This window comes from Cavia porcellus, unplaced genomic scaffold (assembly GCF_034190915.1).
Source record: "Cavia porcellus strain 051 isolate PalLab524CR breed Dunkin Hartley unplaced genomic scaffold, mCavPor4.1 scaffold_1, whole genome shotgun sequence".
Taxonomy (NCBI): domain Eukaryota; kingdom Metazoa; phylum Chordata; class Mammalia; order Rodentia; family Caviidae; genus Cavia; species Cavia porcellus.
The window spans coordinates 122,267,484-122,339,572 of record NW_026947484.1 but is presented as its reverse complement, the minus strand read 5'-3'; the positions used below and the strand labels follow the sequence as shown (position 1 = coordinate 122,339,572).

Below are 72,089 nucleotides of genomic sequence, written 5' to 3'. Positions count from 1 at the left end.
AAAATTACATTTGCTTGCCAATGTGGTATTTAGGAGGTTAGTGGTTTTTTTAAAATCTCATTCATTTTCACTGTTCAGGGTTAATTTATTGAAGTTTCTCTTCCTGAAAAACACCAGTTTCTACACAAACCACAATTTTTTTCACACTAATTTATCAAGGTGAAATCCTTTAAATATAACATAAATTTGTCCTTAATTTTCATCCTAAAGAATCACAGAGTCAGAGAAAATCTCAGTCATGATTTTTAAAAATGCTCTTCACAAAAGGTTCTTTAAAAAAATCAGTTTATTAATGTTTAAAAGTTGATAAAGCTATGTGCAAAATAATCCACAAAAGTCAGAAACCTATTAAATACTATTTTTTTAAAAAAGACATTTCTTGGTTTAATTGCACTGAAAACCATGCTAAAAAGACAGTAATGTATTTTTATTTTTTGTAACACTTATACACACCTTCAATTACTCTCTAATGAACAGTTGTACTGAAAAAAATTCCATTGTTCCCTATAAGTTAAAGTAATGCTTTTAAGGGCCAAGAGACCTTTCTTAAGAAAAACACATTCAGTGGTGTTAACCGTTAGAAAAAATTCAATAATAGACCTTTGCAGAAACAAATACATTCAAAAATCATAGAAAATACTTTTAACACAACCAAATATAACCATCTTGTTGGTTGAAATGAATTACACTCTTGGAAATAAACATCAGCAAAAGTGCCAAAGGCAGATGTTGTATTTGTTAGACAGTCATGAAGAAATCTCTTGTGTTTTACAAACGTTTACTCCCAGTCAGTTTTCCCCTTCTTTGTTTGTTGCTCCTATGACACTAAAGGTCCTGGTTGATACCATTTAGATAAAATGGACTTCCTTATGCTGATTACAGCCACAATTGCTATGACACTGTAACACATTTCATTGTTACGATGTGACTTCAAGCAAATTCCAAAAGCAACTAATCCAGTTTAAGTGGAAACTTTGGCCTCAGCAAATTAAATTGCTTTCCCTCTCCAAACCATCTCCAAATCTTCACAGCCTATTTACTCAACATAACCTGCCTGCTACAGATGACCAAGAACAGCAAGCCACAATCACTGCTCTGATGAACATCAGGTAGTTATACCATAAAGTAAAAGAATCTTGAGATGGGGTGAAGGGGAAGGGAGGGTGGGAGAGGCAGAATATCCCTTGGCAAGCAGAAGTGCACACACTTGTGTTTGAAACTGAAGTGAACGAAAACATCTCCTCCAAGCTCCACACACAGAGCCTTTCTCCTGGGGATCTTATTCTTGGAGGAGGGGCCAAGCGAACCCTTGGGGAGCTTGACAATGCTAGACCTTTGGCTCAGTGCAAAATCAAAGCTCCAAAGGGAGAGGAAATAGGCTCAGGCGGGAACCTGATCTCCACCCTTCCCAGTGCATTGTTCACAGGAACTAACTCTACCCACCAACTGGGGCACCACCAGGCTCTGAGTTCTCCCCCTCCTTCCTCCCTCTCTATGGACCCTGCAGCTCCTTGCTGACCCCTCTTGAGGCCCAAAGACTTGTTTCAAATTCAGGGAGCAGTGGGTGGCCATGTAAGAGCACTTCCCGAAGATGGCAGCTTCCAGCTTTAGGAAGAAGAGTTGACATTTCCAGAAGACATAATGGTCTCTGGGCTCTCCCCATCATCCTTCTGGGGGTGGGAGGAGTTGTCTGATTTACTGCGGCTGAATTCCATACCTGCGATGATGGGCCGCTTGATTTTGCCAGTGGAGTCCCCACTGGAACATTTACAGCAGGACATGATCCGGATGAAGGCCCGACGCATCTCCTTGTTGGTCAAAGTGTAAATGATAGGGTTGGTGCCAGAGTTGAGCACAGCCAACACCAGGAAGTACTCGGCTTTGTAGAGGATGTCACAAGTCTTTACCTTACATCCCACATCCAGCAAGAGAAGGATGAAAAGGGGTGCCCAGCATGCGATGAAGACACTCAGGACGATGATCACGGTCTTCAACAATGCCAGTGACTTCTCAGAGCTGCGGCTGGTCTTAGAAATGTTCTTGCGGAAGGTAAGCCTGCGGCTTCGAGTCCTGACCAAGGAGTAGATCCTGCAGTATAGGATGACGATGGAAAGCAAAAGAAGAGTGAAGACCGTGGTGCAGAAGAGAATATAGTGCTTATGATAGAGCGGCAGCACTGTGGAACAGCTGGACAGAGAGCCGATGCAGTTCCAGCCCATGATGGGCAGGCCACCCAAGATAAGCGAGATGACCCAACAGGCACTGATGAGCAGGAAGGAGCGAGAGCTATTGCTCCCATTGTGGAGTTTCATTTTCAGCATGGTGATGTAGCGCTCAATAGCAATGGCCAGGAGGCTGAACACGGAGGCAGACAGAGCCACAAACATACTTCCTTCTCGCAGAAACCACTGAGCCGGGGTAAGCTTGTAGGTGGTGGCTCCAGACAACAACAGGTTGGCTATATAGGCCACGCCCGCCAACAGGTCTGAGAGGGCGAGGTTGCCTATAAAATAGTACATAGGTCGGTGGAACTTCTTGGTTTTCCAAATGGTCAGCAAGACAAAGATGTTCTCCAGGATGATGAAGCAGCAGATAAGAATGAACACCACAGTGGTCAGCTTAACATCACTCTCTTTATCATGGCTGACATTGAGCTTTCCTGTGTAGTTGTAATGCTGGACAATGATATCATAGTTGACATAGTCAGAGACTGGACTGTGGACAGCCTTGACCTGCGCGTTGCTGGCAGACACCATAGTGCAGGGCTGTGTCCCCCAGGAACCTGGAGGATGCCACTTCTCCCGGCCAACGCTAGAGGGCAAGTTCCAAACCTGCCTTCACACGACGGGCAAAGGGTTCAGTGAGAGGGATTCAGGCTTTTTGTGTGGCTTTTCCTTGGCTGGAGTGGGCCTCAGAAACAGCAGCCTGAAGTCACAAAGAGAAGAGAGTTAGAGAAAAAAAAGCACAGCATTAGGCGTAATTCATTCTAGCTAAGGCATTGCTCCAATTTTGCTGTGGCAGATAATGTTTTAAAGAGACTTGGGGAGAGCACAATAATTTTTTAAAAATCAAATTATTTCTAGTCAAAGAGGGAGGAAAAAAATAAAACTTACCCAAATGAAATTCCATCGGGATGAGAGGAAAACTTTCCCTATAGTGACAGTTACTTTGCTCCATTCCCTCCCTCAGCTCTCTCCCACTCTCTCCTCCTCCCTGACTTCCAAATTCTCCAAGACTCTCTGAAGTGGCCGCCAGCTCAGCTGTGCTCACCACCAGTCTGAGTTCTCTACTCTGAGATGACCCAACTGCAAAGTCTGGGGGCAGGAACGCACATCTCCATGTCTACCAGCTCAACTCCCAAGCTCAAAGAGCACCACCTCCTAATTGCCATGCAAGAAAATAGGTTTGCACGAAAATCATTTGACAGCGTAATTTCTGGGCTCTATTAATAACTCTCTAGGAGCAGGTGTGCTGGAGGTCCGAGGGTGCAGTGAGGTGTGGGCCCCCAGGCGCGCCCCAACCTTGCGGTAAACAGGAAAGCTCAGCGCCTCGCCTCCTCCGTGAAGAAACTGCCTATTCTTTCTTCTTCTTTTTTTTTTTTTTTCCTGCAAGCTTACTGCAGCTATATTTAAAGGTATTCAGTGAAAATCATTCATAGAGACTGTAGCAAACCCCAGAAGTTTCATACGTTAATGGAATGTGTGGGGTTTTTTTTTTAGCCAGCACATGTACACACAAACGAAAAGTTGTATTACAAATGCTAGCAATATATGCTAACTTCAAGGGCAAAACTACTCTGCAGAAACACACACAATGTCTGGTGCATTGCTAAACTTGCCTGGACAGCTTTATTTACTGGCATTCCTCTAACGCGATGCCATTTCTCCCTGAAGTTTAAAAAAAAAAAATGGAAAGGAACAACTCAGCACTAGACAGCAAAAGTGTACTTTTAAGCTATTTAAATGTTTCAACGAAATGCAACCGTGGGGGGTGGGGGGAGACGAACAGAGAGGCAGGGAACTCCCACCAAATCTCCCGGACGGCGGCTGCCAGCTCCCGCAGCTCCGCATTTCTCCCTTCCTAATTCTACACACAGTCCTTAGGCGATGCGAGTTTAAACGCGTCCCCAGTCCCCAAGCTCTTTGTCTATAGGATTTCCAAAACTAAGCATCTGACGAAAGGCAGCTTCCACCCCGTCTCCCAGCCAGTGGGCTCTACACTGGGGACGAGCCCGTCCAGCCCCATAAATAACGACTGCCCCGAGAACAAGTCCATTGAGTTGGGCTCCCTAGTAGCCCAGGTCTGCTATTTTTCAGGCCCCCTGAAATGGATGTTTCCAAAGTTTTTGCTTCTTCGAATTTAAAAATTTGTTTCTGACACCGAGGCCCTCCGCGGGGGGCCTCCCGCGCTACCGGCCAGCGCCACCCCGAGCCCCAGCGCCCCTACCTCGCTCAGGCTGGACGAAGCTGCGCTCGGGGAGCTCCGGGTCCGCGCCGCGCGCTCCTCATCTTGCTGCCGCCCCCAACAGACTGCGTCGCGCTTTGGCAAAGTTACTCGAGCCGGGATCCCTCCCTCCACTGCCGCGCACTCCAATGGCCAGCCCAGCTCGCTGCTGCCCGCGCGTGTCTGCAAGGCAAAGTCGCTGAGAGCCGCGGCAAGCAGGGTGGCTCCTTGGGAAGGGACTGGGAGGGGTTAACGTTCCCAGCTTTCACGCGCTCGGCTAGCCCCTGGGGCCCAAGATCGGCACGATCTAGACGCGCGCTCCAGGGAAGATGTGGGGCGGCAGAAAAAAAATACATATGTATATACTTGCGAAAGCGAACCCCTCCCCCACCAAGGCGGAGCCTGGTCCCCCCTGAATTCTAATGCATGAAGCATGTTTCTCACCAGCTCTCAGCAACCCTCTGGCGCTGGACAGGGTTCCCTGAGCCCTGCTTAAGACGGGAGGTGAGGTGCTTCTAAAAACTACTCAAAAAGTCTTAAGGCCAGCAAAAGATATGGTGTCTAGGGTGGCATGTCCCCGTTCCCCACTCTGCAGTCCTTCGAGGATCCGAGCTTCCGGAGCTGATGGCCTTGCGCCCCCGGGACGCGGGAGCCTCTGGCCAGTCGACCTCGCTCAAGGAGGAAGAGGTGAGGTATGGAGGAGGCCGGCGGCAGGAAAGGGAAAATGGGCAGAAATAGGACCCCACAAGCCCCCCTCCACCTCTCCACTGTTAATCCGACGAAGTCCCGAAATTTGCAGGCAGAGGAGCAGAAAGTGGCGTTTTCTGGCTAGCGGTGAAATAGGACAGAGCAGGATCTGGTAATGGGCAGTGGTTCCATGCATTCAAATGGGCACAGCGTCAGCTACTGTGACCCAGTTTCTGGCCAGAGCTGAGGCCCTTGAGGGGGGCTCCGGCCTGAAAACCTTGGGCTGCGCAGGAATTTTACAAGTGCAAGAGCCTTGTGGACCAGTGCAGCTTGAAAGGCTAAGAGTGGGCGCCCTTCTCTTCTACTTAAACGGCAATTTAGAGGGCCCCAAACCTCAATATTCGCACCTCACCTACCCTTCACTTTTGTTTTGATACTATTTAAGAATGTGAATCCCAGAGTCGACCTCATTGGATTTGCTTATGTGGCGGGCTCAGGACTACCGCCCTGGCCTCCCTACAGTTAAAATGAAGTTTCCACCCAGTCCTGGTCGCACTACCTTCCTATCCAGGCAGATGTGAATTCAAAACTTCCTCCACTGTGCAGACACACCCTGTACCTGAATGACTCAGAAGGCAAGTGAATGAATAAACAACAGACCCCTGGTTTCGGAGATTTTATGAGTTAGCAAAAAAAAAAAAAAAAAAAAAAAAGAGCCAGTTATTTCATAGCTGCCGTGAAGCATTCATCGACAGCGTTACACCTAACACACCTGCAAATGGTAGGGCTTGCATACAACAGTACACACATACAATACAGAATAAGTAACGGGCCTCCAGACTCTGAACTGATGGAGTTGGAGGAGTTACTTCAAGTGAAAGGGGAGATAGAACCTGGGTGCAGTGGCACAGGCCTATGAATCCCACCCCTGGGGAGCCTGAGGCAGGAGTATCATGAGCTCAAGGCACATCTGAACTACATAGAAATCCTGTCCTTGGGAGTAGAAAGGAAGAAAAGGTAATGCCGTGTCCATCTAGCACAGCCAAAATGAAAAATTAGTGACCTCCTCCTCCCACACACTAGTCCATGAGGTGTGTTTGTTTGTTTATTTGTTTGTTTGTTTGTTTGTTTGAAAGGGAAAGGAATTGCAGTGAAATAGGCACCTGGACTGTATAAAGTATGTGATAGACTAATTTAACACACCCTCTCTGTGAAAGAGGCAAGCTTTGTTGGCCATTTTTATTGGTGAGGGAAACACCACCGCTCAGTGAATAGCAGACCTCAATTCCAAAATTTAAGTCCCGCAGATGCCTTGTCTCTTAGATCAAATGCCACTCATCAATGAACAGTTAAGGAATTGAAATGTGTGTTCCTGAAGAGAAATAAATGTCTAGGTTTCCAGTTCTGAACTGGTACTCATTTCTGTCTGTACACCTCTACAAAATATATACAAAAGTATGCCAGTGAATGTCCTTTAAAACCCACTTATGTCCTGACTCTGCATGTATATATATAGTGTATTCATCTGTATACTGGCAAAAAATATTAAGCTTCCCACTGCTTGCCTTAGATATCTAATGTAAAGTTGTACTTTGAGTATTTGTATAGCTGATCCTAAGTGTTACAGGGATCACTTCACTTAAGGCTTATCATTGCAGCCCTACAAGTTATGTACTATTATTCTAATTTTACAAGCAAGGAAACTGAATCTCTTGACATATTAAGCAAGCTGGTTAATGTGGGATGTGACCATAGAGAGGCTTCAGACTTGTAACTACTACACCAAACCACCAAAATAAACCTCAAACATGTCAGAGCACTACGAGGGAAATCAGTCTCTTCTGCTGTGAGCACCAGTGTTCGGTGCTCATCCTACGTTGTAAAGACACCAAATATTTTGCAGATGATTATTTAGCAATGTGTATCTTTTGTATACAAAAATATATATATGAAATACTGGATTATATATACACATGTGTATAGATATAGATGCAGATGATATAGATATAGATATAGATATAGATATAGATATAGATATAGATATAGATATAGATATAGATAGTAGATGACCACTCAAGCAAAAGTGGAGAGCAGGTAGAGCTGTTTCTGACAGTTCCATTCCCCACATGCCTCTTCTCGTTGCTTTCAAGAGAGCCTCTAAGAAGTGCATCCTCAAGTTATCTTCTGGCTGCTTGCCTATTTTTTTTAACCACTGCCTGGAAACCCAGCCTGATGTTCCTATCTTACTTCTCATCACATTAAGGTTACATCATTTCTTTTATTTTGTTTTGTTTCACAGCACTGGGTATTGGACTCAGGTCCTTTGTGCTGAGCTATACACTTAATTATTTTTTATTTTGAGAAAGCATCTCCCTGTATGGTTGTTACCCAGATTGCGCTCAGTTTATGATTCTCCTGCCTCTGCCTCCCAGAATCCTGGGATTATAGGCATCAGCCACCACACTTGGCTAGTTTTGCATGTCTATGCGTGTTTTAGTATTTGTCCTTAAGAGTTGCCAGTTAAAATACCAAGTAATTGGAGGAAGCAGATAAAAAATTGTTAATCTGCATTTGAAATGTAACGGGGTAAACTATTTTCATTTACTAAACCTGGCAAATAATTTCCTACACCCTCTCCACCTCCTGCCAGTCCTGGTAAAGACCCACCCCTTCCCTCACTCCTTTGTGTTCACAAGAAAATAACCAGCCTCCTACTCACGGAGAAAACACCATGGCTATCTCAACTTTCCACCTCCCTGAGTTCCAGCTTCCTGACAATCTCATCCACTCTTATCTCCTTCCCACCTGTGTTCAGAAATAAAAACATTAAAGGCAAATTCTTGCCCATTATGTCATGCTGCTTCTTCCAAACTTGCTAAGACTCAGAGCAACCTATCAAGACCTTGTCTTGAAATAAAAAGGGTTGAGGATGTAGGGGAAGCCTACAGAGCTTACTCACCTAACACAGGTAAGATCTTGGGTTAATTTTTTTAATATTTATTTTTATTAGTGCATGTGCACAGCACATAATCATTATATTCATCAGGGGGAGGAGTACATGTACATAACACTTCTTCTTTTTATGTTTTATATTTCTTTATATTTTAATTGTTTCCTTCTTTGTTTTTTTGTTTCTTGTCATTGTTGTTGTAGTGTCCGAGAAATTTCTCAGTTGTGAATCTCTTTCATTCTTTTTTGGAAGAAGGGCAGCCAATGTACAGCCTTCATGCTGAACTACATCCTGGCCTATTTTTCATTTATTTTGACACAGAGTCTCACTAAGTCACTAAATTGCCCAAACTGAGCTTGAATTTACAATCCCTGCCTCTGGGATCCCTAATCCCAGAGTTCTGGGATTCAAGCATGCACCACCAGAGACCCAGTCTCCTTCATTCTTTATTTATACTTTCCCATTGTTAGAATATACTTCCCAGGAGTTTCTCAGTTCAAGGAATATAGAAAATAAATGTCTTGAGAAGTTGAGTGTGTACAAATGACTTTATCTTGTCTCTACCCTTTAATCCTAGTTTGGCTGGCACCCAGTTCCAGGCTGAAAATAGTTTCCTTCAGAACTGGCTTGTTGTCTTTCAGCAGCCAGTGTTGGTAAGAGCTAGGATGATGGGATGATTTCTTGCATCCCTTCTGCTCACACTCCCAAAATTAAACTTACACTTCCCCGTCCATTAGATTGCCTCTGCTTGATATGGTGACCCTTTATGACCGTAATGAGTGATTTCAGAATGAAATGATGCTGATTTTGCGAGGAGACCAAAAGAGTCTGTGATCCTTGCTTTCTATAACGAAATACCTTAGCAGGGTAATTTATAAACAACAGGAATTTATAACTTACAGTTTTGAAGCCTAGGACACCCTAGATGGAGGCACCAGAAGACAGCATTTCAGCTTGGTGCCTTGGAGCTGTGTTGTCCTCTGCTGAAAGGGACAAACACTGGCGTCCTCACATGGCAGAGGAGATTGCAGAGCCAGGTGGTTCACTGATGCTGCTTTTACAAGGACATTGATCCCAGGACCCATTTCTCTGTCTCTTTTTTAACTGTCTGCTCTGGTACCTCCTCCTCACCAGCTCCATCTCTTAAAAGCATCACCTTAGCCAGATCTGGTGGTTTACACCTATAATCTTGGCACACTGGGAGGCTGAGAAAGGAAAACTACAAATTCAAGCCCAGCCTGGGCAACTTAGTAACTTAGCAAGACATTCTCTCCAAATAAAATATAAACAACAAATAGATTGAGGATGTAGCCCAATATGAAAGCCCTGAGTTCGTGCCCAGCACTGGAAAACAAAACAAAGCCACTTTGGGATTTAATTTCAGTATAAGTACTTGGAAAAAAAACATATATATTTAAACCATAGCAATGGTGTAGACATGATGTAGAAGCAAAGCAGAGAGGGAGGAATGGTCACGATGACACAGATACTTCAGCCCCAGCTGTTCAAGTCCCCTCCGATATGGGAGAGAAGCCTTTGCAATATCCTCGATTCAAGCACCAACTGTGTGTGCATGTTCTGGAGGGTGGCCTTGGCTTTATTTGGCCAGCCTTAATGGGTCATTCAGCAAATGCTTCCCTAGTACCTACACATAGTTCATAAACTCATTTTTGTTTTCTGAATGTTCCATTTTTTTAAGTTTTTCTTCATCCTACCTTGTCTTGCTTTCTTCCAAGGCTGATTTTGTTTGCTAGTCTCTAACTTTCATGTTAGCTGCTTAGCTGACATCACCAGTGATTCTTGGTTGTCACTTCTTAAGGTGCTGGACACACACCGAGAAGACCATGGAAATCCGGTTGTCTGAACAGGGTTTATCAACTGGAGGACATGCTGTAAGACGCTCTCACTGAGGCATTCCAGTGGGAGGCTCCTGTCAGTATCTTTAAGTCTTTTCTTCCAGAATATTCATTTACACAGAGAAAAACATCCTATCCTCTCCAGAAGACGCAACGCTGGTTGCAGCATTCCGAGAAAAGCCCAAAGGGTGGGACAGACATAATTCACTGTTCAGCAAGGGTTTCATTTTTTTGTTTGTTTTTGTGTGTATGTGTGATCAAAACATACAGTCAATGTTTAAATAAAAAACATATTACAGTAAAAGACATTGCAATCAATTTCCCTTAAATTATTCCCCCTCACTTGAAATATGCTTATCCTGTCACTCTTGCCACCTTTTGAAGTAGTTCTGGATGTCTTCTTTATGAGCTGTTGGGGCCGCCTTCATGTCCCAAATTGATTTAAAACTTTTACCTTTCCTGGTCATTTTGACTTTGGGGAAGAGCCGGAAGTCACAGGTGGAAGATGCAGTGAATAAGGGGGTTGAGGACACACAGTATTTGACAAGAATTGCTATTCCAGGGGTAATGTGTGACACTGAGCTTTTTCATGATGGGTGATGAAACCTGGCCCGTTGTCAAGTTGTTTTCTAGACATTTGCTAAATGTTTCCATCTGCCTTATTAATATTCAGAATTCATCATAATGTTCCTGGGTACAAATTCAGCTCTCACAATTCCATCAAAATCAGAAAATACAATCGACATCACCTGGATGTTGGATCTTGGTTGACATGCTTTTTTCACACAGAGGACAAGAGAATGATTCCACTAAGAACTCTGATATTTGGTCTTGAGACCATAATAACAGATCCAAGTTTCAGCTCCCATGATGACATTTCTTAGAACTGGAATCTTAAGCAGCATGATCCACAATACCAACGCACTGTTTGTGTTCATGATTTATGGCACACTTTAAAACATACCTTCAGCCAGGCATGAGTGGTGCATGTTTATATCCCAGCATTCAGGAAATTGAAACAGGAGAATCTTCTTGAGTTTGAGGACAACTTGAGCTACATTGGGAAATGCTGCCTCAAAAATAAAAACAAAAACAAAACATCTTCTACTAATTGTTAGCTCTCACTGAACTGATTGCATCAACTAAATTGAAATTTGTAGCACATACTGTCGCTAGGGTTTTAAGTGCTGCTTCTCATATCGAAGATCCTGCTTCCCATTGGACAGCACTTGGCAGCCATTCATCATGGTTTTGTTTTTTTATCTCACCAGGTACCCTTGCACGTAAGCCTTCTGTTTTAATCATGGTATCCGCAAAATCATTCACTCTGCTCCCAGACTTCTTCAGTCCAGTGAGAGGGGACTACTTTCACCTGGTTCCTCAGGCCTGGGACAGGGGCCAGTAGGACAGAATGAGGGAATGAGGGTGACGCTTACTTTTTCTTAAGCAGATTTCTCAGTAGTTTTGGGTTCTTTTGTTTAGTTTTTGTTATTGCTGTTTTGGTTTGGGGTTTGTTTGTTTTTAAGACAAGATTTCACTCTGTAGTCCTGGCTGGCCTTGAGTTTCCTGTGTAAGACACGCTGACCTCAGGGGCTGGGGATTTAGCTCAGCAGCATAAGCACATGCCTTGCAAGTGTGTGGTCGTGAGTTCGATCCCTGAAGAAAAAGACAAAAAAAAAAAGACACGCTAGCCTCAAACTAGTGATCCTCCTGCCTCAGCCACTCAAATGCTGCCAGTACAGGCTTACAGGTGTGGATGACTAGGCCTTACTCAGACTTTCTCTTTTCATCTTAACTTCCCAGCCCTCCTTTCAGAGTTACTGACACCTCAGTGTCTGGGTTTTTCTGGAGTATCTGCCAAGCAGTTCAACTTGTTTCCATGCCACCTCTGCGGTAGCCGTAGCTCTGTTTCTTAGTTGGATTAAGTAAATTAACACTCAAGTATCAGCTTTTTAGCTTTCAAAATTTTTTTGTCCTCTCTTGTTTTTCCCTCTTCTTTATGAATAAAAATTACTCATTTTATATCATCCCTGAAGTAAAGAGGAAGTGAAAGTGGCCATCTCACCATCTCTTAGCCGAGGTCATTTCTACTTTCTCTTAAACCCTTGCCCTTTTTCTAAGGACACAAATGACTGCCTGAGTAGCACAGCCAGACACCTCCCGGCTCCTCAGTGCGAGAACTCGAGGTGACACTTTCATTATCAGTCTACCCGTTCAGTTTCTGGACTCCGTCTCCTCCTGTGGCCTGGATAGCACTTTCCCGGTAAGCTTCACTGGGTTATTTTTCTCTGTTATCTTTGACCAAACTGCAGCCATAGAAAACAATGATATAACCTGGGTTATGTGCCAGGCACCATACTAAATAAGCACTTTGTGTGTAGTAAGTTTATCCTCTAAACAACTCATAAGATAGGCTTTATTAAACAACCCATTTTGCATATGTAAAAACCAAGACATTGAAAACCTTAGTAATGTACCTAAAGTCTCAAAGCTTTTACTACTGGGCACATTGCTTCTCCAAATACTGTAACTTTGATCTTTCCTCTTATTTCCGGATTTTCCTGTCTTTTCCCAACACTCTATCCATCACATGTATTCAGAAAACTCTGAACCATATATCTCTAGTCCTGCCTATCTCCTGAGCTCCAAGATCAATTTCCAAATACTTATTGGAAACTCCATTTGTGCATTCTGGAAGCACCTTGAAAGCAAAATACTCCAAAACAGCTAGGAGTGGTGGTACAGATCTGTAATCCCAGATATTTAGGAGGCTGAGGCAGAAAGATCATAATCTCAAGGCCAGGCTGAGCAACTTAGTAAGATCCTGTCACAAAATTTAAAAAAAAAAATTAAAGGTGTTGGGGATGTACCTCCATAGTAGAACATTTACCTAGCATGTATGGTAGCCTGGGTTCAACCCTCAGCACTGTGGGGGAAAAAATCCAACTCTCAACTATACCAAGTTCTCTTTGCCACACTCCCTTCCTCTTTCTCTTCCTCCTTCTCCTCCTTGAACAGAGAGAGAGACAGAGAGAGAGAGAGAGAGGGAAAGAGAGAGAGAGAGAGAGAGAGAGTTTGTTCTATTGTCCAGGTTGGCCTCAAACTTGTGATCCTCCTGCCTCCGCCCCCAGAGTGCTGGAACTGCAGCCTGTGCCACTGTGCCCAGGTTCCAGACTCATTTCCTTTTCATCCTAGCCTTATTAGGCTTCATTTTTTTTTTCTTTTTGGTCCCAGGAATCTAACCCAGGGCCTTGAGCTTGACAGGCAGATAGATCCTGACCTATATTTCCCACCAGCAAGTCCTCTGTCTTTATAATGGCTCCCCTCTGGTTTCTGCTCTAACCGTTCATATCGCCATCAGAGTCTCTTTTCTACATAACCTTCTAAAGAACAGTCTCACACACAGAGCAAAAATATACCATAACACACAGAAAGCCATAATGTTCCAAAGCACTAACAATTAAGTACTAATGAGAAAGTAAGGTAAAGGAATTTTGGAATTATAGCTATAAAATGGGCATTTATTATTCATTTGACTATTATTTATTGGACACTGGCTATGAACCAACAGGGATTCTTTTAGGAACTGGGCGGCAGACTTGCGACTGATAAATCATGTACCTAGTGTCATGGAATTTACATTTGTATAAAAATACAAATAACAAAGCAATAAATCGGGGCTAAGGTTTAGCTCAGTGGCATCACCACCTGCCTGGCAAGTGCAAGGTCATGAGTTCAATTCCTGGTACAAAAAAAAGATATCAATGCACAATAAAGTACCACATGGAAAGGACTAAATACTGAGGATTAACATAGATTGTTTTAGCTGTGAATTATTGCTCTGGGTGGTCAGCATGGCCAGAGAGGGTGGCACTGAATATAGTCTCCCAGGGTTGACTTCAGGCTCAATGGCATAGCACGGGCAGGTCTGAGAAGGTTCTAGTCTTTCTGGAGAGTCAACAGGCCCAGAGAGGGAGTTGCAGAAGCAAACACCCTGGAGCCTCTGCAGGAGACTCATCCCATCCGGTGGCCTAAGGCAGGTCTCCAGGGCCTCTGGGCCTCTCAGGGCCTCTCCAGCACTAGTTCATTTCTTCCCTTTCTCTTGCTTCCCTCAGGGAATTTTCGGCCCCTAAGCCTCTCCTTCTTCCTCCTCCATTCCAGTTTAGGTTGTTTCAACAGCAGGGCCTGCAACTGGAGACCTGCTGGGTCTCTGTTCTATCAGGAAGGCTTCCATGGTGGGGCCTTCAGCTCTACCAGGACTCAGGGATATTCAGTAATCCCACTTTCTCCTTTTGCGAGTCATCTCTGCACAACTGTTAAATGGCATTTGTGTAAACAAACATGCTGGCAAAATCCAAGTATTTAGGATCAATCAAAAAAAAAAACATGGATGAGAGAAAACAAATCTGTGTGTGTGTGTGTATGTGTATGTGTGTGTGTGTGTGTGTGTGTGTGTGTGCGTGTGTGCGCATGCCCACACTCGCGTGCACATGGCTAGGGCCTTGTGTCTCCTTGTCTCATGTGCATCTGTCTCTGTATATGTGTATTTTATTGTCAGGATGAAGAAATGTAGGAAGGAAGGAGAAGAAAAGCAAAGGAGGCAGTTAGAGAAGAGGTAAGGCGAGAGGAATACTCAGTATTTGTTATTCTACAGTGCCTACCTATCTGTTTATTGTCTGGGCCACCTGTCAGAATGTGAGTGTCACAGATGGACACCTTTGACTGTCGCATATTAGTACTTAGCACAGCGACTGTAAATAAAAGGTGCTCCTTAAATATCGATGAATAAATACTTAAACTCAGTGCTGTCAAACATCATTGGAAAACAGCTGCTGATCATAAACCAAATTAATCTCTTGATTTTAACTGAACTTCAAAATATGAATTGAATTTATAATTGCTGTGTCTGTCTATGGTCCACTCTGCTACAGCCAATAACTTTATTCTCCCTGACAGTGAAGGATGCCTACTCTTACACAAAAGGACACTTACTTATGTTTCTGGGGATCCCCAGGCCATACCAAATTATTGCTCTTTTGTATTGAAGGCAGAGAACCCAGGCGTGCTTTACCAATGAGTTCTATTTCTTTGTTCTTTTTATTTTGATATATGGTGTCTGTAAATTGCCCCAGATGGCTTCAAACTTATAATCCTTCTGCCTCAACTTCCCAAATAGCTGTGACTACAGAAATGTGCCACCACGCCCACCTTCAAGTTAATGGGTTTTATATCAGTTTATATATTTTAAGACAAGCTATCTTAATTATAGTCTCCCATCTGTCAAGCAAGTTTTGTAAGATAAAGTGATGTAATTTTTTATGTGTAACTGATACAAAATTACACATATTTATGGAGTACTTTATCATGTTTTATTGCATGTGGACACCACATAATGTTCAAATCAAGGTAAGCACATCTATTTCCCTCAACATTAATAATTACTTTGTGGTGAAAGCATTCAAAATCCTTTCCTCTAATCTATTTTTAAATGTACAGTGTGTCATTTTATCTGTTGTCACCCTATTGTGCAATACCACATCAGAGCTTCTAAATCCTACCTGTCTGTACCTTTGTATCAGTTAACCAATATCTTTCATCCTTTTCCAGTCCCACTACTATTGCCAGCCTCTGATAAACACCGCTTTAACTCTCAGCTTCCATGATAGCAACTTCTTTAGATTCTACATATGAATAATATCATTTGACATTTGTCTTTTTATACCTGAGCTTTTTTTTTCTTTTCTTTTCTTTTTTTTTTAAGAATAGGAAAAATTTATTAAGAGAAAGAAAGCTTCTGTCTGAGGGGACAGAAAGGGCCCCACAAAGTAGGTTGCTCGCCAGCCCTGCTTCTCAAAGGTGTTTGTTGAGTAAAGCCACGAGGTGAGGCGGGTTCAAGGCAGGACACAACTATAATCAATCAACAAGATTACAAGTATAGTTGCTTAAATGATGTTGATCCAATGAGCAGTCACAAGGTGGGTATGAGTTAGGACTAACTACGGGCAACCAGTAATCCCAGAATGCTGGGATTACAGACATGTAAAAGTAAATTAAAACCTATTTCCTTTAAAATCTCCCAAACTGTAGGTTCAGGAAAATGCTTTTACCTAATGCACTCACTGAGTCTAAACTAGATCTCTTACATTGGAAATAAACAAATACTTTTCAGGGGCTGAGGATTTAGCTCAGCGGCATAAGCGCCTGCCTTGCAAGCAGGCAGTTGTGAGTTCAATCCCTGGTACTGATAAAAAGGAAAAAGACAAAAAAAAAATGCTTCTCAAGTGCTTAAAAATCTTAATATGTTTATTTAGAGTCCTTTAAGTATTTAAAATATCCTGTAAGTATTGTTTACATTCATCTGAGTAAACATTGTTTTCAACTGTCCATCCCATTGGTCCATCTAATTCTTACATATTTCGTTGTTTGTATATATATCAGCTAGAAGCAGGTTTAAAACTGAATGGAAAAGCTCTAAAGGGTAAACAAATAACATGATTGGTGTATATTCCCATAATTCAACCAAGGATTTCCACTAAATATGAACTATTTAAAAAGTAAGAAATTTAGCTGGGCATGGTGGGGCACATCTCTAACCCCAGCCCTCTGGAAAACTGAGGCACAAAGCACAAATCCAAGCTCAGCCTGTGTAATTGAACAATTTAGAAATCTACCCACCCTCCTCCAGACCCTCAAATGGAAAGGACTGAAGATGTAGCACACTGAGAAGACCCTGGATTCAATCCCCAGTGCCATCAAATTAAATGGTAATAATAATTTCAGGAAGTATTATTTAGTCAAATTGCAAGTTTTTGCTTCAAGTACAAAAAGAAGAATGATGAGGGGTTGATCATTTAAATATACTAAAACATAATTGCAGGCCAATCCCGCAACTCCTGGATTCGCACTTAAAATTTTCTCTCCTTTGGAAGAGTCTTATTATTGCTTAAATGGTTCTTCCCTCACTCCATTTACGTTAGATCACATGCCACCTTCCCAGAGAGGCCAGGCCTGACCCCCAGCTAAGCACACACCTACTGTGCAGCACCCCATCTCTGTGGGCAGACTTTATTTCATTCAGAGACTTTATGCCCACCAACCCAATTTGTTTCTAAATTGTTTTCTTCTCCCATTAGAGAGAAAACAAAATTGTCTTGATGGTGGCCAAGAAGAGTTCCTGGGACAGTCATCATTTAAATATTTTTACTGACTGAATTAAAATTGCAACATATCAATGTTTTTTTTCCACCTAAATACCAAGTGATTTTATTTTTACTTAAATTTAAAAAATAAAAATTCTCTAGTCAAAGAACTCTCAGTAAAGGGGGAAAGAAACCAAACTTCTAAATCTCTGTGGTAAATCTAGAGCTTTCCTGCATGTTCTGTGGATATCTTTAAATTTTGCCTAATTGGCTGGGTGTAGTGGGACATGCCTGTAATCCCAGCACTCAGGAGGATGAGGCAGGAGGATCACTGTGAGTTTGAGGCCAGCCTGGGCTACATAAGTGATACCTTTCCTTAAAAAAATCTGCCTAACACTGCCACTCAGTCACTCACACAAGAGTACTTAATTACTGTTTAATTACTGTATTCAGTCAGTTCATTGCAAGAAATCAGTCACACTGGTTGTTTCTCAGCTCATAAAAAAAAAAAAACACAAGTGGTTGCTGGGTTACATTTTTTACCATTTTCTTGGCTTTAGGTTAGACAGATTTGAACCCTTTGGGAAATCCCAGCAGCTCAAGGTTGGCTTTCTTCTTGAACTTTATAGTTCCCCTTTATGTCTTCTCTTTCTGTGCTTCACTACTGAGTTATGAATTTCGTGATATTAAGAAAGATTTATTTGTAGATAATCAATATGCAAACACTCCACACTGCATAGATGCTAATACTAAGATATAAAATCCTTGTTTTTGACACGCTCACAGTGTGGTACAGACTAGTGGGAAATACACACACGTGCCATCATCCAGTGCACTTGGGATGCCAATCAGCTTGTGCATGTGGCCCCCAGGTGGGCCTGCATTCTTTTTTTTTAAATTTTATTTATTTATTTATTTATTTATTTATTTATTGTCTTTTTCTTTTTTATCGGTACCAGGGATTGAACTCACGACTGCCTGCTTGCAAGGCAGGCGCTTATGCCGCTGAGCTAAATCCCCAGCCCCTGAGCCTGCATTCTTGGTATACAGAAGCTCAGAGCCCTGAGAGCTGCAGGAGATGAGAACCTTTTGGAAAGTGTCTATGGATGTCCTCACGCTCCGCCTAACACTTCTGCTGTGTCACTCACAGAAGAGTGCTTAATTACTGCTGTACTCTGATGTCCAGGTGCTGACAGAGTTGCTTCCCACATCTGGGCACTGAAATTTTGCCTTCCTTGGGGGACTGCTAAGAAACATGGTGCCTGAGCCTGAGCTGGTCTGAAACTAAGCTTTGAAATCACTGAAACCTTAACAGGGACAGAAATGGAGCTGGAAAAACTCATTTCAAAACTATAGCAGCTTTCTGCAGAATTTGACACTTAATACCTCTTTGATTCAGATTTTTATTTTTATTACTTTTAAAAAGCCATCTAAATGAGCCCATCATTCACAAATGTGAAAAAGTGAAAATCCGTATCAGGAAAAGTCACTTTGAGACCCTTTTAGCTTTGGGGAATTGACTGCATTACCACATAATAAGAACAAACAGAAAAATATCTACTTATTTCTACTTGAAGACCCAAGAAATTTCAGACTGAGTATAACTACAGTAGAACTCCTAATTCCCCTTTTAAACCTCTTGTGCTTCTCAGCCACCTATGCTCCCCTCATCGCCAGTTCTCCCTAAACGGTGACATTAGTCACTCTGAGTCATCCTGGTTGTCCCCTTCCCGTACCAGCAGATCTAGTATTTCAGCAAGTTCTGTCAATTGTCACTAAAACACAACTCATGTCTGTCCACATGTCTCTTCTTTACACTGCCACACTGGGTCCGGAGTCACTACTTTTACTTCTCAGTGAGTTATTGCAGTGTCCTTTGTCTCCCCAGCATACATACATACCTACTCATCTCTAATCTGTATCTGTTCTCTACCCAGGAGCCAAAACATCTTTCTCTCTCTCTCTGTCTCTCTGTCTCTCTCTGTCTCTCTCTGTCTCTCTCTGTCTCTCTCTGTCTCTCTGTCTCTGTCTCTCTCTCTCTCTCTCTCTCTCCCTCCCTCCCCATTTATTCCATTATAACATATTAATAAACTATTTTTACAACACTTTTTGATCCATAGCAAGGCTAGACAGGATCTCCCTACAAAGGCACAGTCCTCCTCCATTTTCTACCCATCACTGGAATGGTACTTTTATTATAACTGATAAACCTACTGTAGCGCTTAGGATAGAGTTTCCATTTGATTGGCTTTGGGATCTACCAATAGAGCACAATTCCAGAAGTTTCTGGGTGGATTATTGAGGCGTGGCCTTAGGACTTTTGCTCACTCATTTACTGTGGCATTGCACTCCTGCTCTGCTGTGAACTGAGTAGCTTTGCTCTTCCATGTCTTTCTGCCATGATATCTCTGCCTAGGAGCCAGCTAGTTATGGAGTGAAACCATGAGAAAACTAAGTTTCTCCTCCTTTAGTTTGTGAGTGTTGGTGGTGATGGTGATGCTGATGGTGATGCTGATGGTGATGGTGATGGTGATGGTGATGGTGATGGTGATGGTGTTGGTGATGGTGATGGTGATGGTGGTGTCTCAGTGATGAGAAAGCTGACTAATACACTTAGTTTGAGACACTATCACCCAAAGTTCAGAGCTCATATTAGGTCTCACTCCTTGGTGGAACACATTCTGTAGGTGCTAACAAATATATAATGGCATGTATCCCAATGAAAATTTAGGTAGACTAATTTCACTGCCCTAAAAATCCTCTGTGCCCATTCATTGCTTTCTGTTCTCTAACCCCGATAATCACTGATAGTTTTGCTCTACCCAGAATGTTATATAGCTGAAATCATACAACATATAGCCTTTTCAGATTAGCTTCTGTCGCTTAATAATATACATTTAAAGTTCTTCCATGTCCTTTAAAACTTGGTATCTTATTTCTTTTTAGCCCTGAATGATATCCCAATGTTTGGGTGTACACCAGTTTGGGCATTATGAATCAAACTGCTATAGACACCCATATGCAGGTTTTTGTGTAAACATAAGTTTTCAGTTTACTTGGAAAAATTCCAGGGATAATGGTTGATTGATCACATGGTAAGGCAATGTTTAGAATCGGCAATAATTACTCAATTGTCTTCTAAAGTTCCCATGCCAGTTTAGATTCCCATCAGCAATGATCCTGTTGCTCCATATCTCTGTCAGTCACTTTGGGCCATTCTAGTAGGTGTTTTAATTTTCAATTTTCTAATTACATATGATGTTAAATATCTTTTTCATATATTCAGTTTCTCATCTCTACATATCATCTTTAGTGAGGTGTCCCTTAACATCCTTTGCCCATTTCTAAATCACGTTGTTCCTGTTTTTCCTTTCTTTTCCTTTTCTTTGTTTGCAGTGCTGGGATAGGTTGTTGTTGTTTTTTTTTAATGGACCCTTCCCCATAGGTTGTTTATGATTTATTTTAGGAGTTCTTTGTGAGCTGGGTATGGTGGCACATACCTATAATCCCAGCATTTAGCAGGCAAGACAGGATAATTGAAAGTTTAAATCCCACCTGACAATTTAGCAAAATCATGTCTCAAATTAAAACAAAGTAAATAAAAGGCTGAAGATGTAGTTCAGTGGGAGAATACCTTGGGTTTGACCTCCTGTACCCCACCACACACACACACACACACACACACACACAAACAAACAATTCTTTGTGTATTCCAGATAACAAATCTTTATCAGAGTTGTCTTTTGCAAATATTGTCTCCCAGTCTGTTGTTCCTCTTTTGATGTAGTCATTCACAAAGTTGAAAGTTTTAATTTTAATGAAATCTATCTTAGCAATTTTTGCCTTTGCTGTTGTATCTAAAAAGTCATCATCCTAATGAAGGTCATTTGGATTTCTCTCATGTTATTTTCTATAAAAAGTTCTGTGTTTGACTGTTAGACTCACGACTCATTTTGAGGTCAGTTTTGTGAAGGGTGAAAGTCTGTGTCTAGAGTCATCTTCTGCATATGGATGTCCGGGGGTCCAGCACACTCGGTAAACAGTCTCGCCTCCACTGTGTTGTCTTTATTCCTTGGTGCAAGACCAGGTGACTATCTTTCTGCAATCTATTTTTGGGCTCACTGTCCTTTTCCATGGATCTGTCTTTTCTTTTGCCATTATTGTTGTTAGGAATATTCTGTCTTTATAGAAAGTCTTAAAACTACTTAGTTTCCATCCTCTGAGCTTTGAAAAAACCTTACTCAACTTTCTAAGGCTTTTATCTGTCCTAAGAATAAAGCTCAAAATACTCAGTAAGGTCCCTCAAACCTTCAGCCAAAATCTTTTATTTTTTATTTGTTTATTTATTTGCTCATTTTCTCTACCTCCTCAGTTTTTAATGCTGTCATAGGGACCTTCCTTTTTTCTCTAAATGCCCATGTGCCTGTGCACCTACGGCTTCACATGTGCTTTATTTTTTCATTTTTGCAGAGAATATTCCTGCCACCCCCCCCAACTAACCCATTGTTTGTGCTTGGTGTCAGCCCCAACACCACCCCTCAGCAAAGCCTCCCTGACCCTCCTGACTTGGTCAAGAATGCATGTCACATGCTGAATTTCATTTGCATTGTCTTTTGTAGCACATATATTATCACAACTAGTTTATTCTTTGGCTAGCTATTTTTAGGTAAGGGTGTCACTCACTATTTGGCTATAAACTGTATGAGGGCAGGGACATGGTCATCCTGTGTCTGCAGTCTCCCAGGCACAGTGCCTGGGGCATAGCAAGGCAATAAGTGATTAAAACCTCTGGCACAATGATGGCAAACCATTCAGAGACAAGTACCTATACTGCAACTCAAAACCCATTTCTTTATTGCAAAGTGCCAGCAGTCAACTAAACCTGAAATTGAAGTTTCAATTTAGAGAAAATAACTCATTCATTAACATTTTTTGTTTCAAAAGAAAAACACAATAACACACACTCCATAGGCTCACCATCAGAACTCTAACCCGAAGCTACACAATCAATGTGCGTTTAAACGATGCAAGTATGTTCCTTATGCTACCCGCTAGTCTTTTCAGTATTAGAATTCATTGAAGAAGAGCATTCATATAGAGTCACTTTATGTACTTGGCTAGTAATTAGGTAACATAAAAATATACTTCACTGCAGCTGTACAAAAGGACTTATGTTGTTTACTAATCTGAGATAGGTATTCTGCAGAGAATAAAACTATTCTGAATAATAACCATATCATTAGACAACTTGGGGTTCCAAGGAAAGTTTTCATGCAGAGTCTACCAGCCACCTTCTGTTAATTATGTGAGAAGGGAGGCTCCTGCTGCTACTTAAGTGTATTTTTGCCTGTAGAGGCAGAAAAAAAAAAGCCAGTTGTGCAGAATGATTTTCTCTTGTTTTGGCTGTATGTTGCTCTCTATTCGTGTGTGTGTGTGTGTGTGTGTGTGTGTGTGTGTGTGTGTGTGTGTGCTTTAGCACCTTACTTTTCCTTTGTCAAAACACTCCTTCTGTTCCACATGCCAGGATTGCCAATCAAGTGAACCAACTGCCTTGGCCAACCAAGTGCACCTGGACCCAAGCCAGGCCAGGCTGATTCTTCTGGGATTTGAATCTTGAACAGGGTGACTCAAGGTCAGAAAACATTTTTAGTCAAGACTTCTGATGGCAGAACCCTGTAGAAATCATCCATCCAAATCCTCCAGCTTAACTGGATTTCCCTGTAGGCGTATACACTCTTCGTAATTTCTCTTTTATTTAAATGTCTGAAATGGACTCTGTTGCTTGCAACCAAAGGATCCTGATATATTTACCTTATAAATAGGATGAAGTACAAATTTGAAACATTTTTACACCTCTAAATATATGTAGAATATATGTAGAAAAAATGATGTTCTGTTTTCTTTAAATGCTACCCAGAAGTTTACTATTCAAAATACAAAAGCATAATTTGAATATGTATATACCTAGTTACACTTTTTTCTTAAAGTAGTGAGAAAATGTTTATCTTTTTAGTTTTGGTGTGGTACTGAGAATCAAAACCAGGGGCACTCTACCACTGAGCTACATTCCTAGCCCTGGCCCTTTTTGTTTAACTTTTAAAATTTTGAGACAGGATATCCTAGGTAAGGCTCAGATTTATGATTGTGCTGCCTTTGCTTCCTTAAGTGCTGAAATTATAAAGACCTGCTATCCCACGTGACTGAGAAATTTCATCTTTATAAAAAAATGTATTTTACAGAGGAAAGTAGAAGTAGACCAAGACCTCTTTATATGAACTTGATAATGTTTAAATAAATTTTACAGTGAATTTAAGCTCTTGGCTTCAAAATAAGACACTAATAACAGAAATATGAGTCACAGTAAAAGCTGTGGGGGCAACTGCCAGTGTTGCTTCACTACAGATGCCACATGGGTAGGTGTGTGTGGACTAACACACACATCCACTTAGATCTGCGCAGGACAGATATCTACTTATTCTACTTTCAGGCATCGTGAGGGTGGAGAATTTTATTTAAACTGGAAATCCTTTCTTTGTTATAACTATTCAGCTCTCTGACCATTTCCTAGTAAATAAAGAGGAAGAAAATTAGATCTAGATACACTTTAGCCAATAACAACCATGATCACTGGCTTCTGGTTTTTCTGTCTAGTCCAGTACAATACTTAGTGATAACCAGGAAACTTTTATAAATTTCAGAATACAGTACTGCTGGTGAAACTATAGTTAAATAATAAAAGACAATATTAATCTGATAAACTGCATTTTTTATAATGCTTGATAGTTTTGAAACTTTTTTTGCATGCTTTAGGGTTTAGGATCCAAGAAAGAAATATAATTTTTTCCAGAGTTCCATGAAAACACTGTAGTGAAGAGGTTATTACAGGGTTGTGGGCAGGTTAAACAGCAAGCAAAGGACACTGAGTTACTTAAGAATTAAGGAGGGAGGACAGGGTTACCTAGCCACTGCCCAAGACCCGCTACAAAAGCAGTGAGAGAGGGAGAATTTATACTCTCTCTCCCTCTGCTCTGATCTTCTGAGAAATCAGCTAGAGCCAAATGGCAAAGGAGTCTGAACAAAGCAGTATCAGAAGGCAGCAAACTCAAGAGCATAGAGAAGAGTGAGGTGAAGTCTGTGTGCGCATGTGTGTGTGTGAATAGGAGGCGAAATTCAGAGAACAAGCAGCCAAACACATTAACTCAGAATAAAAGAAACTCAGAGATCATATGCCTGGTTAAATTTACAGCCCCACAGCCTAATCTGGGGTTTAAGCACAGGTTTCCACATTCTCTAAAGTCAGTCCTTTTCAATATTCTTTAGCTAATGGCTTTGCTGATGATGACTGAGGACTGTACTGTGCTTCTTGAGTCAAATATAATATTTTGTTTCAAACTGAGCTAGCTCAATGAAGAACCCAATAGAGGTTTCTTGTAACATATCTACCATGGGAATTCTCCTCATCAGGCAGATTGTGCAGTGAGCCAGTTGAACACAATGATGATCACCATTCTGTCCTGATGAGATCACTAGACAGACAGTGGCACTCATAGACAGGCTCAAGGCTGCAACAAGGAGATCCTTGCACTCTCAGAGAGAAGCACCATAGTTTGGGCAATAGTTTGGCCATGGAAATCAGCAAACCTGAATTTGATTCCTCTCTTGATACCTGGGGTAGTGAGTAGTTAATGTGAGTCTCACTTTATTCATCTACTATTGGGGTTAAAATTACGTGTCTTGTAGGGTTGATATGAGAACTAAAATAATGTTTATGGAGGGTTCAGCACAGTCTTGAGCATTAGTAGCTCTAATTAACAAAATAGCTACCATTTATTGGACTTTCGTAAAACAGACTTAAAGTAAGTGTTCAACATGCGTTATTTTACAGATACAGAGGTTGAGGCTTAGAGAATGGTTTGCCTAAAATCATACAGTTCTGAGACCTGAATTTACAAGTGCAGGCTTCTCCTCTAGTATACAGTTTCAAGTAAGATGAGGTCCAAGCCAAAAACTAAAAATGTGCCTAACCACGCATTTTCTTAAGCTTTTCTCGGTTGGTATAGTGCAATGGGATGTGATTATAAACCCTTCCCTGATTACTCTCTCCATCCGTTTGCTGTGTCCATTGTTGGCCTTTCAAGCCAAGCACCAGCAATGTTACTGTTTTTTTTTTTTTTAAATAAAGCCCAAAGTGCCCTTGAAGAACACGCCTTTCAACATAGGATAATTGGTTCAGAATCTAATGCCTTTATTTATCATCACGTGGAGCTGATTTGTAAGGAATATGGCTTTGATGCTGGAGGATTGGCTCTGCGCCAAGGAGTCATTGTTGGGGATTCTGGCTGTTTGATGTTGAGATGCAATCTGCTAAGGAGCTGACGGAGCCTATTAATAGGAGTTCAAACACAGTGTCACAGGCTTCCCTGGGAGGGCCTGGCATCAGAGGCCTGAATAAGAATTCTGACAAAGCCAGGGGGTGTCACTGGAGAGGACAGTGTGTCCTTAACACCATGTTAGGAACTCATGTAGACATCTGAAACATGCCAGCAGTTCCTCTCCACACCCACCTTCACTTGAATTCACTATTTTGGGCCTATGACATGCTCCAATTAGGTGTCAGTTTTTCCCACAGGATAGAGGCAGAGATTATGTCATTAATTTAGAAAGCACTCGTTGAGTGCCTCTCATCACTGCCAGGCATTGTGCAGAGCCAGTAGCTTTATTCTTTGTACCCAACACCTTGTAAGGAGGCTAGCACATGGCAGGCATTCAGAAGCGTTATGGTGAAACATTACTCACCAGTGAGTCTAAACAGAAACACTGACTTCACTTGCAAAGGCCATATTCCAAATGCAATATTTTCTGAAGATTTGAAACAATGCAAAAGTCTTCTGCATTAGGAAAATCAACTTGTGGCAAATATGACAGAACTATTGATTTTATGTGTAGGTGTCTCATGATTAAAGGTTAAAGCATTTCAGTTGATCAAACATTCTGCTTGCTTGAATTGTCTGTATTTGGCAGTATTAATTAAAAAGTGAACTCAACCCCCAGATAAATCATAAATCATTCCTTCATAATCAAAAAGCACTGTGACTCTCACAACTATCATTAAAGAACCATTTATCATTGGATAGACCCTAGCTCTTCAAGGGGTTTAAGAACCTGGATTAATGAAAACTTGTTCTATTACTGACATTTATTTTTTATGTTCAATTACAGTGAGATCTTTCAAGCTCTAGTTAATCTTAAATGATTTTTTAAAAAGAAAGTTGTGAAGACTGTGAATACAACTGGAATTAAATTAATCATAAAAGAGACTCTTTTGAAACGTAATGGACAGATCTCATCAAGCAAGGCTGGAAGCTTAGGCTCAGACACAAATGGCAGAAGCTAGGGAGGCTAGGCAGGAGGAAACATGGCCAAGGGTCTGAGCGGACAGCAGCCCTCACTGCCACTGATGTCTCCATGGCAGGGAGCCACAGCCCACTTGGACTCAGTGAAGGTTAAGGGGCCTCAGCCTAGCTACCGGGAAGAGGGAGGGCAAGACTTTGATGCCTGCTGATCCATTTTTTGAAACATCCACAACAATGGAAGATAATAAAATACGTTCTCTTTAAATTTATGTTCCTTGAGTTTTTCTAGGTAATGTATATGAATTTCATGTAAAAACTCAAAACTGTTTAATCTTCAGTAGAAATGGTTAAATTTCTGTGGCCAGATTTTGAGCTCAGCTTCTTATAAGACAGATCCACTGAGCGAGTTAAAAGAAAAAAAAGTCAGAGATTATCACACAAACTGGGTTATTGTAAATCAGGTCTAAGCTATATTGTTTGTTATAGTACCTTATTGTTAAATAAATAAGTGTACAAAATGTATGCAAAAGGATAAAATAGATAAGTCAATAAAAATATGGTAAAATCCTATTAACTGCCACCACTGAAGATGTTCATACTTTAATCTTCAAAACCTCTGAATATGATGTTTTCATGGCAAGATTTGGTACATGTGATCAAGATAAAGATCTTTATCTGAGGAGATTAATATGGATTATCTGGGTAGACTTAGTGCAACCACAGGGTCCTGATCAAAGTCAGGATCAAAGTCAGGTGAAGGACGTGTGACCAAGGAAACAGGAGATTGGATGATTAGAAGAGGAAGGTGTCAGGAGTCAGAAAAGCAGGCATCCTGGAGAAGCAGAGGCAGCAGAAAGCAGATTCTTCCCTAGATTCTTCAGGAAGAGTCAATCCTCTGTCACCTTAGATTTAAGTCCCATGAAGCATAGTTTGGGACTCCTGAACTACAGAATTATAAGAGAATAAATTGTGTCATCATAAGCCACTAAGTTTGTAGTGATTAATTATAGCAGATATAGGAAATAAATACAGAGCCATGCTGGGCCTGGGAGGAATGAACAAGAAGCCAATTTGCCTTTCCTATGAGCCAAGAAAACCATAAGGACCCAGGATGTCACCCTTCTTGTGAGTCAGCAGAAGCCATACTGGGCCTGGGAGGAGTAACAAGAAGCCAGCGTGCCCTTCCCATGAGCCAACTGATATATGAGCTGATTAAAGAAAACACAGTCCCCTTTCCCTCAAGCGACCTGCTGATTCAGAGGACAGGCTGAGTTGATAGCAACTGAGGCACAAAAACAACTGAATGCTTGTACTGTTTGATTGACTTTGCAGGTGTAAAGGTGGTAGTCTGAGTACCTGTTAAGATGATAACAGTATGAAGTATAGCAAACATGGAGAATATTGTGCTCATTGTTTTGTTGTTTTATTGCTTTGTTTTATTCAATTATATGTTTTGATTGACTTTATTGTGCTATGTTTAATTTGATTTTACTACATCTGATAGTGTAGGCAGCAATTTTGAAGACAATAAAAGGCATTATGGTAGCCATTGTTGATTTCCTATTATCCTGTTTTGAAGTCCTGTATCACTTTCACTGCTGTGTTTTGATTGGCTTTATCCTGTTTGATTTTGTTAAGCTTTGTTCTCTTTAAAATATTTTTTTAAAAAGGAAATAAATATAAAAGTAAAAAGAGAAATCTTAGCTATTTAAGCTTTCTAGTGGAAAAAAAAAAGGATCTCCAGTTGAGAGGAGATTCCAAATAATACAAACTAGAGCGCATAAACCACTTTATGTGCACTAGATACAGGTTTTCAGTGTCATCAGTGCTCATTTTATTCTGTCATCAAATCTTCTGATGATGGGAATTTGGTTACAACTTCCTAATTCTATATATTCTTATGATCTCTCAGCATGGCCAGCAAGCTTATAAGAAAGAAGTTATATCTATTACCAAATATGAAGTAAAGGTGAAAATTAGGAAAAACAGTATGTACTATGGTTATCTTTCTCTTAGCTTCAGGAATTTTTTTACTATCAACAAATTTCTTTTATAGTGGTTAGTTTTATAAAATGTACTAGTTTAAATATGTGGTAGAAATTAAGAAGAGTAAGTACTTAGATTACATATATTTTAAATAATATAGTAAGTTATAGAAATTAACAATAAAATGGACCAGTAAGCAGTCTTTTTTTTTTTTTTTTTTTGTCTTTTTCCTTTTTATCGGTACCAGGGATCAAACTGACGACTGCCTGCTTGCAAGGCAGGCGCTTATGCCGCTGAGCTAAATTTCCAGCCCCCAAGCAGTCTTTTTAAAAGTGTGCTTTTCCCAAATTTGTAGTTTAAAATAAGTTCTGTTTAATAAGCTATACCAAAATACATTTCTATAATAATTTTTCTTCCCTTTAGAGATTATTAACAATCCTTTCTACATAGAAAGAAAGCTCTTAGTAGTTTGAGGTTATCTGGTCTCCCAACTCTTATCTAGCTCCCCTCTTGACTAGAACTGGGAATATTGATTTTCTTATCTAGTGTGATATCAAAGCACTGTAGCAAAGTCAACTGGGTCACTGAAGGTGAAACACGTCTCTGGATGCCAACTTTCTTCCTTCATTTGTTCAGATGCCATCGTTAAGGCATAAGGAGTTTCAAATGGACTTTCTTCATGTATGGTAGCTGAGTTAAGAATAAACACTTCTGTTGGGGGTGTAGCTCAGTGATAAAGCACATGGGTAGCATGTATAAAGTCCTGTGTTCAATCCTAGCACTGGAAAGAAAAAACAAAAAGAAAGTAGAGAAGAAAGAAAACAATAAGCATTTTTAAATTTTTTATTTTTAAGAGAATAAAACCAAGAAAAGTAAAACAGAATAAAGCCAATCAAAACAAAACATGAAAGTAATATATGATTTCAAAACAAGATAATAGGAAATCAACAATGACTACCATAAAACAGTTAACATTTTAATATTTAAAATAATCCTCATATTACACTTATTGAGGACAGAGGGTTTAGTTCCTTCAAAGTAATTTAAAAACTAAATGCAATGAAATGGAGTATCCCATAATATAGAAATAAGGCCCAAAAAGGCACATAAATGACATAGCACATAAAAGGAAAATAATATTCAGTATTTTTGAAAGGAAGAATGAGTTGAGAGGGAAATGCTGTTTATTTCATAACAGCAAAACTTTTTCCTGTAAAAACCAGTATATTTTCCTTTCCACAATTGGTAGCTTAGATTTTTGTTGGTGTTAATTAAGGGTAACAGTTGCATATTGCCTTCTTTAAGGAACAAAAATAAAGAAAAAGAAAGGAAGACCCAATTCAAAAGAAAACAAGTCACAATTGGTTGACGGAATCATATAAAATTATAGAATTGTGTAGTTGCTTTAAAGAGTCAACACCTGGAGTCTTTCTTCCCAAATTGCCTTTGAAAGCACTTAATTACATCATTGATAAAAATCACAATTTACAAAGAATAAAGTTATTTTCCTTATTTGGTGATTTTTGTGTAAGCTTGATTGCGTCAACTTGACTATCTTGGAAACCCTCCAGGGGACTAGTGTAGCACATTTCTGGCTGTGTCTCAGTGTGTCATGGAGATGTCCCTGACACCTTTCTCTCATTACTGTTCCCTACTCTGCGTCCCAGCTGCCACTAACTTTGCTCTGCCATGCCATCCACCATGATGTTTTGACCTTGTAGCCAATCACCTATCCACCAGACTCCCTGACACTATATGCTACCCATCTATAACTCTCTAACTATAACCTCTCCTTCTTTAAACTGTGGGTCTCAGATATTGTGCCCAGCAACTAGAAAGCTAATACATTTCTCTGAGCAACACTTTGCTCAAATATTGCTTTGATTTTTAGTGAATCTTGGAAGCAACAGTTTAGATTTCATGAGTTATTAAATTTTTAATGCACAGCCAGCCTTCTATATTTATTGTCTGTATTCAAGGATATAACCAACTGGATATTAAAATATTAAAAAGAAAATTGTATCTGTGCTGAATGTGTACAGACATATTTTCTTATTATTAGTTCCTAAGCAATACAATGTAACAACTGTTTACCCAGCACATTGTATTAGGTATTACAAATAATGTAGTGATTATTTAAAGTATATGGGATATGTGCATAAATTATATGCAAATGTTATGCCACTTTATGTAAGAGGTTTGAGAATCCAAAGATTTTGATTTTCAAGGGAAGTTCTGGAACAAATCCCTCATGAGAACCCAGAGATGACATTTATTTTAATGTCATGCAGGTAGGTAATTTCTGTAACAGAGAAATTAAATAATTTGTATTTTCATGTGATTCAACAGATCTGAATTTCTTAGAGTTGGATCTGAATTTCTTAGAGCCTGGAGGAGCCTCTAAATTTCTGTGGAACCTGAACCCTTATGTTAGTACATCATTTTCCTTCTCTAGCCCATTATTTACCACTGAGGATTGAAGCCTGATCCTGAACATTTACCTCACAGTTACCTAGGTCTTACCAATTCTGTTCTCTAGGTCTCTTTACTGTTGGGGACATTAGAAATTGGCAGAGACATAGATACTATGCCATCCCCAACTTATAGGACTGCTTTCCTCCTGATCCTGCTTTATTTGGCTAGATGAGCAAAGAAGTGATATGAAGACCTCTTTTAAGTTAGGTAATTTTATACTTCATTTTATCCAATCCAAGTGTTATCGACAAGATCTTTTCCCTGCTTCCATTCATGTGTTGAATCCCTAACTCTCGGTACCTCAAAATGTGAATGCCATTGAAGATGAACTCATTAAAGGGGAAACTAAAGCCAAGCACGATTGCACATGTCTGTAATCCCAGAACTCTGGGAAGCAGAGGCAATAAGATTACAAGTTTGAGCTCAGCTTGAGAAATTTAGGTAGTTTGCAAGAACCTGTCTGTAATAAATAAATGGCTAAGTTATAGCTTAGTGGAAAAACCCCAAGTTCAGTCTCTAGTAAAACACACACACACACACACACACACACACAATTAAGTTAAAATTAGGTCATTAGCATGGAATCCTAACCCAATGTTCTTAGTGTTCCATAAAAAGAGAGAGGACCACCAGGGGTGCACATGTAGATAGAAGGGCCCATCTGAAGACATGGTGAGAAGGCGGCCAGGCCATCAGCAACCCAAGGAAAGAGGCCTCAGGAAAAAAAAAAAAAAAAACATTTCCCACCAGGACCTCACACTTGCAAACCCCAGATTTTTGAGAAATAAGTTCTGTTGTTAAAACCACTCACTCTATAGCACTTTTTTATGGCAAGTCTAGCAAACTAACACACTGGCAACTTTTGAAAATAGCTAAAAGGTTGCTATCAACAAATATGTTAAGCTAGGTGTAGTGGAACACATATAATTCTAGACTTTTGGGAAACTAATGCATGAGGATCACAAGTTTGAATCCTACCTGAGCGATTTAGCAAAACACTGTCTCAAAAACATAAAAAAAAAAAAAAAATAGAAGGAATGGAATGTGTAGCTCAGTGTAAAGGCCCTGCATTCAATCTCCTGTAAATAATAAATAAATAAATAAAGTAGTAAAATAATTCCAGGCTCTTGGGAGCTCTTGGGTCTTAAACAACCTGGGTATAGTTAAGAAGCACAAGACTTGTGTTTTCAAAGGACGATTCTGGCAGTACATGGCAGAAGAATTTGGTGACACAGCAACAATCTATTTCAGAGACCGTAAAAAAGTAGATGAGAAACAGCCTGAGTGGAGGGGGTTACAGTGGGAACGTGGGAGGAAACAGGTGCAAGGGATATTATGACAACAGAACACCAGAAACTGGTCATGGAGTACAGTCTGTCCTGCACATCTGCAGGCTCAGCGTCCAAGGAGTCAAGCAACTGCAGAGCCGGAGTATTTCACCCAAAATTGCATCCATACCAAACACATACAGACTTCTTTGGTCTTTATTCCTTAAATAAGATAATATAACTATTTACACAGTATCAACATTGTATTTTTATAGGTAATCTAGGTTACTTAAAGCACAGGGGTGAATGTGCAGAAGTACATGCAAGTACTATACAGATTTTATATACAGCACTTGAGCATTGTAGGATTTTTATACCTGTGGGAGGTCTGGCAACTTGTACTTTTGTGGGTACTGACGAACAACTACATGTAAGAGATGATAGTAAGACACAAGACACTAAAGTAAGTTTTGGATTTTGATTAGTCAATAAAGATGCCATTTACTGAAATAGAAAAATAAAAAGAAATTAATACTGAAAAGAATTTACATTTATTTTTTAAATAGTTAACAATGGCTCTGGATATTTAATTTTTAGGTCTTAACTCTATAATACAATTAAAGTTGATTAAAATTATCAATTTATTTAAAATTTTTGTTTACTTTTATTAACCAATGTTTATAGTACATAATGATTACATTCATTTCTACATATATAATACATCTTAATTCTTTTTAATTCCCTTTCTCTTCCTTTCCCCCTCCTTCTATTGCTAAATCCCACTCTTTTTTTTTTTTTTTTTTTTTTGAGACTAGGTCTTGCTCTGTAGTTCAGGCTGGCCTGGACTCACTATATAGCTCTGGACTCACTCTGTAGCCCAGGCCAGCCTCAAACTCACTATGATTCTCCTGCCTCATTCTCCAGAGTGCTGGGATTTTGCAGGTTTGTGCTACCATACCCAGTCCCCTTCTCACTTGTAAAAGATCTATAGAATACTTTTACAAGTATCTTAAAAATGAAATATGTTTCCAATTCGTTTTTCAAACTATCAATTAGCTTAGTTAATTAGAAATATAACATATCTCTTATAATTTTATATTACTTGATTGTTTCTGGACAGTAGACACAAGTCTTGCATTTAATCAGATGGTTAGTTAGAAACTGAGAACAGGGAGGCAGGCAAATCCACGCGTTGTGGAGACTAGGCTTGGCAATATCAAGTTTTGCCTATTGAGGTGGCAGGAAGATTTGGTCAATCAACCTTGAAACCAATTGCTTACTAGCTTCTCGGATGATCAGTCATTAAGATCTTCATTGTTTCATGACTCATGAACATTTTAGAAACTTTGTTACAGGACTCACTCAGTGATCCATTCAATAAAGAGATATAATGAATCTGCCCACTATGGGGATTCACTGTTGGTTCTGAGGGGGTCCATAAATTTAAGGAGCTGGATGATGATTTTCCACATGCCACTCAGCCTGTCATGAAGGAACCAATAACACAATCCACAATTTCCATAGATGTGGTAATTGCCTTGGTAAAGCTACACACAGGGATCTCTGATCCCTAGATAAGAAGTAGAGCTACTTCTCACCTCCCCAGGCCTGCCATATACTCATATTTTAAAGAAACAGTCTCAAATATGCATATTTCTTCAGAGATGATGACCATGATGGTGTGTCTAAAGCTAATCAAGTAGCATCAGTATAGATGCATTATTTAAAATATAGAAGTAACTACCAGAACTATAAAAATAGAAAAAGTTTCAAGTGGTAGTCCCACTAGTCCACTAGCTGTAGACAGAGATAGAGCAAGGGAAATGGCATTTTTTGTTTTAAAAAACTTTCCTTTTATCATTTGACCATATGTATGCATTTGATGAAAAAAATATAAGGATGGAGGAGCTAAGTTAGTTCTTTCTCTTTGGTCCTTCCTTCCTCACGATCTGCAACTGAACCCACAGCTGTTGGAATGGGAACAGACTGACTAAGAAGTTCCTAGTCAGCACAACTCTTTCCAATATGTTTGTTGCCTGCTTACTACGTGAGAGGTGTGAGAGGTGTAGCAACACGGTCCTTGCTCATGGAGTTGACGCTATCATAGTTCATGCATTTGCATGACTATCAGTTAGCTTAGTTAATTAGAAATATAACACATTTAATTTTAGATTCCTCTCCTAACTTAGCAGAAGAGTAAGATCAGGGCCACAATCAAACAGCAGAAGCGTGTGAACATTGCTGGGGATCTGAGCCCAAGGACGGAGCAACATGATGCAGGAGAAACCAGGGGGATCATAGAAATATCCATAGTTCACAGTTTCTGTTGCAGTGACCAATAGCAGACTGAAGCATTTAAGAGCATGAGCTCAGGGTCAGACTTCCTGGGTCAGAATCCCAGGTCTTTCGTTGTTAGCAGAAAGCGTGGCCTACATACATCAGACTTTGATAGAGTTAAAATTTGTCACCTCTAAAACGAGGATAATTACAGCATCTACTTCAGGGTTGAAGTTTTAAATACTTTACCCCAAGCTCTTAGAAAAGTGCTTGCCTGAAAAATGCCCAATAAGTGCAACATCATGATCAAAACTCTATATACTTAAAATGATTTAAAAGAATGGCACTTATTATTAGCAGTTTTGTATCTGTGTGTAACTTGCTATTAATTTAAAGCCCATCATACTTACCACAAAGCAATTTCTGCATGTAATTACTTTTTTTATATTCAAATACATATGCAGACAGGTCTATAAAGATGCACAGAGCATGGCTACAGTAACCCCCTCTATGTAGAATTAGATTGAAGATGGCCAAAGGCTTTTGATTTTCATCAAGTATTTGATTTCTTTTTCTATGATGAATTAAACATAAGTTTTCAAAGGAAGAAATTCTATAAAATAAAATATTAGCACTTAGATATGTAAAAAAGATATATCTATATTCAGAGAACATTTTTCTATACACTGAAAACCTAACTTGCCTTAGGGTATGCAGTGGGTATTTTAGGTATGAACAATACATGTGGAGCAAAGCCAGCCTCTTGCAAAAGTCCTTTTTCTTCATTTCTGGCTAGTACGATTCGAGTTTGATTGAATGTGGGGAATGGATGGAGTTTCTATTAGAGAAGCTAATTGGAGTGCAGTATAAATAAAAGTAGGAGGCAGAAGAATAGAAAAGTTTGAGAAATATTCAGAAAATAGCAACTCATTAAGTTTTGTTAGATCCCAGTATAACGGAAAGAGAATGGTGCCATATAAACGTAGAGTGGTAGATAGATCAAGAGCACCGAGAATGCTAGACTCTGCCATTTAGCTTTATTTCTTTAAGTGAATCCTTTAGAGTAGAGGAATGACACAGTATCTTTATGGAATATTTTGGCAGCAGCGTATTAGATGGATGTGGGTGAGCTTCCTTAAAAAATTTCAAATGGTCAATGGAAAAGAAGATGAAAATTTGACCTAATGGATAGCTGTGAAAATGGAGACAGATTACTAAGAAAAATAATAGGTAAGAGATAGGACACAACATTTATTGGATGAAAAGAGTTCAAACATTGGCAAGAAGTGTAGAGAAGACAGATTTACAGGATATTTCTAGAGTAATACTTAGAAAATGATGATGCCATTTTCTGAAAACAGAGAAGTCATAGGAAAACTTGGTTTAGCAAAGACAGTCGGTTTGTTTTAGCACATTTCAAGGTTGAATTTCCAAGCAGGAACCTGAGTAAAACAGACCTTGATCATCTGAAGACTCATTTTGAGACTATTGAAGATGCAGGTATCGATATGACTGCTTGATGGCACATGTAGAGAGTGATGAGTCTTGAGGATGCTGGGAGACTAGTGGAGGGCAGTGGTGATCACTCAGAGAAGGAAGAGGAGAGCCGATATCTTTAAAGGATCCAAGGGAGAGTATGTTTAAAAAAAAAAAAGGCAAGCAGAAATACTCCAAGTAGAGGAGTTAAGGAAGAGAGGAACTGAGGGACTTTATTAACTGTCTACTGAGAGAAACACGATCTTTTAAAATTGAGATTTTTTTTGAGATAAAGTCTTGCTGTGTAGGCCAAGGTAGCCTCAAACTTATGATTCTTTTGCCTCAGCCTCCTGGGTAGCCAGAATTAAAGGTGTGCACCATCACGACCAACTAAAATTAAAGTATTTCTAAATTGAGGTAAATATGTGGATAGCGTGATGAGTGTTGAAAAATGGGTACAATTATGCACTGTCCTAATCAAGGCAGAGTGTTTCCAACACTGTACAAATGGCTTACCTGGCCTGAAGCTCTAACAGTAGTAACAGGGCAGGTTTGGTCAGGCAGGATTAGGAAAGTGAATCTTAAGTTTGAGGCCTGTCTAAAAGGGCTGCATTATCTGAAGTCAGATGAAGTAAAAGTCAAATACTGAAGTCAGAGTCAGCGGGGTCAAAGGGACAGTATTTTGTAAGGCTGGACAGGTTGAGAGTTGTGTAATTCTGTGTGCCATGAGAGCAAAGTTCATTGACCAGCCAGCAAGAGGGTGACATCAAAGACAGCTTTAATTCTCTAACTGGGAGAATTCACCCTCTTTGAAATCCTGAGAAGTTAAAGATTGTAGGTATGTGGTGCTCTTGCCTCAGGTCTGAGGGGATTAGGCTTCTGGGAAGTTCTTAAAAAAGGTTTTCTCTCAGGCTGAGTGCTGGTAAAAGTAAGATCTTAGCTAACTTGGCTATTTTTGTTGTTTATTAGCAGATCATTTCACACAGTTTCCAAAACTGGGATTGCATGTAACTGAGAATACGTGAAAAACTGGTAAATGTTGACCCTAGCGGAATAGTTCTCTAACATAATGGTATGTTGTCTCCAGTTTAGCTTCAAATATAGCTGTCACTGAAGCTACCAAAGTGCCTGGAGTGCTTATTATGGTCTCTATAGCTGTGTATGTGGCATTTTTTTAAAAATTATTTTAAAGAGGAAAAAAAATTTCAAAACAATTAAAAAAGCTAACTTGGCTATTTTTGTTGTTTATTAGCAGATCATTTCACCTTTCTTTTCAATGAACTAAGAGAAATTAGTAGTATAACCATCTTAACTATCTTTGTGTGTGTGTGTGTGTGTGTGTGTGTTTAAACTTCATGTGTTCTTTTTTTGGTAGGGGTAGATTATAGGCATGTACCACCACAACCAGCCAATCAGAATTTTTGATCCCTGCTTTTTCTGTTTATTCTTCTCCATTCTACTAAATATCGTATGGTTGCTAATGCTAAAATTTTAGCAGTTTTCCTGGATTTTTGTTCTTTCCTTCAAACCCAGTATCAAAATTTGTCAGTTGTCTTCAACATGTATCCTGATTTTGTTTAGCACAAATACTAAGCAGGCAAGCTCTTGAGACAGATTGCTTAGGTTGAGTTCTCACTCTACCAGTCACTAGCTATGTAATCTTAGCCAAGTTACTTGACCTTTCTGCCTCAGTTACCTTACATGTAAAATGAAGATAACAGCCAGGTATGGTAGTACATGACTGTAATCCCAGTACTTGAAAGTCTAAGGCAGGAGAATCCCCATAAATTTGAGGCCTGTCTGTGCTACATAGTCTGTTCAATGCTAGCCTGAACTACATAGCAACACCCTGTTTTTTTAAAAAAACAAAAATTTAAACAAAATGGAAATAATTTATTTAGAATTAAATCTGGCTACAGCTAACTGTTCAGTTAAAGTTAGTGTTACCTCTCTTGCTGGGGAGTTTCTTCCAAAGGTTCATATGTCAAAGGTATAGTCTTCAGGGTAGTGCTATAGGGAGGTATTATAACTCTTTTTCCAGTACTGGAGATTGAATCCAGAGCTTTCACACTGAGCCACATTCCAGCCCCTTTTTATTTTTTATTTTGAGGTACGGTATCACTAAGCTGTCAAATTGCCCAGGTGGGGCTCAAGCTGGCAATCTGCCTGTTTTAGTCACCCAGAGTGCTGCAATTACAAGAGTGGACCACCACAGTGGGAGAGGCCTTAGAACCCTTAAGAAATGGGGCTTGGTGGGAGGGACATCCTTGAGTCACTGGAGGTGTGGCCTAGAAGAAGATTGTGGGACCCCAGTTTATTCTTCTTTCTGTTTTTGTTGTTGTTTTTCTGCTTCCTGGCTCATGAGGTGAGTGGTGGGCTCTGCTATGTCCTCCTACCATGATATCCCACTCTCACCAGAGATCCAAAGCTTTGGAGTCACTTGGTTTTGACGTAGAAATCCCATAACCATAAGTCAAAATATACCTTTTCTCTTTATAAGTTAACTACCTCAGGTATTTCATTGTAGTAATGGAAGGATGACTGATACCTTATCAATCTTAATCCAACCAACATCTTCTATCTGGATTACTGGAGCCACCAATGTATTCATACAGATAATAAAAGGAGTCTGCCCAAGTTATCCTATGACATGTTTACCTACCTTATTTGTCTTTATAGTTATTATCAGTAACTATAAGTGATATTGTTTGTTTATTGCATGACTTTCTCACCGTAATGACCATTTCCATGATCAGTCTGGTTCATAATTATGTCCTTGTAACTAAAACAGTAACTGAACACTGTAAAAAAATCAAAAAGTATTTGTTAAAGAAAATGAATGTGCTAATTTTTAAAATCTTCCCATATTGCCCACTCATTTATATTCTGCTATTAAATAAAACACCACAAAAATCATGTAGCTCAGCATTCCAGTTTTAATAGGGGAAGAAAACAATCAGTAGAGGTGAAGGTTGATTTGGGGCCACATCTTCTACCTGTCCCAAATTCCTTATATACCTCATTGCCTCCAATTTCTTCCATCCACACTCAACTGTGCTCTGGTACTATTGATGATGCAGGATATCATGAGAACCAGTAGAACCTCCTTGTTTCTGGAGTCTTTCTTCCCTCTCCCTCTTCTACTTCTGTCTTTCCCACAGCTAATTCTCAGGTTTTGCTCTTAAGCCACCTTCCCCACTGCTTCCGTAGGTAGTCATTCATGGTTATGACTTCAACTGCCACCTACCTGTTGAGGAATCTGTACCTCAATCTTCCATCCTTATCTCCAACTCAATAAATTTTTTTAATGAGATGAGATCTTATTAAATTATCCAGATTGGGAATGAATTTTTAATCCCTTTGTCTCAGCCTCCCCAAATGCTGGCATTATCAGTATGCACCACTGTACCTCACACCCAACTCACACTTTTAGCTGTGCACTATAATCCTCCATATGAATGTATGTGAGCATCACATGTATTATGGTTTGTGTCTAGATGCCTCCCCAAAGCCTCATGCTGTCATAGGATTTTTTCAGAAAGGACTGAACCTAGTGTGTGTGATTGTTTCATAGTACAATGCTTTGATTAAAGGTGTTGGGATTAAGGATGTCAGTGTTACCTAGGGTGGACAGCCTGCATACAATATAAGGGACAAAAAGAGACTTGTTCCCTTTCTTCCTCTCTCTTGTTGCTTTTGCTGTCTTGCACCTCCCTGAAATGTTGCCCCTCTGATGAGTGCCACCTGGCCTTAGAGCTAGCAAATTATAGACTGAAACCTCTACAAACTGTGAGTTAAATAAACCTTCCCTCCCTTAACTTTGAGAATTGAGTGTTTTTTGTCTCAGCATTAGGAAAAGTAACTAAAGGCTAGGGATTTAGCTCAGTGATGTAAGCACCTGCCTAGCAAGTACAAAGTCATGAGTTCAATCCCTAGTACCAAAAGAAAGAAAGAAAGAAAGAAAGAAAGAAAGAAAGAAAGAAAGAAAAAGTAGCTAAAATAGAATCTAGTACCAGAAGTGGGATCACTGTCGTGACTAACCCTGATCATTTATCAGGAGCCTTTGGGAATGGCTTGCTGGAAAAGCTTAGAAAGTTCAGCGACACTGGCTGAAAAAGCAGAGCTGGAATATCTTGATGGGAGATTCTGTTCAAAGCTCAGAAGACCAGAATATTGATAGAAATTCTATTGGTAAATACAAGACTCAGGAGGTTTCTACTTGCAAGAAGGACTGCATGGGTTGTTGTACTTCAGACAATGTGCATTGTGCCTTGGTAGAAAGTTTGTCTGCATGTTGCTCATGTCTAGACTTTGCCTGAGCCTGGAATGAAGGGTAATAGATGAATTAATCTGGCAGAAGAAGTTTTAAGACAGTCTAATGTTGAGGTGGTAGCATAGATACTGTTGGGGGCTTTTAACCAGATGTATGTTGAGAATCAAGAGAACCAGTAGAATGATTTAAAATGTTACAAGGTTGGCCAGAATGTAAGCTCCAGTAAAACTGTGTACTGGCAAAGACAGAGCAGAGGAAATTTTGATTGCTGAAAAGTTACAGGAAGATAAAAATTATGGTTCAAGAAAAGATGGTTTTGCAGTTTCAAAAGTGAAACTTTTGCAAAAGTGAAAAACTTTTGCAAAAGTGAAAAACTTTGCCTTGAGAAAATAGCCAGTGGTGAAAGGAAGCTGTTCTTTAGAATTTGATTCATAGGCATAGGACCCCTACAGTCAACACAGAAAGAACTGGCTACTGCTCCAGTTGCTGACAGACCTTAGCATCATCCATATGGCACTGGTTTTAGGCACATGCAGAATTCAAGAGTTGTGGGGTCAGGAAGGCTTTCAGTCAGATTTTAGAGGAAGGCCTAGGCGATCAGGTTGTGTGCTCCTGAGAGGGCAGTGTATGAAGCTGTGAGTGTAAAGACAAAGATGCAGTTGAGACTTCAGAAGTTGGGAGAAGCTAGGAACATGGATTATCTGAGGAAAGCTAGGAACATGGATTATTGGGAAACATGGATTGTCCAAGGAAGAAGCAGAGCAGGCTCAAGAGAGAAGCCACGAGAGCCACAACTACCAGAAGTGTCCTAGGGGCAGAGCCACCACAAGCACTTTGGAGTTCACATCTTGTCACAGATTGTCTCAGATGCTACACATGGAACTATAGGATTTTAATGTTTGCCCTACTAGATTTTGTATTTGCTTTCATACTTTTTGTGTGTGCCCCTGTTTGTAACTTTTGGAAGGAAAATGTCTATCTTGTACCATTGAATGTTGGAAGTGTTTAACTTTCTTTTCATGTTTACAGTTGCTCACAGCTAACAGGGTGCCTTAAATGTTAAAGGAAAATTTTGGCTTGAACTTTTCAACAATGCTGAAATTGTTAGGGCTTTGACAACTCTTGGAGATGGACTAAATGCTTTTGGAAAAGGAATGTGCATGAATTGGGGTGGGGGGCAAGGTCAGAATATTAGGGGTTGTATCTAGATGTCTCCCCAAAGCCTTATCCAGCCATAGGGTTTTTCCATAAGGTGGCTGAGTCCAGCGTATATGGTTTATTTGTAATGTAGTTCTGGGATAAGGGTGCTTGGATTAAGCACCCTTATTTAAGCACCAGTGCCAAACCTGCTATAGGGTGCGTACTCTGCATACAATATAAGGGACAGAAAGAGGATTGTCCCCTATTTTTGTCTCCTTATTGCTTTTGCTATCTTCCACCTCCATGAACTATTGCCCCTCTGCCATGTTCCGCCCTCCTTGGAGCAAGTTAATTATGGACTGAAACCTCTGCAAGCTGTAAGTTAAATAAATCTTTCCTCCATAACTTTGGGTGTCGGGTGTTTTGTTTCAGCAACGAGAAAAGTAACACAATATGCTCAGCATTCTCAAAAGTAAGACAATATGCTCAGCATTCTCAAAGTAGAATCTATTCTCCACCAAAGCTGCTCTTCCTTCAGTGCTTCTTTCCTGATGAATGGTAGGAGGCTGCCCAAACCCAAAGTTACCCAATCCTCACTCTATTCCTTTCGAACAATCTTAGAAATATACTGAGTCTAAGTATTACATCTATTTCTTTTGTTTTTGCTGCTACTATTAGTTTTCGCTATCATCATTTTTTCTTTTGATTAATGTAATAACTACTTAATTAAATGTTGTGATGGTTAGTCCACTCGCTTGGCTTGAGAGACACCAGAGGATTAGGAAAGCAAATTTCTAGGTGTCATGGAGGGTGACCTTGGGGGTCATAGCTGTTCTGTGACCCCTTGCTCTCTGGTGCTCTTCCCCTTCTACCTCCTAACTACCATGAAGTAAGCAGCTTTGCTCCATTAGGCCCTTTCTCCATGATGCTTTTGCATTGTGGTCATCATTCATGGACAAATTAAACCTCTCCTTTAAATTGCAGATTGGGCATTTTGTCCCAGCATAGGAAAGCTGACCAATAGAAGTATTTTTCAAAAGATGGACCCTAATCAGTTAATGAAGTGTTAAATCAATTTTATAGATTAAACAAGCTTTTAAAAGAACTTTAAATTCACTTGTAGAATGCAGCAGTTATCAGGACAAAAATTAGTAGCAATATAAGTACATTTACTGGCAGCATCATTTTTTGTAATGATTATGGTGCTCAAATTATTTTCAATGATGACAAACACATCTGTAAAAGAAAGCCTGCCCTTGCCCCCATGCACTTAACCTGAGTACAGAAATGCTCTACATGAATACTACTTCATTGATAGCTGATAAAAAGCGGGGCAATTTAATTTTAATATTAGTTATATATACATCATAGTTGTGAAACACATGTAGGCTGCTTCTTGGGGAACTATAGGTTACTCAGACTTTTTGTCTCCTGCACCTCAACTGATTACCTTCCCTGGAATTTTTACTTGAAAGTTGCCTTTTGTTCTTCCTTTGTGTGTTGTTCCTTTGATTTGAAATAGCAGGCAGCTATTCATATTCAGTTGGGTAGTACAATTTTATTCTTTAATTCCACCATCGGATCAGGAGTTAAAGTTTCAGGATGCTGAAACTTCCCCAGTGTCAGTGAGTCTAGTAGCTACTCCTCCCTCAAATCTTACTGCTTCCTGAAGCACTTCTGACTTTCGTAACAGTCATTCCCAGCCTCTGCACCCACCAACTTCCACCGTTCCAGTCCTGTGAGCAATTCTTACGACGGGGTGCAGGCTGACGACTGTGACTGGGGGACTGAGGCCACAGAGAGAGGAGGGAGCTCTGTGACGAAGATTAGTAAATGTCCCTCACACACCAACAAATCGCAAGGTCCAGCCTCCAGCCTGCTATAATCAGCATTTTAAACATGAAATAAATGCAATAGAATAGAAACTGACTACAGTTCAGGTTTTGTAATTGTCATTTTTGCCTCCTGCCCCCCACCTTGTTCATTTTTTACCCTAGAAGTGACCTTAAAAACAGTGCCATGTAAGAATCGTTAAGTATCGTATTCAAAGACAGACACAGCTGGCATTAACACTTGACTCTGACATCCGCTGGCAGTGGGGTGTTGGTGAGTAGCTTTGGCAATGACCCTTGCTCTGCTCATTATTGAGAAGAGGATGATGAACTCAGGGCTGGAACTGGCCCCATTACAAGCCACTGTCAGTCATTTGCCTCTAATCTTTGCAAGAACTCTGAGATATTATCACCTCATTTCAACAAAGAAACTGAAGCTCAGAGAAATTAAGTAACTTGTTCAGGATCCTATTGCTTGTATGCTGCCAAGCAGGGATTTCATTTCAGGAGACCTCACACCGTTTCCATTGAGCATACATTTCTACCATTATAAACTATGAGGTTTATCAACTTATGGTTTTTGACATATTAACGTAACTCAGTTAATTATATATGTATTAAAGGTCGGTTTTGCACATAGTTGTAAGTTTGATATAGTACGGAAAAGAGAAAACTAAAATACGGTCTGTTCTCATGGAATGTACAGTTAACTTAGCAATACTGGTATACAGCAATAATAATCTTGTTAATGGTGTTGACCATAGATATTTTTAAATTGTAACAGATGTTGTTTTATAGATTTGAATTATACTTAATGAAATCAATTTATAACTTACACAAGACATGAATGTTCTAGTGTAATTATCTAATTTGTAGATAAAAAATCTACTTAAACATGAACGATTATAAGTTGTTATTTTGAAATTTAGCAAAAGATGCCTGATTTCAGGTACTATGATTATGGGAATAATATAGTCTTTTTTGCATTTGAAAAACACCCCTGTGGATTGGTATTTTAGTTATTAGGATTTTTAAAAACAAAATTGGTCTGCTTGCCAGCTAAGAGCTAACAGGGAAATATACATAGGTATAATTACTATATGTCAATTAAAAATAAATACATCTAAAATATGATTTGCTTATGACTTCCTAACAATGGGAAGTGCCTTGGTAATTAATTTAAAATTATGTGTGAAGGGGTAGTTGGGACATCAATTTAACATTATCCCACAGCTCTTTTCTACTTGCTATTTTTCTAAGAGATATGAGTGTTAATTTTAAATAATCTCAGAAAAACACAACTATGTTTCTTATATCAAAATTCACTAACTCTGAATGAAACTATTCTAACAGTTACAATCATGCCAATGCAGCAGAAGTAAAAACAAAATTTTAACAAATTTACATTTGCTGGTTTGTTACCTTTGCAGTTTGCCTGAAGTTTCTTAACTTTGAATGTTTTTAGGTTGAAAATAACTTTGATAGCTTTTAGTCTTATCAACTGTTTTTACTTTTGATTACATTTTTTTCAGGAAGGCTTTTTTTCCTGTAAGTATAATAATAATTATGTAATAGACTATTAGAAAAACCAAAGAACTCAGAGGGAAGAACATTCTTCAAAAATAATTCTTTAAAGGGCTCACAGGAAGCAGCCTAGTCATTCGTCAGAACAAAGCCTCACCCTTCCACATTTTGTTTACTCTTTCTGCTTTCCCTATTTGTTGTTTTAAATGGACTTTCCATTCCTCTAGAGTGTAGCAAGTTCCAAGGAAAGCTCGAAAACATAGCTTATAGGTGCAGTCCTGACTTACCAGTTTTTCTAAGCTGTATGTGGGACAAAAAGAAATCAGTGGGCGAACTGAAGCAGTGAGCAGGCCGTCTTGGAGGGGATGAGTGTGTGCGGGGTGCTCTTCTGTAGTTCATCCTACAGCGTGGGGGAGCGGTGGGAAGAGCCAACTACATGCCCTAAGGCCTGGGCAGTGATTGATGTGAAAGCAAGAATCAGAGCCAGGTAGAATCCCCCTCTGAGGTACCAAAAAATAAAAAATAAAAAACCTTAACATGAACTCTATCATTATCTTGACCTAATTGGTACTTACACATTATGCTCTGTTGTTGTTATTATTTCTTAAAACTAAATTCTATTGTTTCTTAGTTATACCCTATGCGAAAACTCTAAGAGCTCTCAAGAAGAATTAACAAACTCCCAGGAAGATTTAAGTTTTCAACTTTCTTTCTTTTAATTTAAAATGAATAATAGTCACATCCTATTTAAGAAGCCAAATAATATTAAACATCTAGATCAGGAAACTACAAGTTCATTTATCACTATTCTATATTATCACTATTTTCAAAGGATCCTAGGACATTTCTCAAACAGATAAGAATTAGCTTGCAGAAATATACACTAAGAAATCTGCCATGGAGTCTCTGGTTACTGTCCTGAGGCTTATAATTCTAAAATTTTTCTAAATAATTATCAGATATAAGATAAAACAAACAAAAAGGATATTTGAAACTATCATAAGTGTGAAAATGAGACAAAACATTTCACAAGAAAAAGAACACTTGAACTCTAACCCCAGCTGCCACAATATTCCCAGCAAGCACAAGATAACAGGATTCCATTCTTGTGATGTGTAGGAGTTAATACACACTCAAGAAGCCAGTGTTTAGGGTTAGTGAAGGCATGGTATCTTCCCCGTAGGGGAAATAATGGATCAGGGTTATTCTACTGGAGCTTATCACAAGGTACATGACTCAAGGCCCTATAGGACTATGAAATTCAAAGTTGCTTCCTTCAGACCGGGTTAGTTACAGGTATAGAATAGCCAGAAACTAAGAAATAGAAATAGCTCCTCATCCCTTCTCCAAAATAATATTAAAAGGTCTACGTAGTATGGAATAGAATGAAACACTAGGTCTTCTGCAAATGGGAAGGGGCTAAAGAGATGGGAGGAAGTTGGAGAGAAGGGAGAGGAAGGGGAAGACAAAAGAATTAAGATGTATTATACACTTCTGCCAACTCCCCCAGTGAAAGCAGTCATTACGTACTGCAAATGTGTACTAACAACAACAACAAAATGGGAGGGGAGATTGATACAGGTTCTTGCTGTATAATTCAGAGTGGCTTGAATTCACTAAGTAGCCCAGGCTACTCTTGAACTCACAGTGATCCTCCTGCCTCATCCTCCTACGTCCTGGAATTACAGATGTTTGCTCTTATGCCTGACCTAAAAATTTTTTTAATTATAAAAAATAGGATTCTAAATGAAGATAGTAATGTCATTTTCAAAATAGATAAAAGACTAATCTATAAAGGTGCACAAATTAAAAAAGAAAAATGGGCTGGACATGGTGGGGCACTCCTGTAAACTCAACACTCAGGAGGTTGAGACAGGAGGATTACTGTAAATTCAAAGCCAGCATGGGCCACATAGTGAGTTGTTCAAGACTATACTGAACTACATAGTGAGACCCTGTCTCAAGAAAACAAAACACCCCTACAATCAAATTAAAAACATGATGTCTTGGAGGAGGTGATAATCTTCGCTTCTCAGGTACGTCCAAAAGAAGTGACAAGAGAAAATGCCATCAAAGAGCAGAAAGCTGTGTTTCATTCATTGGAGAGATACACACTGAGTGCCTGAAATATAGTGCTATGTCTAAAAGAATCTTCAGAAAGTTATAAAATGTTATTTTAGGGCTCATCCTAGGATTTACATTTTTATAGGCACAACTGATTAAGGTCAAGGTTTGAATACAATGGTATTTTTAAAGTATTGTTAGCTTTTCTCCTTTTTAGAGATGTAAGAAAATTAAAATGTAACTGTAAAGCAATTACTGAACTAATCTGCAATTTACAAAAGAAAAAATAATAGGGTTACCTGTATGTGCAGTAGTTGGGGGAGGCGGAGAATATAACAGGTGTGTGCATCTGTGTTGGGGAGAGGAGCTTCCAGTTTAGCTGATTATTTCAGAGAAATTCAGAAGATTGTCTTGTGTTCTGTATCTTCTGCGCCTTGTAATAGTCATCCTCCACCTTTTAATTTTCTAGTTATTTTGAAACACACCTTGGTGAGCTACTCTATCAAATCTTACTTGTCATTAAATATAAGCTTATTCCAAAACATCACAGACAACTTGCTTTGGTTTATAATTTCAAGAAAAGTAATCTTGGTTACCAGTTCAAAATTTCACCCAGGGGCACAGAGAATAATTATACTTGAAAATAATGCTCACTTTCGCTGTTGATTTTTATATGTATATGATATGCAAATACATACAATCTTGCTTATGCATAACAAGTTGATAACGTAAAATACTGTGCAATTGAGCTTTTTGCATTTAATCTTAAAAGTAATTATACTGAATGAAAGAAGGCAGATATAAATAAGTTGTGTACTTGTGTTTATATAAAATTCTAGACATGCAAAGTAATCCATAGAGACAGGGAAAATGGGTAATTGCCTGGGTGAGAGGGCAGGGGACCCCGAAAGGAAAGAGTGACAAAGAATATTGAAACTTTGAAGATGCTGGAAATATTAGTCATCTTGATTACTGGTGATGGTTTCACATATGTATACAAATGTTAAAACCTATCAAAATTGTACATTTTAAATACATGCCATTTGTATTTATATCAATTATACCTCAACAATGCTTTTTAAAAATCTAATCTTGACTATGAAGTTATTCTTATAAAACTGAATGGTACTAACACAACTATGATATATACCATATAACGGGATAAAGGTGAAAACTATTTTTGATGTTGTATCTTGCAGTCAAGTGTCTGGTAAACTGGTCCAGTAACACTGATCCCTTGGCTTTCATCGCTACAGAACAAATAGCTTTTCAAGTTCTCATATAACACTGTTTTTTATGGTGTCTCAAAAAGCTAATGCTAGGTGATACCTCCTAAGACTGTGGCTGAATAAACCATGGAGTAGATTTAGTAGTTTCTATTGATAAGGGGAAAGGGGATGAAAAGCAACAACTCAGGGACAGGAAAGGCAGGTCGCTACTTTCATTTTCCCGTTAATATCTACAGGAAGAAAGATGGTTTCTGAAAGATAATCAGTTCAGTGCTCAGAGCGGCCTTGTAATCCATTCTATCCACCCTGTAGCCAAAGTCACATTTCAAAACCGCACAGCCGAGCACGTCATTCCAGCTGGAAAGGATACCGTGGCTTCCTGCTGTGCACTGCCTGTAGGAACAGTCCTGCAGGTAGCTGGCTAAGTGCTTGGGGACTGGATCCATGTGTAGCTTTTCAAGGCAGCCTCCCTGAGTCCTCAGGCATCCTGAGTGCCCGCCCCTGTGCTAACCATCAAGATCTTTCCTGCTGCTGTGTAGTCTGGGTTCTCCAGGAAACAGGCTCTGACTGCAGGCCTCAGTGTTCCGGATGTTTACCCGGGAGAGCCCTGGAGTCAACAGCAACCGACCTGAGAGGGCGGAAGCAGGATCAGGGAGACGGAGAGATCAGGCCGAGAGTAAGCCTGAGGCCACAGCTGCCTACAGAACAAAGTGCTCTGAACCGGAAAGAGCCCACATGAGGCCGCCTGCACCGTTTTGTGTTTAAACTGCATGTGTAGTTTTGTTTCGTTTTGATTTTTTTTTTTTTTTTTGGTTTTTAATTTTATTGGGCCATGTTTGCAGTACATAATGATGACGTTCATCATGGGGAACTGCTACATGTGCATAATAAGTCCTGATTCTTTTTATTTTCCCTCCTCCAACAGCACTAGTTTTTAATTTGCAATTTAATTGATTTTTCTTTTTATAGGTAAGAGATAGAAGACAGCATGGACTTGTTATTTGGAGTTTCCTGAGGTTTTTAAGGAAGTCCTGCTCCTGTATTCTCCACTCACACAGCCCAGGAATTTATTACTCTGCATGCAGATCTACACATAGCTTACCAGTTCCTGTAGTAGGGTGGGTGACAGAGAGAGAGAAAGAGAGAGAGTTTGTATGTGTAACATGCTCTTGCGTATATGTGAAGTCCCTTTTTATACATTAGGAAATATATTTCAATTTCAGTATGAATAGACTCACTGGCTCAGAAATCACCTCTGAACAAAGCATTCCATTTCCTTTGCTACCCCTGATTTACCATTTTCACCAGATACCATGAACACACCCATTAGACCACAAACCTTGTGCAAACCAGGCTTCTTCATCCTTCGTATCTTGTACATTCAATCAATGATTAGATGATTTGTGATGTGCTCGGAAAACTTTGTATGAGTTTGCTAAGCCTGGAAGCTAAATATTTACTGTTACCTTTATATTTTTAACTGAAATATAATCACATAGAAAAGTGCCCAAAGTATTAGTATATCACTCGATGAATTATCCCAAAATGAGCACCTGACAACCAACCAGGTCAAGAAACAGAACATTTTTGGAAGCCCCTCCTGTCCCCGCTCAAGTATCCATCTTTATAAACTATTTCTTGTTATACCAAAATCCAGGTATCCTAGCCTTTTTTATTCCTTTGAAAAATAAATAACCCTCCCATCCTGCTGTTTTTCACCCTCAGTTTTCTTTTCCCCTTCCTCCCCCTCTCCTCCCCTCCCTTCTTTTCCCTTCCCCTTTCATTCCCTTGCCTTAACTTTTTTTCTTCAAGCCTTTGCACTATGGTTCATCCCCAGCCTTTTAAAAAAATTTACGTTTTTATTCTGAATCAGTGCCTCACGAAGTTGCCCAGGGCTGGGTTCCAATTTGCCGCCCACTTGTATCCACCCCTAGAAGTGCCAGGATTGAATGGGTGTGATGTCACCCCACTTTCCTGATGGGCTACTAGCCTACTTGGCTTCCATGCTGTCTTGTACAGTGTGTAATCTCAAACTCTGTCATCTTCATAAAGAAACATACCCGTGACATCCCACTTCTAAGGCTTCATTATTTTGTGGGGCCCCACTTCTTCCTTTGTCTCCTTTTACTGTTGTTCTTTTTCCCCACATTCTTCCTGGCTTAAACAGTTTACCTGTTTCCTGCTAACTTCTGACCTCTCTTCTCATTTTAACTCTTCCACTTTTATATGCTGTAAAAAGGTTTGCCAATGTGAACTGAAGCTTTGATGAGCAATTTAAATAAGGTCCGAGAAGAGATTCTTTGAGACTGAAAAGATTAAGGGAACGTGGTCAGTAGCTGAGTAGAAAAGATGTCAGAGTTAGAGAAAATTATTTACTTTTCTGTATGTCAGGCAAAAAAAGAAGAAGAAACTGAAACTTGACAGCCTCAAAGGGTTAACCTCAAACTACTTAACGTTACATACTCAGGATATGGATTTCAGAGTGATATAAACAACACTGCTTCAGAGTTTCAAAAGGTACAATTAACCGAAAGTGCTATTAGTCTAGAAGGACAAAATTCAATAATCACAAGAATTGACTACTTCTCTGGAAATGTCTCATTTCTGTGTGTTTAACTGTAACTTAGGTTTTTTTTTTTTTTTTTCATTATGCTTAACGGTTCTTCAGTTTCATGTCATTTGAAGAACTGGTATCTGTTGAGATTTGTGATTACAAGCCATACAAGGTATAAAAAGTGTTCTCTTAAATCTTTATGACATGACTTTAATTATGTCTAAATGTTAAAAGTGTGTGAATATACTCATGTATATATGAGCTGTTGTAAATGAAGGATAAAAGACTGACCCAAGAAATTCAGTGCAGAGAATATCCAGTGACTACAACTAATCAGATTAAATGCTGGGATCTGATAGTGCTTACATAATTTTACATCAGTTCAGTCTAGCTTTCTCAGTAAACTGTTCTTCACATTTGGAAAGACGCTAAACTAGGTATGGTGGACATGCCTGTAATCTTAGCACTGATGCAGGAAGATTACGTATTCGAGTCCTGCCTGCTCAACTAAGTAAGACCCTGCCTCAAAATAAAAACTAAAAAGGCTTAGGCATGTAGTTTAGTCACAAAAGTTCTCCTAGGTTAACCACTCTCCACAAAAAGGGGGATACTGATACCAAAACCCTGTATAGAATATGGTTCCTTATACTTTGTCTATTCTTGTATCTGTCGCTCCTGTAGATTTTGAGAACCTCAAAGATGAAAATGTGTCTTCTCCTCCACACCACCAACATGGGGCCTATACCTGAAGGTGTTTCAAACCTCCTGAGCTGAAACTCAAGAGTCAGTCCCAGCTCCTCTTGCCCCCCCGCTTTGTCTCCCAATGACTGTTTCCCAAATCTACAAACATCGGTAGAGTTTACCTCAGAAGAGTAGTTTTTTATAAATCATACCTTTTTCTCCACTCCCCAAGCTACATTCAGGTCCATACTGGTCAGGTCATTGTTGTGGCCTCTTCCCTGACCCTAGTGTTTCTCTTAACTATGGACACGTTTCCGTCTGTCTTCCACATGATTCTTGGAGGTAAATGGACTTTCATTACTTCATTACTGGGGATTGAGCTAAGGCCCTTAGCACTGTTACATTCCCAGCCCTTTTTTATCATGAGACAGTCTCACACTGTCTCTTAAATAGCCCAGGTCAGACTTGAACATGTGATCTTCGTGCCTCAGGGTCCCAGACTCTTGGGATTACAGGCGCATGCCAACATGCCTGGTTTATATACTTCTTATATAGCTAAAGGAAAGAAAACTTTTTGAGTGTCAACTATATGCAGGTACAGTGTTGAGCATTTACAGTTATATCCTTTACTAATTATAATACCCTAATGTGGCAGGGTTGTATTGTTATGGTGTTTCAGCAAAATGAAATTAAGAGCGATGAAGTATCACTCTGACATTTTCAAATTAGAAAGACCTCATACACATATAACTAGCAATGCTACTTAAGACTAAATTAGGCCATAAGAAATTTTATAACATTTTTAGAATTTGGTTAAAGACTAGTAAGACCCAAATTGTAAGAATTAAATTAAAAGAATACCATCTAAAATTTTATTTATCAGGTTAGCTTCTATTTACATAGAATATGTCTAGAACAAGAGTATAAGCTTTAAGAATGCAACATAACTAAACAGAGGTATGTTTTCTATTATTATTATTATTTATGATACTGGAATTGAATTCAAGTTCTTCACACTGAGCTTTGTGTTCCCAGTCCTTTTAAAAACTTTTTTATGACAGGATCTAGCTAAGTTACTAAATAATCTAGACTAAATTATAATTTGCAGTCCTCCTGCCTTAGCCTCCCCAATTGCTGGAATGCAAGCATGCACCATCACATCCAGTGATACACATTTACTGTTCCAAAAAAGTGAACACAGCTATTGCAAAAGGCATAAATCTTACCAACTAGTTAAACAATAGGCAATAAAAATTTAGTTATGTAATATAGATAATAAATAATAGTTATATAACAATAATATGTTAAATATTCAAGTTATTTTTAATAATAATTTTGACAATTGACTTGGAAATTCTTTTTCTCAAATTTTCAGAATCATACCCACAACTGGAAAAATTTAATAAAACAAAAAATTGCTACTATTATAAAATTCCACAGAAATTAAATTTAAGAAACAGAGAAGTGGACTTCCTTACTGTCTGTTCTTAGAGACCCAAAATGCCTTCATCATCCTGTTCTGATCAGTTCTATAGTGTTTGTTTTGTATGTGAAGATATGGACAACTATTTGGAAAAAAACAAGAGACAACATCATAGACAACGAAGATCTCTGGTTGTCTTGCTTTGAAATCTGTGTCTCTTACATTGTTCTCTTATGATCTGTTTTGTTCTGTTTAATTTTACCCTCTTTAAAAATAAGGAAAAATAGAAAAAAAACTGAAATACAAAGTTCTAGACTGAATTTTAAGTAAAGAGAAACAAAAAATGAGCAAGATTTGTTGTACTTTATGACTAAAATGGAATAGTGTTAGGAAAACTGCTCAGGAAGTCAGAACACAATATAAATCAGTAAGACATTCCATACCATTCTAGTCACAGGAAATCTTAAAATATCAATCCATTCTGCCTGTGTATACAGCAAAGTCAGTTTCTAAAGCATTTAAACCATTGTACAAGGTAGAAATTATGTGCTTTGTCAAGTAAAAGATCGGCTTGTGTGCTAATCTTTTTATAAATATCAATTCAAAGAAAGAGAATACATAATAAAAGTTATACAAGTTCTTATCAAAACTAAAAGAAAACAAGGGATGAAAATTATTAAGTAAGAGAAAGGCAATGCAGCATTCAAAAGTGTCATACTTGTTGGATTGATAATTACAGAATCAGAGCTACATACAGTAGTGGACTTGCAATGTGCTGCTGTAGTGTGGAGACCACACAGCTGTGGCCACACGGACAGAAGGAAGTTCCTGACCTGCCCAGGTGTTCCAAGTACCCCAGCCCAGCTGCCACACATGTAAGTAAAAAAACTGTCTCATGACCATAGCCTCAGCTGTCACCTTCCTGCAATCATTTGAAGGACTCCAGCTGGACAGTGCCCAGCTCTGCCAATCCCTAGAAATATGGAATATAACAAAAAATTATCATCTTAAGCTACCAAGTTTTGCTATGGTATAAAAAGTTTTGCTATGGTATGCTACATACAGCAGTAAATGATTTGAACATGTAAAAAAAATCCAGAGAGCTATTTAATACTTCTTAATTTATTTATAAGTGCTAAACTTTAGCACTACTCTAGAAATGTATCTAAATTCAGATATATCACATATATATCATTTATTTATTTATTTATGTAAGACAGGTCTCATTACATAGACCATATATATAGATAGATAGATAGATGTACAGATATATATATATATATATATATATATATATAGTTGTATTATAATGCAATATAATACTTTACTTATTTTACTGGGCATAAAAATGAGTTGTTAGGTCTTGAAACTTGTCAGACTTTTGTATCCTTTATTCATTCTTTAATCCTTTTATATTGTATTTCAGTCTTCATTCCTCTATGGAACTCCACTCTGATGAAGATCACAAACTTTGTAATCATAAATCCTAAAGAGCCTCTATCATACTGAATACTGTGGCCCATAACCCTAAAATCTTACCGTTAGCTTTGTAGGACTGCTTTTTCTTGCTATTCCTCTCTTTCTGCTCATTCCTTCTTAACAAGGAAGTACATATGTTGTTCTCATGCTTGTCCATATACTCCTTTACTGTCTCAGCAATTGTATCATATTTTCACGTTAGCCTCTCTCTAGAACACTCTTTGATAATTTCCTTTGTTTCTTAAAGCCAACCAGTTTTCAGTTCTTCCTCCCTGTAACATCTTGCAGCTGCCTTTTCTTCAGTCCTTTCCTTGTTGAGGACCTCATTAACTCTTGTTGATACAAAGGCAAGAGTCCTAGCCAATTCTTTGCTGAAAGCCTATTTGCTTCTAGTCCATACCATTCACTTTTACAAGATTAATTTACCTGACTGTTCTCATTGATTAATGCCTACTTTAATGTCATTTGATGTATAAATATAAAGTGTGATCCAAAAATATGAGTGTTTAAATTTTGTAAATTAATATGATAGATATGTAGTCTTTAATCCTCCTCAAAGGACTGCCCCTTGCTTCAAACACACTGTATGTGTGGTAAGTAAATATACAGATAAGTAGATATAGATACATGATATGATTTTCCACTGGGAGACTTTTTAGGTTTGCAAGCAAAGGAGTGAGATAATATTATTATAGCTTTTCCAACATTTTTCCTAGTAAAATTTTAACTAATTTTACAGAAATTTGTTTCTTTTGGCCTGTGAGCTATCTGGCATTCATATACATAATCATCTTATCTTGGTAAGAAAACAGTAATCTAAAAGTCAGGAAACATGATATTATTCTTGGTCCTATCACTGATTTTTTACTCTAACCAAATATTTATGTTTTCAGTGTATAAAAAAATTTTAAAGGGAATTCATTAGCCTTAATTCTTGTTTTTCAACGTAATAACATTTTAAAAATATGAATAGAGGATGACTGATAAGTTTAAGTGGTAAATCGATAGAAAATACGTCTTTGCTTAGTCCCCATTTTAACATTTGCTGAAGCATTCTAGACACCAAACAAGCATGAGGAATCATATCGTGTCCAACCATCTAGTGAGGCCCATAACACATCACTTTAGGGCACACTGGCCGCTGAACAAGTTTGCATAAAACATGAAATAAACTTTTAATTTTCAGAGTTTAGGGATTTTTGATTTATAGAGAAGATATAGTGGACTTGTACCAGTGTTACACACACACATTCTTGGGTAGGTGTGAGAAAAGAGTGCTGTGTGGCTGTACCAGTCTGTTAACCAACCCAGGCAGGGAGCAGGAGGTTTGGTGAAGAGAGAGCCAAGGCTGGGCATATACATATCGATAAAAGAAAAAGATTATATTGCATTATTGTTTTGAGAACCTGTTAGTGACATTGAAGGAGAAATGCCCAATGATAAAATTCAAGACTCCTTTTCACTTTATTATTGTGTTCCAAATTGTCAGATACTTACTGATGCTACAAAATTAAAACAACCTTAACTGGTTAATTTAATCTCTTACAGAATTTTTTTTAAAAATTGCACACTACATATTACATAGTAACATTTTCATTTAAGCATGCAACTATTTCTTGTTTGTCTACACAGTAGTTCAAGGCTTTTAATAATTTTATACACCCATAAGTTGGTCTCTCTCTAGCTTCAGCCATACTATACCTTGCCCACTATACAAAGGGGTTACCTGACACCCACTCTGAGAACTTCCAAGGGCTCTCATTAGAAAAAGATTAATACCATTATATATCTATGTACATCTCTCTCTTCACATACTACACATATATATATATATATATATATATATATATATATATATCCTTTTCCCCCTCTGTGTGTGTATTCTGATACAATATGTGATAGCAAGTGATATTCAGTGATTTACTTGTTTATTTAGTCATTCACTTATTTATTCAGACAAGTTATCAAGAGAGTGCCTATTCAATGTCAGGCATAGGCACAGGGCATGCAACAGTGAGCAAATAAAGACAAAACTTATATAATGCACAGAAATCAGAAATTAAAATATAAGGCAATAGACCAAAGAGGGATGAGACAACAGCTTCCATATTTCTTTGTACAAGTACAGGGAAACTCTGAAGATTGAAAACTTGGTGGTAAGAGCATGACAAATGACAAAGCTCAGGAGAGGAGTTGGGAAGCAGCACCAGCCAAGCCTGTCAAGACCTTGCGCCAAAGATACCTGCGATCTGAAGTGTCCATTGAGTGGATCTAGAACTAAGTCCTCTTACATGGCTATCTCAGCACATTAAATGCTTGTGTGTAAATAGCCACTTAATGTTTGTTTTGCTTAGTATTTCTATTATGTTCTCCAATCTTGTGGTATGAACTATTTGCCTATTTTTCAGAGTACTCTCCCATGAAGTAAATGAAAACTCAGTAACCAATCAAGGAATACATCAATCTATCAAAAGTATTTATTGGGAATCTATTGGACAAGTGATCAGCATATAATAGAAATCTTGAAGATTTTACTAATAATTAAATCAGGAAAATTTGAATAAATATGCTTTTAGTACAAAGTCTTACTATTTTACTGAATATAAGCACTTTTTAAAAATCTTTAAAATCTTTGGAGCACTACTTAGCTTTCAAATATTTGCAAATATTTAGAAACAAAATATTTACTATTCCTTGTTTCCTACCTGACACAAAGTTAAGGCTCTGAAAAAACATCAAAGTGCTCATTTAAATAATATTATTATAATTATGCAAACGAGAAGAACGTGGTTAAACATAAAAAATGCAAAGTCTGTATCACTCCCTATTCTTTAACCCAAACTCAAATAAGAGGGAAAGAATCCAAGGAAGGATGCACCGTACTTTGTCATTTCCTTCTTGGTGCCTTGAAGAGATAGCAGAACCTAATTCTGCTGGACTCTATTGCTTCCTAGCTGTAGATAAGATGTGGGACTCATTGGGCATTTATTTCCAAGCAATTTTTAAAAAATTTGTTCACACAGAAATTTTCTTGCAGGTAAAGTTTACATAAACTATTGGTTATAGGCATGTGGAACGTAACGAGGAATTGCCTCCCTTCTCTGTGTAAGTGCAGGCTTCCTAAAATAGCCTATATTTGAAAACTATTACTGCACATAAGGTAAGTTTTAAAACATACCAAAATGGAGTTCAGACAGGCAAGATGTCTTCTCTACATAACCCTGTTGATAGGAGGCCTCATCAAAAGCAGAATCTGGAGTCCTATTTCCCTGTACAATGTGCTCTCATATTCTGATGCTTAGTAGTATATGCCACTCGCTCAATTTTTAATTAATTTGGACATATATTTGTTAAATGTCTACTCAATGTCAAGCATAGTCACAGGGTGAACAACAATGAAAAAAAACCAGTGGAGAAGATAGAAAAACATCACAAAATATAAATCAGGCGGTGGCTGTAAGTACTATGAAGAAAAATGTAGCAAGCAGAGAATCATAGGTATAAAGCAGGGGAAAATCCTAAGTCTGAATAGGGTGGTCTGAAAACACTGATGGAGGATGTGACATATAACCAGAACTTGAAGGAAAAGAAGAATACGAATCTCTCTGAGTCTTCCCAAAAGGGAAATAAGTGCAAAAGCCCAGGAGGAGATTCTATGCAGCATGCCTGCGGAAAGCAAAGAGAGCACTGGGGCCAGAGCACAGTAAAGGAGGAAGAGAGGAAGAGGAGACGGCCAGGTGTGCAAGGCCTGTCTGCCTCTGCTCCACGTGAGGGAGGAAGCCCCTGGAGGGCCTGAGCAGTAGAGTGACATGATCTCATGTTTCTTGAACTATGTCAGCTGCTATTTAAAAAGAACAGTTTGTAAGTGTAATGGTGGAAGCAGACAGATTGGTGAGGAGTTTGTAAGAATCAAGATAAAATGCAGGAGCGGCCAACAGTGACAGAGCACAGAGGGCCAAAAGGAGATATATTTTGAGAGCTGAGCCCACATGATTTCTTGATGGTTTGGATATGAATGTGAGTAAAGAAAAAGAATAAAGGATGACTCTAAAGTTATTAGCTGAGCAATTAAATGATGGAATTACCATTTACTGAAGTGTAAAACACTGCATGGGCAACAGATTTGTAAGAAGACCAAAGAGTCGCATTTTCACATGCTGAGGTTGAGATGCATCTAAGACAGGCAACTGAGTACACATCTGGTGTCTATGAGGAAGATCTAGATGAGATATATATATACTGATATATATATCAGTAGCACATATGTGAGTAAAGATCTAAGACATGCTGAGATCACCAAGGAAGTGATATGGACAGAGCAGAGGCCAGAAGATGGTGCCCTAGTGCACTCCAGTGTTCAGAGATCAGTGGAATGCAGTGGAATGCAAGATTATTTTAAATGATCAGATGAAGACTGAGAATTGGCCACAGCATTTATCCTTGTGAATTTCATTGGTGCTTTGTCAAGCATGACATCACATCGCAGATGGGATGCCCAACCGGAATGGGTTGGGGAGTGACAGGGAAGAATAGAGAAAGGGAGAGAGGAAGGGAGGGAGGAAATGAGGGAGAAAGAGAGAGAGACAAGGAAGAGAGTTTTCCTGTATTGTTCATGAACTTTCTATATGGTGATTAAATATTTACAGAGTCTCAAAATTAGAATAGTAACTTTTTATTGAATACCTTTCCTAAGTTCAAGACTAGCCTGAGAAAATTAATGAGAACTTGTTTCAAAATTTAAAAATACACAGTTATTGGGGCTGTAGTTCAGTGGTAATGCATCCCTGGATTCAATCCCCAGATCTAAAATGAAAATGATGTGATAGGCCCTTAGTTCAATACCCAGTATCACACACACAAAAATGTCTTCCAATAGTATGTAGTCTACAGATGAGAAAATTGATGGTTAAGCAGTATATTCTCCAAGGACCTCTATGTGGTGAGGCTGGGAGCAAGACTTTGAACTTGATCTGTCCAATTCTTCATTTTTAGCTTTCACTAAGTGCTACATTGTCTTTAAAATGTTGCAATAAATTGCCATATTAGAACGACTTTCCTGAGGTTAATCAGTGATTTAGGAGTGAGAACATAGAGAGACTAACAAAGACCTACCTTCCCAGTTGATCAAAGTATCCTTAATCACTGGCAAGCAAGAACTCCACAGGGCTGTTCATCATGGCAGCTATCAGCCAATTCACAGCTGGCTGCTGCCCATGAAGCCCTTTTCAGCATAAACTGATTGGATGAACCAGTCTTAGCAAAGTCGCTAAATTCAAATAAACAACTTCTATGAGAGAGAAATTCAGCTCCATGAACATTTATAAGACCAAAGAGCTTAGTTCTGTCTACAACCCCAGTTACTCCAATATTAGGATAAGGAATAGAGTACTTTTTTACCTGGTTTTTATGCATAAAAAGCCATCCTATTTACCCCTCAGCAGAAAGGGATCTGTGTTAAATGGGACAGACCTATTCCTTCCCACATTCTGCATCGAATTTTGACTCTTAAAATTTACCCTCACCTTTCTTGCTGGAGTCCACTGGAATAAGACAAAGTAAACATCAAACAGAATTGCAACGAAACTCTATATGGTCACCAGGATAAAGACGAGTGTCACAGTTGCCTCTGTTCTGAAAGCCTGAGAGAATTCTGTCACAGCTTGGTCCAATACTTAGGAAGAAAAAGTTAAGCTATGAACTGAACTTGCATTAAGATCTAGGTAAGAAAATTATATCATCTGGCTTTATATTCTTTAAAAAAACGGATAAAACCAAGGAAAATAAAACAGAATAAAACCAATCAAAATAAACTAGTGTAAGTGATACAGGATTTCAAAATCTTATAAAATCAGCAACAGTTACCATAATGCCTTTTGCTGTCTTCAAAATAGCTGTAGACACATTCAGACATAGTAAAAATCAAGCAGAACAGAATAGAGTAAACACAATAAAAACAGAACAATGAATGCAATAAAGGACTTCAAAATAAGCTACTAATAAATCCAAAATGGCTACCATAATATCTCTTGCTGTCTTATATAGCTTCTCATGCCATCAGATTTAACACAATCAAAACAAACAGAATAAAACCCAACCCAAGAAAACAATGAAAATGGTATGGTTTCCAGGTGGGGATCACCTCCTTGTGAGTCCTGGTTCTCTCCCCCAGCAGTCCACAAATGACGCTGACTTGTGGAGAGAGGGTGGGATCTGACTGTCCCCACTCAGGCAGCAGCCCGTGTGTGGTGATGGTTTCCAGGCAGGGATTCATATTCTTTTCTATGTGCTATGGTAAAAAATAACACACTGCAGTTTCATATAATAATCACATTTTAAGACCAAAACTTTACCATCAGCATTTACCCAGACAAAATCTTTAAACATTTACTGTTTAATATTCCTTTACTCATTGAATTTAATGATACATCAAAGCATGGTGAAAAACTGATACTGATTAACTCTGGGTCTGTGATAGAGCCTACTTTCATGGTTATGTCTAATAGAAGTTGTATTAAGTAAATCTTGTCTTTGATTTTTTAAGTCTTTCTTCCTAAATGTTTTATGAATTCAGGGAATGTTTCATTTCAAAACTCAAATATAAGCTGGAAAAGAAAAATGAAGCCTCCCTATATTTTGAATATGAAATTTGAACCTGAGGCACAGAAATGCATTGCATTATGCAAGGAATGCAATGTGCAGATATGAAATGAGTAGCATTTAACTTTCCACTGAGGGCCATGGATGTGTTACGCTGACTTATATAGATGCTCAGGTCCACACATGAGGACAGGAGCTCTGCAGTTGTTCTTTGCCAGACAGAGAACCTTTGGATGACTCAAGAGCTCTCTTCTGACAAATGGGCAGTAGCTTTTGAAAATAGTACTTTAAAAACCAACAAGCTAATAGTTCCTTTAAAACTATTTAAAGAAAAATAAGCTAATGATTTCTGAAGTCTTTGGAAATGCCGAAATTCAAACTTATGGTGAGAAGTGTCCTTAAAAATACAGATCTGTCTTATTTATATTGTAGGCCTTATAATCGGCTGTGAGAAGGTAAAATGAAAATATTATGATTGGTTAAAATAACAGATTACATTTAAGTGTAGCCAAGGCAGTACAGGAAAATGTGTGCCGAGCCCTCTGACATAGGACTTCCTCTTCCAGGATCCCCGTCTCCCCTCTTCCTAGAACAAGAGGCCCACAGACCTCACTTGATGCTAAAATGACTCTTTTTTTAAAAAGCAAAATTGTTTCTCATTCAACACTTGTTTTACAGTTTAATTACAAATAAAAAATCAACTATCAATGTACGTGAGTGTATAAGCATTGAATTAAATGAGGAAAAATTTTTTTCCTAAAATATACATGTGGGTTGTTTGGGGCCAGGCAGACAAAACAATAGGCTAATTGAATTCTTCCCTTTTCACCTGATTGTTTTTGGTCATGGAAAGATACAAACAAGGCTTGGCTAAAACACCAATCATTCATTTTGTATAACTACACTTAAGAATTCACTCTATGAATTCCCAGAGGGTTCTCGGGTAAAGAAATTCAAATTAACATTTGAATCCTACCATAATACTATAGCATTTTACTATAAGTGAGAGCATTTTACTGGATGCAGGAATTTCTAGGATTCTGGAGAACCATCTGGAGAAAAGGGCTAGTGAAAAATGGAATAACATGGAGAGGGTCAGATCCATAAGGTGTATGAAGGAAAAGATCTTGGATTCAAACAAATACAAAACAAGAATGTGAAACTATTAACAATAAACAAAATAGGATAAAAGGGTGTGATCATCTCTTAAATAAATATGAACATCTGTATCTTTGTGTTTATAGAGATGACATATTACACTTAAATATTTCATGCCAGAGGGCAAAATGACTGGTTGCTCTGCTTCATCCTGAGCCAAAGAAGAATGCAGTGGTTAAAGCACATTTTTCCATTCTGTCATGAAGAATAGCTGAGAAAACATCAGATTTGTGAGGGGATTTTTTCCTCCCACCACGCCCTCCTCGACCCAGCTGAGGGTTTAATTCTTACCTCTTCAGTGAGAACAGCATTTCCTCTCATCTCAGAGCATTGTATCAATACTGGTGAGACCGGGACCAGAAGAGATTAGCTATGCTGAAATATGCCCATCATAAGTACCTCAGCGACACTGAAATGAGAGCCAGTGTACACTGAAGTTATTTATTGCTATTACAGAAAATTGTATGAAGTGGATCACTAGGAGGGAATGACGGATGTGATCTAAACCTTTGAGAATAGGGAAAAAATTCTATGTAAAATAGGGACCCTCCACGAAAATTAAAAATAATTTTTTAACTGTGCTTCATACACACAAACCAACCAAATAAGTAAAAAGGGCTCTCTAAAATCTAGTTAGAAAATAATATAAAACTTTACCGAACCAATTATAGTGTACTATTACTCTAAAAATAATAATCAATATGCCTGTGACAGCTGAAATGCTGGAACAAGAATTCCAATGATTTTACTACTTTAAAGGGAAAAAAATCTTGAAATAATTACATCAGCATATGGGCTCTGGAAAATTTCTTCCACCATACTAAGGTCAAACGAGCATTTCCTGTTTCACGTTTCTAGTACACGTTGTCTTTTTAGACAATAATAGGTGAAACAATAGTTTGGCAGGAGCTCAGTGCATACTAAGAAATGCCCTGGCTCTCGAACACTGCACTGAGGGAACCTCAGATGGCAAAGATCTCAACGAGTACAAGAAAGGCAGAGATGCGTCAGGGGAATGGTGGTGCTGGAGAATGCAGCTCAGGAAGCAGCACATCCTTGCCTTCAGCCTTCCATGGGTCTTCGAGTTCTTAACCTTTGCTGTTATGTTTAATGTTTACATTTACACATACAACATTAATCCCTGTGTGTGAATAACCTGTCTTTTTGTCTGTTTGTTTGGCTTTTGTTTGTTTTTTACTTGTTTGCAAAGCAAAATTGCAAATACCGAAAATGAGTATGTCAGTGGTTCTATTTCAATGTGGTTAACCACATGGACGTTGCTTCCACTCTCCAGCCTGCTTCTCCGGACCCCAGAGAGTCACTCTAGACGAGAATGCTCCTCACCATGTTCCGCAGCCCACTGAGAACTGCTTTATCTGTGATCCTCAGAGCTACTCTGAACACCACAAGGCAGATCCACCAGTACTGGTTCTCTCAAAACCTTCTTCCATCTTTCACCTTCTCTGATGCCATCCTGGGGCCTCCAGCACATGCTGACATCCAACAAATCTGCCCATGCAAGAACATTTGTGCCGGTCATTTCCCAAGACTCATCTGTAACATTCTGGTGCTCAGTTAAGTAAAGAATGTGTAAAGAATCAGGATGCAGTGTAGTAATTAACAGTGGAACAACTGTTTCAGAGTGTTTGCACTTAATAATATGACACTGATAAATATTTCAATAAATATAGATCTACACAACTATTTTTAATGATTGAATAATATTCCATTCTGGATATATGTCATTTATTTCATAAATGTCTCACTGATGAAATCATTTTTTAACTTTGACTGTCCTTAATAGCACTGCAGTTAATATTTTGCTAATCTAATAATGAAAAACAGCTCTTGTGCTTTCATTTCTATTCTTAATCTTTAGTGAGTTTTAATTTTTTGTAGGCTATTTATATTCACAGATGAATTACTACCTTCATTTTTCTGTAAAATGTTTTCATCTTATTGATTCATAAGAACGCTTTGTATATTAGAGATACCAACCCTCCCATCTGTTATATCATTCATGTGTCACAAGTATTTTTCAAGTTGGTTCACTTCTTTTCAAATATATCTTTATAATACTTTTACTACAGCAAAACCTTAATTTTTGCATGTATTTCTGGAGCAATACTTGTGAAATTTTTTTTAAATGACATTGTTCTTACTTTAAGAAGAAAGCAAACATTATGAAAGAGGATGCAAACTGAGATGATTTTTAAAATAAACTAGGAAGCATTAAAGAAATATCCATATACATGTGCGGAAATGCTCAACAAGCAGTGCTTTAAAAAGATCAAGATTAAGTCTTTTCTTCTCTTTTGTTTTGTTTTGTTTTCTTTCCATTTTAGGCAATACTTCACTGTGTAGCTCAGGCAGGACTCTATCTCAATTTGTGGGTCAGGCTGGACTCAAACCCACTGTGAGCCTCCTGCTTCTGCCTCCTGAGTGCTAGGATTTCAGGTGTGTGCCACCATGCACAGCAAAATTAAGTTTTCAACATGAATGCAAAGTTTTACTGTATGACCTCTCTCACCTTGCACCACTCATGAGCTTCAACTTCAGACCCAGAAAATTATGTTTTAAGTATCACTGGCTTTCCATATCTGTGTGTCCCATACCTATGGATTCTACCAACCACAAATCAAAAAATATTTAGAAAAAAAAATTACAACAGTACTGACTATGCAAAATGTACAAGCTTTTGTCCTGTCATTATTCCCTAAATGATGGAGTACATAAATAGCATTTACATTGTCTTGGCATTATAATTAATCTAGAGGCTATTTTAATTGTACAGGAGGGCATACATAGGTCATGCCGCTTTATATGAGGTTCTTCCACACCTGCAGATTTGGAGAACTTCAGAGATTTTAGACCTACTATCCATAGCCACCAAAGGATGACATTACCTCTTTGCATATCAGTATCCACCACTAGTCAATAAGCAAATTTATCCTTATTATCCCTGCAGCATTTATACCTGACATATAATAGAGCTCATAAAACCTATTGAGTGAAGGAATATTAAGCCAAGTGAGGATTTCGAATGGCAGCTATTTTATAGCTAGAATTGTACATAGCAATGATCTTATATCTGTAGAAATAAACTCAAATTACAATATGGAAAAAATGAGCCATGCATCTTAGTAATCCAAAAGAATGAACCTGAAAACATTCTTTCTCTTTGTCTTCAGTCTTCCTTTATCTTCACTTCTTCCCACCCCGTTTATAAGCACACATACATTTGACCACTTCCTGAGGGAATATTTGACTTAATTAACAATAATAGAATATGTCTGAAAGAAAATAAAGAATTAAGATTTTGAGATCAGATCCTCATGCTGGCCAGTAATCTCTCCACGAGATGCTTTAGCTCAGCAGTGGGATTTCCCTACCCTGCTTCCCAAGATAATTGAGAGTTGATGTATAATTGACAATGATGTACACTGGAGCATGTTATCAACTCAAAAAAGGGGCTTTGCCTGCATGATTTTCATTAGCATTAATAGTGGTTAAGCTCCACACACAGAGCACAATGTTTCTTTGCTCTAAGAAAAAAAAGGTGCTTTCATCACCTAGGTTATAAAATATTGATTAATTCATGTATTCTGAGACATCCGTCTAAAAAAGAAATCATTCAATCTGTCATTTCTCCCAATCCTACACCCATGTATAAAAAACATAATGACAGTGCCTAGAAGAACAAAAGGAGTGATGAGGGGAGGTAATGAGGAAGGAGAGTGGGAGCAGAGAAAGAGGCTGCAAATGAAACGCGCCAAAATGTGCCTACACAGAGACACAACACCGGCACACAAGCGTCTGCACCCACGACACCCACTCTGCTCATTAATGCAGCTTTGCTTTCATGCCAGATATTAGGGAAACATTAATTAGGGAGAAATCTTGTTAATCCATTTCCAAGTTCATTAATTATGCACCAATGCGAAGTTTTTGTTGGCCTGCCATTAGACAGTCTTGTTCCAATAGAGGCCCAGTGCTGCATATCAGTTAGGGACTTTCCTGAAGGTTTCCGAAGGTATTTGGAGGCTGACCAAACTCTTATGTGATGAGTATTTGTGTGTCCTAGTCCATATACTGTCAATATGAAATCCTCTTTGAAGCTGACCTCAAGTCTTAGCTAATTTTTCATTCAGCTCAGTCACAGGCACATTGGGAGTCCTGTTAAACTAGAGGGATGAAAAAGCACAGAAAGTTTTGAATACATTTAATATCATTGAATTGTAAAGACAGTTAAAATGATAAATCATATGATGTTTATGTCTCACAATAGGAAAAAAAATTTTAAGTAAAAGAATATACTTATAGACCTTAAAAAGTTAAATTATAAGGAGACTATAAAATGGAAAGAAGTTTAAAAGTTCTCACACCATCTCAAAAGACCCCTGAAGGTATTGTGTGTGTGTGTGTGTGTGTGTGTGTGTGTGTGTGTGTTTGTGTGTGTGTGTGTGTGTGCAAAGAAAATATTATGTTATGAATTTCATTGCCAGACAACTTCCAGTGTGCTACATGCCAAGGGGCTTAGGGAAAGTAAGGATGCTTGAATCATCTTATTAACATATATTAATTAAATACCAGGTGATTTCTAGCACTGATCTTATATGATAGCTAACTGTGATGTCAACTGAAGCGGATTAAGAAACACCTGGATTAGTGGAGCACAGTCCTACTGTGTCTCAGTGATTGCCATGTAAGCCACAAACTGAGGGAAGGACCCGCCCTGGGTGTGGGCAGCACCATCCAAATGCTTGGAGCCTGGATGGAATAAAAAGGGGAAAGAAGGAAACTTCTCTTTTAAGTTTTCAGAGGAGCTCTCATCTTTGCCATTGCATTTGGACACTCATCTGCAGTTCCATCAGGCTCCCAGGACGGACTTTTCAGCCTCCCAGTGCAGACCATTTAGCCTTCTGACACAGACTCATTCTGAACTCTGCAGTGAGCACAAGTATAGGTTAACACATTTGCTTGAATTTGAGTAAGAAGCATACAAGGCAGCAGTCACTGGTAAGTCACTCTAGTGACTGACAGTGTAGGTCACAGGTTGGTTTTAATAATCCGCTTTAAGGTTTGCCCTTTAAAAACCTGTCTGCTTTTATATTTGTCATTGATTACCCAATGCAAGAGTTTTTAGATTCTTAGAACTAGATTCTATTTTATTGCTGTTGGGAATCAAATTCAGGACTGCGCACAAATTCTCCCAATAGCACACATCCCCCAGTTCTTGAAAACATAGTATAAAATGATTCCCAACCTTTATGAGTACAAACTTTGAGTTTATTATCAGGAAAAATGTCATAAAACACAAAGTTAAGGAAAAGATTATTTAAAAATCTCCATTTACCTATTATACAGTTTTAATACTTGTAAACCCACAATTTCTCCTACATTCCACTTAATCACCTTGCTCCAGAATATTCTGAAGTAAATCCAAGATCTTGGATGTCTTTTTATTGTCCTTAATATAAAATATGTGAGGCTTTTCCTGTGTCACAATACAATGATTGCATTTTCAACAATACATGATAAAATGTACATGACTGTACGTATTGCCCTTTGCAGTCTTTTTGCTATGAGTCTGTACTACTCCCCTAACCTACTCCCTGTGTGGGAACCCCTGGAGTAATGAAAAAGCTATTAGTAACACTTAGAAATGTCACTTATTAGCACATTTATATAAACTCACAATACAGACAATTACTGCTTGTACTGCTTAATATCTCAGGGATAATTTTGTTTTACCAGTTTACAAGTAGATTAGGAAAGAGAATGTAGTACTAGAATTCTCAAAATAATTTTTTTTCTCTTTATCCATTATATTGAGACTTTCTCTGCTAGAGTACAATAGAGGATCAACACAGGCCACTGCTTTCCAAAGTTCTTATTCCTTAACCACTATTTTTGAGGGTTCTGCAACACTTGCATTGCCTCTGAAGAAAGTACAGATGCTTGTGGGCTGGAAATCTGCACACGCAAAAACCCAGGAGCTATTGTCAGTCCCCCTGAGGAGCTAAGGAACGAATGAGCAAGGGCTGTGTTCACAGAGGTGGAAACGATAATTCTGCACCAAAGGCACAGGCTTGAGAAACTCTCTACCTTCCATAACCTGTGCATTTCCTATCGAGCCAGGCCCTCTCTTAACTATGAAATTCAGTTTTGTAGGGTGAAAGAAAAAGAAACTATTTTCTTTACTGTGAATGAGACAACGAATTTCTTAAATTTTCTTGGCAAAGAGAACTGAAAAAATTATTTCCTGATTTCCGTTCAGTGCACCCGTGTAGCACACTGATTAATGCTAATGGAATTCATATATTTAAACAAGAGTGAGCTCAATCTCGCGATTATAAATATCATTCAGAAAGTTTGTGATTGGAATTTATTGGTATGCATTTAATCCAGGTCAGTTTTAAACTCTTAAACTTTAATGTGTAAATGAACAGAATTATCTCCACTAAGTCATATTTGACACTGCTTGTAGCTATATAAAAAAAATTTTAGTAGAGAAAAAGCAGTACCTCTAAATGAAATCTGCTCTTTTTCTAGTTTAATAGAATATCTCTTTGCATAATTATAAATATACAAAAAACTGTTATCATTTGAAGATGACAATTTTGACTTTAGTTTTCTAACATGTCAATTATAGAGGTGAGCAGACAAAATACACAAGATAATGAAATTTTTCTTGCATAGCAAATGTTTATTCAAACTATAATTCAAATGTGAAATAAGGCAATCTAGTTTTCCACCAGGGAAATTATTATCTGGTTCATATGTACAATATTAATTAGATTAGCCCCAAATCCTAGTAGTTTACATAATTGTATTTAATTTGCCAGAAGGGGTCAAATTGTAGCATTGGACCTCTACTAAGAAGGTGATGTTGTTTAGTAGCAAAAGCTTATCACAATCTAAAGAAACTGAAAGGCATTTGAAATTTTAGAATAATAAAATGTAGAACCTAAATTTTTATATTTGAATAGAAAAATGCACCTAATTAAATGTTTATAATCATGAAATATGGTTAAATGCTAGTTAAAAGTTCATCTATTTCATTTATTTCTGGTTACTATCATTTTATGAAAGGTATTTTCTGGATGTTTAGCTAACTTGTCATTATAATATATAATTTCAGACACTGAAATTTTGTCGCTTACTTCTTTCCTATAATAGCTCTTTCTTCTAGGGTTAAGCTGTTTTGTATTATACCTCTTTCTCCTTGGATTCATTATGTTTTGTGGTGAATCAAATTGTCTCATTCTTCATGGTCATCTCTCAGAAATAGGATACTTTATTAACAAACAGTATAAATTTTAAAATTCAAAAGAAGCAGAATGTTTGGCTCTCTTCTACAGTGGCACAAAGAGGATCTACAAAATTGTGCAAGAAGAGGAGTGCAGAAATCTCCAGATGTTTTGGTTAAACCAAAATTTTCCCAATTTCGTTGGATGCTACTTTACTCCTAGGCAAAAAGTGCTCAGGCAAACTTTGTAATGTTTGGTGTTCAGTGATTCTGTTCTATTCAGAGCCACATAAGTATTCTATCAACTACTCTTAATATTATGCTTCCTGTCAAGACCTACGTCTATGGTGAAATTGTGGATTGAAAGCTTGACCTTGTTCTAGGTTAATTCTTGGCCAACCCAACCCATTTTGAAGCAGTGATATCCAAACGTGTACTATAAGAATCCCCCTGGGTTTACTAGAAAAAAAGATATAAGACAAGATTTACAAAGGTATAAGAAATTATAAGATTGGTTTATGATGGTGAGCCACAGAGTTGGATAAAGAAAGATGCAGAAGGTGTCTGCACACTGAGAGCTGAAGGGTTGCATCCGAAGTCTGGAGCTCACTGCAGTGTTCTGTGTGAATCTGTATCAGGAAGCCAATGTGTCTGCAATGGAAGGTTGAAGAGTCTATGGCAGAAGGCTGTGCTAGAAGTCATGAGATGACATCTAATCTGAAGGCAAAGACAAGAGCTCCTCTGAAGAATAGAAGCCACAGTCCATCCTTCCTCATTTCCCTTTTGTTTCATCCAGGCAAAGAACTGTCCTAGGGTGGGTACTCTAAACCCTAGGGTGTAGAAGTGCTGAGCCAACCTACGTAAGCTTCTAAACTTCTCAAATTAATACAATAAATCAACCACTATCCACCCTAAAAAAAATAAAGGTTTTCAGAGAACCATCTTAGATTCATTGATGTAGATGTAGGGGTAAGGGGTAAGGTAAGATAAAAATAACAGCTTTTTTTGAGATGCAGTTCATATAAATTCATGAATTTAAGCATAACATTCAATAGTTTTTAGTAGTACATATGCAGATATGTGTAAACATCAGAACTGTGAAATTTAAAATATTTTTATCACCTCAATAGAAAACACATCCAGACAGAGTGGTGTATACCTGTAATCCCAGCTACTAGAGAGGCTGAGGTGGGAGGATTGTGAGTAGAAGGAACCTTAGTAAGACACTGTCTTTAAAAAAGGACAAAAAGATAAAGGAAGAAAAAAGAAGTAATAAAAAAAGAAGAATATAAGGTAGGTAGATAGGAAGGGAAAATGGGAAAGAAAGGGAGGAAGGAAAGGATAGAGGGGGGGAAGGAAAAAGAAAGAAAGCAATCTCACACTCTTTAATTACTATTCTACTATGCCCTTACCTTCCAGTTTCAAGTAAAAATTGAATGTCATATGAATGGAATCATACATTATGTGCATTTTTAATGCTTTCAAGGCACATTCAGTTTGCAACATTTATTAGTACTTCATTCCTTTTTATGGCCAAGTGATATTCTATCATATGAAAATATCACAATTTATTCATCTTTGCTCCGCTGAAGAACATGTGGGTCCTCAGAGGACTTTGTTTATTAGCTATATGTGCATTGGTAGAAGAGAGCTCTCAGGAAAGTTCCCAGCTCTCCCCAACACAGCATTCTGAGGTTCTGCACTGCATGAGGGGAGATAGCCTGGCTGGCAGGGAGGACCTTGGATACACTTCTGGCTTCCTGCTTCTTAGTCACATTGTCTGGTGAGGAATTTTAATACCCTCTGCATCTATTTTTTGACTTGTAAAATGGAAATAATGGGATCTATTCATAGAATTGTTGCAAGGATGTAAGAAACAACCTGAGGAAGGTGCCTCAAATTGCATGCAGATATATTATCCATAAATTATCATTCTTATTTTCTTATTTTTCTTGTTGACTTAACCTAAAACCATTTGAAGACAAAATGATAGAATTTGGATAGATAATTCTTATCTAAAATTATATTATGATAAATACAGTAAGCTTCTATGGGTATTAAGAGAGTAAAAGATTAGGATGTGCAATTGTTTCACTTTTAAGCTAAAATCAAAATAATGAGGTGGGAAATGCGGCTCAGTGGTAGAGTGCTTTCCTAGCCGGTATGAGGTCCTGAGCTCAATTCTCAAAACCATTCCTCCCACAAATGGAAAAAAGAATTACTTCTAGTTAAGATTACAAATAAATGTTTCTTGTTTTATTGCTTTTATTTAAAAGTCGGCATATTCTGTCTAGTCTGGAAAATCTTTTGAAATTTTTTCTACAGGTATATGTATGTATAATGTGTGCACACATATGTATACATGTATTATTATAGTTAACATTTATTAAGCCTATGATTATTCCAGGAAGTATACTTTATTATATATGTAATTCTTCCAGTAACTTTAGATGGTTAGCTAACATAATAGAAGAATAGTAGCTACCCCAGAATGGTTAGCTCCATCCAGTCTGTCATCTCTCAGTCTAGTCTCTTTTTACTATGTTATCTTGTCTTTACACCAAGTCTTCATTTTTGCTTTAACAGGCAAGATGATATAAGAATGCCAAAAACATTCACAATATTTCTTATTGAATTATTCAATATTCTTATTGAATCTGCCTCTAAAGTCCTTACCTCATACTTGAGATGGAAAACCCCTACTTATTATTACAGCATAATTCAGCATACATGTAACCTTTTGTGTGGAAATTTCTTCCCTTTTGTAAAGTTCAATCTTGGCTCTTTTCTTTTTGTTTCTAAAGCATATCACATGTTCTACACTGTCACATTTTGAACATTGTTCAAAGACCAACTGAAAGAAAAACAGCATTGTTGAGTGTACTGATTTGCAAAATAACCTATGTGCCATCCTAAGACCCAAAAATGAGAGAAGTGTGTGTGTGCGTGTGCCTGTGAGCAGAGGGCTCCAGG

At 38.5% G+C, this 72,089-nt stretch overlaps 1 protein-coding gene and 2 long non-coding RNA genes across 4 annotated transcripts; 2 read left to right on the top strand and 1 right to left on the bottom strand.

The window, feature by feature from the left end:
* Positions 1 to 268: 268 nt before the first annotated feature.
* S1pr1 (sphingosine-1-phosphate receptor 1) lies at positions 269 to 4,625 on the bottom strand. Of its 2 annotated transcripts, none has more exons than XM_005007829.4 (2): positions 4,447 to 4,625; positions 269 to 2,925 (listed from the first exon to the last, which is right to left on the bottom strand). In XM_005007829.4, exon 2 carries the CDS (start codon positions 2,754 to 2,756, stop codon positions 1,608 to 1,610), a length of 1,149 nt encoding a protein of 382 aa, XP_005007886.1. In that variant the 5' UTR covers positions 2,757 to 2,925; positions 4,447 to 4,625; the 3' UTR covers positions 269 to 1,607. The 2 variants fall into 2 exon arrangements, with proteins under 2 accessions (XP_005007886.1, XP_063111070.1); XM_063255000.1 differs by lacking the exon at positions 4,447 to 4,625 and adding an exon at positions 3,114 to 4,423.
* Positions 4,626 to 4,949: 324 nt separating this feature from the next.
* LOC134477338 (uncharacterized) lies at positions 4,950 to 10,240 on the top strand. The gene is made up of 2 exons (XR_010049323.1): positions 4,950 to 5,130; positions 9,900 to 10,240. It is a non-coding gene; the product is annotated as an uncharacterized LOC134477338 (long non-coding RNA).
* A 26,422-nt stretch (positions 10,241 to 36,662) lies between these two features.
* Positions 36,663 to 64,572, top strand: LOC106025002 (uncharacterized). Its single transcript, XR_001199080.2, has 3 exons — positions 36,663 to 36,748; positions 53,370 to 53,505; positions 63,159 to 64,572. It is a non-coding gene; the product is annotated as an uncharacterized LOC106025002 (long non-coding RNA).
* Positions 64,573 to 72,089: the final 7,517 nt, after the last annotated feature.

What these genes read in the sequence shown, in the direction of transcription:
- S1pr1 (XM_005007829.4), bottom strand. Translation starts at nt 2,756, where the DNA reads ATGGTGTCTGCCAGCAACGCGCAGGTCAAGGCTGTCCACAGTCCAGTC.